At 38.7% G+C, this 64211-nt stretch overlaps 3 protein-coding genes and 1 long non-coding RNA gene across 4 annotated transcripts; 1 reads left to right on the plus strand and 3 right to left on the minus strand.

Moving 5' to 3' along the window:
• Positions 1-15661: 15661 nt before the first annotated feature.
• On the minus strand, positions 15662-16774 carry LOC122014174 (transcription termination factor MTERF8, chloroplastic-like). The gene has a single exon (XM_042570352.1). The coding sequence runs from the start codon at positions 16772-16774 to the stop codon at positions 15662-15664; it is 1113 nt and encodes a 370-aa protein (XP_042426286.1).
• Positions 16775-21781: 5007 nt separating this feature from the next.
• Positions 21782-22897, minus strand: LOC122014175 (transcription termination factor MTERF2, chloroplastic-like). The gene has a single exon (XM_042570353.1). The coding sequence runs from the start codon at positions 22895-22897 to the stop codon at positions 21782-21784; it is 1116 nt and encodes a 371-aa protein (XP_042426287.1).
• Positions 22898-27282: 4385 nt separating this feature from the next.
• LOC122014176 (transcription termination factor MTERF2, chloroplastic-like) lies at positions 27283-28398 on the minus strand. The gene has a single exon (XM_042570354.1). The coding sequence runs from the start codon at positions 28396-28398 to the stop codon at positions 27283-27285; it is 1116 nt and encodes a 371-aa protein (XP_042426288.1).
• A 9389-nt stretch (positions 28399-37787) lies between these two features.
• LOC122016210 lies at positions 37788-44119 on the plus strand. The gene is made up of 2 exons (XR_006121087.1): positions 37788-38037; positions 43890-44119. It is a non-coding gene; the product is annotated as an uncharacterized LOC122016210 (long non-coding RNA).
• Positions 44120-64211: the final 20092 nt, after the last annotated feature.

Raw genomic sequence — 64211 nt, forward strand, 5'->3', positions numbered from 1 at the left:
GATCTATCGAGACGAGAATCCACCCAAGCCTCCTTCTTCTCCAAGCAAGTTTCGGCCAACAACAAACTCTTTGAGTTGAAGAACTTCGGCCACCAACTAAGCTCCAAGGGATGTAAAGAAACAAAGCCTCCTTTCTCTACTTCTTCTCCAAGCAAAATCCGGACACCAAGGGTCTCCTAGAGAGTTGATGCCGCCAGCCAAGGAAGAAGAAAAGGGGAAGAGGAAGAAGAGAGGAAGGGCCGACCACCACAAGAAAGAGAAGAGAGGAATACTAGATGTATTATTCTTGTGAGGTGAGGCACCTCTACCCTCTCTTTTATATTCCTTGGTCTTGGCAAATAAGGAAAGTTTTAATAAAAACTTCCTTATTTTCTTTGCCATAGAAAGGAAAATTTAACTAATTAAAAATCCTTTTCTCTATTAATGTGGCCGGCTATATCTAATCCTCCAAGGAAGGAAAGTTTTAAACACAAAATTAAAACTTCCTAATTTGTTTCCGGAAAATTTTTAAATAAAAATTTCTCTTTTAAAAATTCCCTTCATGGTTGGTCATAAAATAAAACTTTTATAAATTAAAATCTCTCTATTAAAACATGTGGATAATTTACAAAAAGGAAAGTTTTATCTAAAATCAAAATCTTCCTTTCAATCTACAAATAAGGAAAGTGATCCGGTAGTAAGGACGGGGGATCACTCGTTGGCGGGAGGTCAACGACACGTGGAGGTCAATGGTCAAGAGGGTCAATCCCAAGGTCGTGCCGAGCGACCAGAGGTCGTGCCGAGCAGAGAGGCGGGGTCGACCAAGCATCCGGCCGACCGGACATCTGTCCAAGGGTCTCCCGAACCGGACGAAAGACAGCCCGACCAGGGGTCGTGTTTCCGATGTTCAAGGTAAAAGGGTCTATGGGCCGGGCGGACAGGCCGCTCGGACGAGCCGCGGGACAATAAGGCACAATTCCATTCGAGCACATGAGCAAGGCTTCCCGGAGGACATGAGCGTCGAGCGGCTGGTCCGCTCGGTCCGGGAACAGGTAAGAGCGCTAGGAGACAAAAAGGACAACTGGTAACTTCGTCCTCGAGATGCCTGCCGGCGACAAACAGCATGGTCGGCGGCCGGAGCGGACAGAGTGTCGTACGGTGGAAGCTTCCACCGTCACATCCGGGATATGCTCGGACGATTGCGGAATGACGTCAGGCATGCTTTTCTGACACGACCTACTGAGGTATGTTTGGGGAAGCGTGCACTCATCGAGAAGTGTGCCCGCGCCCCCCGAGTCCTATATAAGGACCCCCAGACTTCAACGAAGGTATGCAATCTTGATCACTGTAGCCACAGTAACATAGCCTTGCTCTTCTTCTTCTTCTTCTTCACTGCCTGACTTGAGAGTCGGAGGGTCGTCGCCAGGAAACCCCTCCCGGCTCGGCTTCTTTGCAGGATTGCCAGAGATCTACATCACCAGTCGAAGACAGCGGAGAGCGCCACGTCCCTAGTGTCCATCGCCTCAGCGCTCAGACAGGATCAAATTGGCGCCTTATGTGGGAACGCACCTGAATCCGAGCAGAGACGATGGAAGAAGTTGGACGCCAACTCATGGTGACGCTCTCTCCCGAAGAACTAGATGCGCTCATCCAAGCGCGGGCGACCAAGATAGTTTAGCAACAGCAAAAGGCTCAAGCCGATCGATTAGCGCAACAGGCAACGTCGGCATCAGGCGGTCGGGCGACACCAGACGACCGGCCGGAGCAGCTCTCAATATGGGGCCTTAACAAAGGTCCGACCGGCACGCAGGTGGAAGCTCCACCCGCCCCAATATCGTTCCATCGGGCTTTATTCCAAACGCCATCAGAAGTCGCTCAGGCCAACCTCGACCGAGGATCTTCGCCAGACGAAGCCCCCGCGCGGGACAATAGAAAAGGCAAGGCGCCACGGACAGACTCGTCTCTCGAGCGGATCAATAGACAATTCTCCGAGGACATCCTGCGCGACCCACTACCAAGGCATTATGCGCCCCCGACAATCGGGGAATACAATGGAACCACTAACCCAGACGACCATTTGGGTAAGTTCGACAACACCGCCACTTTACATCAATATACTGATGGGGCGAAGTGCCGAGTGTTACTCACCACCCTTTCTAGGTCGGCGCAACGGTGGTTCCGGAGGTTGCCGGACGGATCGATAACGAGCTTCAAAGAGTTCCGCACGACCTTTCTCCACCACTTCGCGAGCAGCAGACGCTATCAGAAAACCAGCGTCAGTCTATTCGCCATCAAGCAAGGGGCGAGGGAGTCGCTCCGAGCTTACATCCAACGCTTCAACCAGGTGGTCATGGATATCCCGACGGTCACCTCGGAAACTATGATGAACGTGTTCACACAGGGGCTTGTGGACGGTGAGTTTTTCTATTTGCTCTTCAGAAAGCCACCTCGCAGCTACGACCACATGTTGAACAAGGCCAACGAGTACATCAACGTGGAAGAAGCGCAGATGGCGAGGAAAAAGGAAGCACCAGGCGAGCCACCAGCTCAAGCCTAGCGGAAGCCGCCTTCCAACTATCAACCACCGAGAGGACCCCGCGCAGAAGTCGCCCGGCTCATCAGCAAGCAAGGACGCACGCCGTTCAACAAGTAGCGGCCGATCGGCCTAAGCCAAAAGGGAAGGTATGGACTCCCATATTTTGTTCGCTCCATCAGTCAGCAACTCACAACACCCGCGACTGTCGGAGCCTCCCCCCAATCGCTCATCCTACACCGAGGAGCTATCGCCGTCAATTGCCTTCACCGAATCGACGACATCAACACCAAAGTCCTGCCCGGCGTACAGAAAGGAGATCCCCCGAGCGGCAACATAACCAGCAGCACAGGGCTATTCCTCGGGCATCGCATGAACGACCCCGACCATCCGATCGGGAGGAGGAGAACAGAGGCAATGCGTCGAGGGGTGAAATCAACATCATCACCGGAGGGCCGACCGGAGGCGACTCCAACAGGGTAAGGAAGGCGCACGCCAGGTAGCTGACGATCCATGCAGTTGGCTGCAGCCAGGAGCAGGTGAACGGGCCCAAGATCAGCTTTGAGCCTAGGGACCTCGAAGGAATTGAAGTCCCGCATGATGACGCCCTCATCATCCGAGTGGTAATAGCAAACTATACTATTCACCGCATCTTTATTGATACAAGTAGCTCGGTCAACATAATCTTCCGGAAGGCCTTCGATCAATTACAAATCGACCGAGCCGAGTTGCTTCAGATGACAACCCCCTTCTACGGGTTCACCGGTAATGAAGTTTTGCCGGTCGGACAGGTCCGGCTAGCTATCTCGCTGGGGGAGGAGCCACTCAGAAGAACGCGGACCGCCAACTTCATCGTGGTCGACGCTCCCTCTTCGTACAATGTGATCCTGGGGCGACCGACTCTCAACGAGTTCCGAGCGGTCGTCTCCACCTTCTGCCAGAAGATTAAGTTCCCGGTGGAAGACCAAGTTGGGGAGGTCCAAGGAGATCAGCTTGCTGCTCGGCGATGCTATGTAGAGATGGTCCGAGCCGAGGCTAAATCCGCTCGGAAAGTGCCACGAGTCGAGGTAAACGCTATAACCGAAAATCCACCTTCTCTAGTTTATGAAGAAAAGGAGGAGGTACAGATCCACCCTGCCCGACCGGAGGCCACGACTTTCATAGCATCTGACTTGGAGGCAAGCCAGAAAGAGAAGCTGATCAGATGCCTCCAGAAAAATTGCGACGTTTTCGGTTGGTCGACCCACGAGCTGCCAGGAGTCTCGCTGAGCATAGCGCAGCACGAGCTTCATGTCCGACCCGATGCTCGGCCAGTAAAGCAAAGGAAGAGGGACTTCAGTGCTGAACAGAATATCATCATCCGAGCGGAGGTGGAAAAGCTCTTGGAGGCCGGCCATATAAGGGAGGTACAGTTCCCGAGCTGGCTCGCAAACGTGGTGCTGGTCTCCAAACCAGGCAACAAATAGAGAGTTTGCATTGACTTTCGGGATCTAAACAAGGCCTGCCCAAAGGATTTCTACCCTCTGCCTCGGATCGATCAACTAGTAGACTCCACAACCGGGTGCGAGCTGATATGTATGTTGGATGCTTATCAGGGCTACCATCAAGTGTCGGTCGCACGAGAAGACCAAGAGAAGGTCAGTTTCGTTACTACGGACAACACCTACTACTATAATGTGATGTCGTTCGGACTCAAGAACGCGGGGGCTACCTATCAACGACTGATGAACAAAGTATTACTGGAGCAGGTCGGGCGCAACCTGGAAGTCTACGTAGATGATATACTAATCAAGTCACTCCGAGCGGCCGATCTTTGTACCGACATAGAGGAAACCTTCCGAACACTTAGAAGGTATGGAGTCAAGCTGAACCCCCAAAAATGCCTGTTCGGAGCAAAAGGCGGGCGTTTCTTGGGCTATATTGTGACCGAGCGGGGCATAGAGGCGAATCCCAGCAAGGTGAAAGCATTACAAGATATGCCTCCTCCCAGAAATCTTCGAGAAGTACAGTGCCTCACCGGTCGGATAACGGCGCTATCACGATTCATCTCCCGAACGGCCGACCGAAGCCTCCCTTTCTTCAAGATTCTGCGTAAAGCTACCAAGTTTCAATGGGATGAGGAATGCGATCGGGCGTTCGAGGAGCTGAAGACTTATCTCAATTCGTTGCTCGTGCTGGCCAAACCGGCTGTAGGAGAGCCACTCCGTATTTACTTGTCTTCGAGCGAGCATGCTGTGGGCTCGGCATTAGTGAGGCCGAACAGTGAAGAGCAGCTCGTGTACTTCTTAAGCCACATTCTAAAGGATACTGAATCTCGCTACACTGGTCTCGAGAAATTAGCTTTTGCCTTGATCCTCGTAGCGCAGAGGTTACGCCCTTATTTCTTAGCGCATACAATCATCGTGATGACGAACAGCCCGCTGGGAAGGGTGCTCCTGAATCCAGAAGCGTCCCGGCGGCTCATCAAGTAGACAACAGAGCTAAGTGAATTCGACATTCAGTATCAACCCCGCTCGGCGATTAAGGCGTAGTCCTTGGCAGATTTTGTGACCGAGGTGCAAAATCCTGAGCCCGAAACTATGTGGAAAATATTTGTGGACGGATCGTCCACTCGGCTCGGAAGCGGAATTGGTATCCTGTTACTTTCCCCTTAAGAAGAGCGGATGCACTTGTCTGTCCGGCTGGACTACCGAGCAACCAATAATGAAGCAGAGTATGAGGCCCTCATAGCCTGCCTGCAGGTCGCGTGGCACGTGGGAGCCAGCCGGGTGACGTTATTTTCAGACTCCCAGTTGGTTGCTCAGCAACTTTCAGGGTCCTTCGAGATAAACAACGCGAGGCTCAGGCTCTACGCGGAGGCCTTTGAAAAGCTCAAGACCAACTTCGTCGAAGTTGTCATACAGAAGATCCCCCGAGCCAAGAACCAGTCTGCGGACGAGCTAGCCAAGCTCGCTAGTTCAATATCGCCGGTCGTCATCCAGCAACCAATCGAGCAAGTGTCCCTGGTGGCGCACATCGACCGGATGGAAGGCCTCACATTCCCGAGCGATTAGAGGACATCCATAACAGAATTTTTACGATCGGAGGCCACGCCGTCCGATCGGGAGGATGCCCAGCTATTAAGGAGGAGAGCCAGCCGGTTCACGTTCATCGGGGATCAACTTTATAAGAAGGCATTCTCCCGACCGTTGATAAAGTGCGTCAGCTCGGAGGACGCAGAGTACATTCTCCAAGAGGTACACCAAGGATCTTGCGGAGGTCATCCGGGTGGCCGGTCTTTGGCGAGGAAGATCCTGCTGGCCGGATACTTCTGGCCAACCCTACAAGAAGACACTACTCGGACTGTCACTACCTGCCTTTCCTGTCAGAAGTTCCACAACTTCTCCCATAGGCCAACGGAGAAGATGAAGGTGTCTGCTGTGTCCTGCCCGTTCGACCAGTGGGGTATGGATATTGTGAGACCTTTCCCTATGGCGACCGGGCAACGAAAGTTTTTATTGGTGGTGGTCGACTATTTCTCCAAGTGGGTCGAAGCTGAACCACTAGCCAAAATAACCGAGCAGATGGTCAAAAAGTTCATCTGACAGCATATAATCTGTCGGTTCGGCATCCCTCGTCGGCTCATTTCGGATAACGGGCGGCAATTCGTTGGTTAGGAGCTCGGAGAATGGTGCAAAGGATACGACATCGAACAACACTTCACTTCCATGGCGTATCCTTAGAGCAACGGTCAAACCGAAGTAGCCAATCAGGAGATCCTACGAATACTTCGGGTTTGGCTCGATCACATGGGAGGAAGCTGGGTGGACGAGCTGCCGGACGTACTATGGGCCATCCGCACAACCCCAAAGGAGGGAACGGGGGTAACACCGTTCCACTTGGTGTACGGAGGTGAGGCGGTCGTCCCAGTCGAGGTCGGAGTGGAGTCCGATCGGATCCTAAGCTACGATGGGGACAATGCCGAACGGAGGCAGCTGGAGTTGGACCTGGTGGACGAAGCAAGAGCCAAAGCAGCCGTCCAGTTGATGGCGTACAGGCAGAGAATGAAGCAGAATTACAACAAGCGTGTAATCCCCAGAGCATTCCAGGTCGGTGATCTTGTGTGGAAGAAGGTGAAGTCGGTCGGCGATGTGAGCAAGATGGCAGCTCCCTGGGCGGGGCCCTTCAGAGTCGTTGAGAAGCTCTGATCGGGTGCATACTACCTGGAGGATGGGGACGGACGACAGCTAGATCGACCATGGAGCACAAACCACCTCCAGCCGTACCGTGCTGGATAAAACGTGCACCAGTGTAATTCATTATATGTATGTTCCGTTCGTCTGTATCCTTTGGCTGTAGGATTGAAGATAAGAAAATTTGCGAAGAATCTAAGCATTATTCGTCGAACGACAAACTACCTGAAGACCGTTGAGCGGCGACGTTAAACTCTAGAGTCGGACCGGCGACTATAAACCCCCCGGCTTAAAGACCGTCGAGCGGCGACGTTAAACTCCAAAGTCGGACCGGCGCAGTTGAGAAAAACACTTCAAATAAAAAACTAACCGAAGTTCCATACGGAATGAAGGTCGTTTGACCGAGCGAGGAAGTTAAGAAAAAACATGCGGAAAAAGGTCAAGCGACCGGTCGGCACAGTTATAAGGAGCATTCAAACGAAAGGCTAGCAGAGCAAAAGTTGGCATTCCAAAGTTACATTTAAAAGTTCGCCGACCGGGGGCAAAGTTACAGATGCAACTCATTAGAATTAAGGTTTAGCCGATCGAGAGAATTACAAAAATGCCAAAGACACTTCATTCAAGATAGTCAAAAACGCTCTTCGGGATGGTGGAGAGAAGAGTTGCATGTTCCCGAACGGGAATGACGAAAGACTCCGGCAAATGACCTTGTGCCTTCAGGTGGTCCGCAGTAGCAGTGATAGCCAACTCGAATGCCAGGACAAGCCGATCGCACACCTTTTGGATGAAGTCGACCGAGCGGATGTAGGACTTACTCATCGCATCAAGGCGGCTCGGCTCGGCCCCCTGATACTCCGTAAAGGCAGCACGGGAAGCATCGAGAGCCTCTTGCACGACCTTCAAATCATCCTTGAGTTTGGTCACCTCGACCGAGCGACCTTTCTTTTCGCGGTCCAGCAGATCCGCCAACTCCTTTACCCGCTGTTCCAGGGCACGGGCCTCCACGTTCTTCGCTTCCAAATCGGACATGGCAGTATTCTTCCGAGTGGTTGCAAGTTCTATCTTGCGGTCATAAGTTTTGACCTGTTTGTCGAGCTGGTCCAGCATGTAGGCCTAGTCGGCCGTCTTCTTCCGCTCGGCCTCTAACAGGTCCTTGGTTTTTGCGAGCTCCTTCTGCAGCTCGGCATAAGAAGGGCCTCGAGAAGAAGACGGGCCACCCGGACTTTTCAGTCTCTTCAGCTCCTCCTTCGCCATTGCCAAGCGGTTGGCGACAGCAATATTTTTCACCCATCTCTGATATACTTAGGAATGTTAAAAGGCCGACCGGGAAGGCTACATAAAAAAGCAGAAATGAAGTTTACTTCTGTGGACTGCTGCATGTGACTGTTAGCTAGCTTGTCGAGCGGTATCATAGCCACATGGGCCCGAGCGTCCGCCCGCATCTCAACAAGGGGCCCCTTGATAGTGATCATATGTTCAGGAGCTGTCGGCTAATCGGACTCGGCCATAAATGCCTCAGTGGGGAGGTGCAGGGTGGCCCTAATAGTGCGGCGCTGGCCCAGAGTCGTGTGAGCGGACGCCGAGGGATCGGAGGCCGGGCTGGACATGGTGGATAGAATGCCCGAGCGGCGAACTCGTCGGGGTACAGGAGGAAGAGAGCTGACCGGCACCGCTTCTGGGGGGGGGGGGGGGTTCGTAGGCGGATTCAGTTGGGAGAGGGACCGGTCGGAGGAGAGCGCCTCAACTGATGGTGCTTTGTCGCGTTGAGATGCGGTGCCCGTCCGCTCGGACGTTTGCACTGCAGAGGTCGCCGAGCGTAGTGGCATCTCAACACGTCATCTTTTCCGGTCGAGCGGGAGCTCGTCCTCCGGATCGGAGTCTTCCTCCCAAACGGTCGGTTCTTTGCCAGAAGTTGCACCACCAGTCGCCTCCGTGGGCGAATCCTGAGCGGCTGATTCCCCTGCATTTGTCCCGCTCTCACCCTCGTGAGAGCCGACCGAAGCGATGCCCAACTGCTCCATTTCCTTGGCCGCTGCCGCCTCGAGCGCGGCCGCTTTCTTTTTCAAGATTCCAAACAGCACGGACTCCATTACGATGTTCGCTGCAAGGAAAAGAGAAGAAAATCAGTTAGAACTCAAGACAAATGCACAAGTAAATTTCTTACTAAAGCTGCTCGAGAGGGGGGTCCGGCTTAGACTCAAACCGAATATATGCATCACTCCTTCAGGTAGGAGCTTGTTGATGTCGAGCTTCAGACCGGCTAGCAGATTCGCTGCTTGAAGATAGTCCGGTCGGGTCTTAAACTTCTTCAGCTCGGGAGAGGTGGACAGTCCGACCTGCCATTTAGTACAGAAAGGGAGCCGCCCGGGCATACGAAGAAAGAAGAAGTTTTCTTTCCAATGTTTGTTGGAAGAGGGCAGTTTATCAAAAAAGACTAAGCCGGGCCGAGCCTGAAACAGATAAGTGCCCCGCTCGGACTGCTTAGGATAGTAGAAATAATAGAAGACTTCCGAGCGGAGGGGAATGTTGTGTATCTTAAATAATACCACAACTCCGCACAGAAGGCGAAAAGTGTTGGGAACTAACTGGGCGAGCGGAATGCCAAAGAAGTTACAAATTTCGACGATGAAGGGGTGAAGAGGAAACCGCAGTCCGGCTGTAAACTGTTCGCGGAAAAAACAGATAGTGTCGCGCAGAGGGTTATGTGGCCGAGCGAAAGGAGAAGGTAAAATCAATTCGAAATCAGAAGGGATGTCGAAAGCGTTAATCAGGCTCTCGGCATCACGCCGATCGAACCGCGACTCCATGGTGGTATACCATGGGCCGAGAGCGGGGTCCGCGGGCTGAGAAGAACTTGCCATCGCCGGAACAACAGAGGAGGCAGAAGTTGAAAGGGAAAGCAAAGGTGCGAGCGAGAAGATGAGCAAAGCAGTAACCAGAAGACGAAATGCGGCCAAGAGCGCAAAGAAAACATAGGAATCAAAGAGAGAAAGACAGAAGAACCTTACAGACAAGAAATTCGAAGGAAGAAGACGAGGGTTCGCCGGAGGGCCGATGGACGAGGTCACCGGAGAAAGGAGCGCAGCGAGAGCTTTGCGAACACGAAGCGGAGGTGCGGCCAGGGAGAAGGGCGAGGGCTTTATAGGGTTATGCCCGATCGTCCTAAACCGTCGGATTCAGGTCACAGGGACCTAGGCCCACATCGCGCCATCCATTTCAAACGACGGACGTCGTATCAGGCGTAAGGCGGCGGTCGTACAATGACGTCAACAGCGCCACGTGGCACTCGGTCAGAGGAAGGCATTTAATGAGCCCCATCACGAGGCAGAACCCGCGTGCTCAACCATAATGGCGGAGATTTGCATGCATTCCGAGAAGATCCCGAGGACATCATCACAGGCCAATGGGGTAGCCCTCGGCAATTAGCCGACCGGCTCTATTCGACCCCATAGGGGCCGAGCGGAGGTATACTTTCGGGAGTGGTGGATCGACTGTCGCTTGGCCAGACTCATAGTCCAGTCAGTCGGACTTAGTGCCTCCTTCGACTAGACTTGAGGGGGAGGCATGTGATCCGATGGTAAGGACGGGGGATCACTCGTTGGCGGGAGGTCAACGACACGTGGAGGTCAATGGTCAAGAGGGTCAATCCCAAGGACGTGCCGAGCGGCCAGAGGTCGTGCCGAGCGGAGTGGCGGGGCCGACCAAGCATCCGGCCGACCGGACATCTGGCCAAGGGTCTCCCGGACCGGACGAAAGACAGCCCGACTAGGGGTCGGGTTTCCGATGTTCAAGGTAAAAGGGTCTATGGGTCGGGCGGACAGGCCGCTCGGACGAGCCACAGGACAATAAGGCGCAATTCTATCCAAACACATGAGCAAGGCTTCCCGGATGACATGAGTGCCGAGCGGCTGGTCCGCTCGGTCCGGGAACAGGTAAGAGCGCTAGGAGACAAAAAGGACAACTGGTAACTTCATCCTCGAGACGCCTGCCACCGACAAACAGCATGGTCGGCGGCCGGAGCGAACAGAGTGTCGTACGGTGGAAGCTTCCACCGTCACATCCGGGATATGCTCGGACGATTGTGGAATGACGTCAGGCATGCTTTTCTGACACGACCTACTGAGGTATGTTTGGGGAAGCGTGCATGCATCGAGAAGCGTGCCCGCGCCCCCTGGGGTCCTATATAAGGACCCCAGACTTCGATGGAGGTATGCAATCTTGATCACTGTAGCCACGGTAACATAGCCTTGCTCTTCTTCTTCTTCTTCGCTGCCTGACTTGAGTGTCGGAGGGTCGTCGCCGGGAAACCCCTCCCGGCTTGGCTTCTTTGCAGGATTGCCGGAGATCTATATCACCAGTCGAAGACAGCGGAGAGCGCCACGCCCCCAGTGTCCATCGCCTCAGCGCTCAGACAGGATCAGAAAGATATCAAATCTTTTCTTAATCTTTTGTAGAAAATATAAAATGAAAGATTTAAATTTTAAAACTCTCTTTTAAAATCATGAGGATGGCTACAAAAAAGGAGAGTTTTATCAAAAATTAAAATCTTCCTTTTAACTACAAACAAGGAAAGATATCAAACTTTTTCTCTTAATCTTTTGTAGAAAGTTATAAAAGGAAAGATTTAAATTTTAAAATTCTCTTTTAAAACCATGAGGATGGTTACAAAAAAGGAAAGTTTTATCAAAAATTAAAATCTTCTTTTTAACTACAAATAAGGAAAGATATCAAACCTTTCTCTTAATTTTTTGTAGAAAGCTATAAAAGGAAATATTTAAATTTTAAACTCTCTTTTAAAACCATGACTTCCACATAAGGAATGATTTTTAAAAATAAAATCCTTTTAATTTATTGTGGCCGGCTACCTAAGCTTGGGTTCAAGCTAGAGCCATCCACTTACTTGACCCATCTAACCTTGGTTTGGCCGGTCCTAGCTTGGGCTCCAAGCTAAGCTTGGCTGACCACCTTAAGGTAGGTAAGAAGGTGGGTATGAGTGGGTATAACACTTTATAATTAAGAGGCTATGACAGGGACCGAGAGGAGGAATTATTTTTGGTCTCCCGATGAACTTGAGCTTCCCGTGTTCACCCCGAACACCTAACTTGAGTTTATCAATAATATCTCATTCCACTAAAGGATTATTATTGAACTACCGCACCAATCCCATATTACTATATGGGCTCCTTCTTATCATGAGTGTATTAATCTCCCTGTATTTAAGATATAGAATGTCCACTAATTAAATGAGTTACTGACAACTCACTTAATTAATATCTAGCTCTAAGAGTAGTACCACTCAACCTCATCGTCATGTTGGATTAAGTCCACCTGCAGGGTTTACATGACAATCCTTATGAGCTCCTCTTGGGGACATCATCAACCTAGATTACTAGGACACAGTTTCATTCTATAATCAACAACACACCATATAAATAATATTATTTCCCAACTTATCGGGACTATTGATTTATCGAACTAAATCGCACCCTTTGATAAATTAAATAAATGAATATTGAGTATATGTGCTTGTTATCATATTATGATTAAGAGCACACACTTCCATAATAACAAAGGTCTTGTTCTTTTATGCAGTCAGTATAAAAAGAACTTACCTTAAATGGTCATGCTCAATACACTCAGAGTGTACTAGTGTAATTTTATAGTCAAGATAAACTAATATCAAATTACACTACGACTATTCCAATGGTTTGTTCCTATCCATTTTAGTCGTGAGCTACTGTTTATAATTTATAAGGAACTCATAACATGATTTCTGTGTATGACACCACACATCATGTTATCTACAATATAAATTAATTGAACTACACTTAGTATATATAAATGTAGACATTTGACCAATGTGATTCTTTATTTCAAAAATAAATGTTTACAAAAAGTTAGGCTTTTAGTATACACTCTAACACAATGGACCTTTGGGTTCATTGGTAGTGAAAAACTTTCCGACCCGCGAGTCTTCCTTGGAAGGAAAAATGACCAAGAGACCTTTTAAGGTAAAGGGCTATAGAGCGCTCACTTGGCTACCAGGATTCATAAACTCTAGTACTTATCCTGAAGGTCTAGAGTTCGAATCCTGGGGAAGGCAAAAATCCACTCGTCAGGAGTGGGAAGACCTTGTAATGGCTCGGCCGGGGGCTCTGCCAGGGGCATGGTCGTTACAATAAAAATGCGCCTTTTTATTGTAACGACCATGTCCCCGGCAGAGCCCCCGACCGAGCCATTACAAGGTCTTCTCACCCCTGGCCAGTGGATTTTTGCCTTCTCCAGGATTCGAACTCTAGACCTCCAGGATAAGTACTGGAGTTTATGAATCCTGGTTGCAAGTGAGAGTGTTGGAATTGGTTCATTCTGATTTGTGTGGGCTTATGACTATCCAGACAAGAGATGGTTTCGAATATTTTGTCTCTTTTATAGACGACTATTCGAGATATGGGTACATTTATTTGATGTACCACAAGTCTACGTGTTTTGATAAGTTCAAAGAGCACAAAGCTGATGTGGAGAAACATCATGGTAAAAGTATCAAGACACTACGACCTGATCATGGTGGAGAGTACCTCTTAGGAGAGTTTAGGAGTTACTTATCAGAGGTCAGGATTCAATCTCAATTGTCTGCACCTGGTACACCCCAATAGAATGGTGTGGCAGAACGAAGGAATAGGACTCTTATGGAAATAGTTAGATTAATGATGAGTTATTTAGAATTACTAAATTCATTTTGGAGATATGCTCTGGAAACGACGGCGTACATTCTGAGCTTGGTACCTTCTAATTCAGTACCCTCTACTTCCACAGAATTGTGGAAGGGCGTAAGTCTAGTTTGAAACATATTCGGATTTGAGGTAGTCCAACACATGTGTTGAAGGGAGACACTGATAAGTTGGAATCACGTACAGAAGTTCGCTTGTTCATAGGATATCCTAGAGGAACGAAAGGTGGTTTGTTTTATAGTCCTAAAGATCAGAAGGTCATTGTTAGCACCAATACCCGATTTTAGAAGAGAACTATGTAATGAACCACAAGCCCATGAGTAAAAATATTCTTGAGGAAATAAGAAAGGACACTTCTACTTTAGTACCAACGGTACAAGACGGGATACCACAAGTAACTGCAACACGTGTCACAAATGATGCACAATTACAGGTAGTGCCTCGTCGTAGTGGGAGGGTTGTTAGGCAACCTGATAGATTCATGTTTTTGGGAGAGCCTTCGGACTTGATCCCTGGTGAACATGAAGCTGATCCCTGGACATATGAAGCACTCCAAAATAAAGATGCAACATCTTGGCAAATTACAATAAACTCTGAAATAGAATCTATACATTCTAATCAGGTCTAGGAGCTTGTAGAACCACCAAATGGTGTAAAAGCCATTGGATGTAAATTGGTCTACAAAAGGAAAAGAGGAACAGACGGGAAGGTGGAAACCTTTAAATCGAGACTTGTTGCGAAGAGGTATACTCAGAAAGAGGAAATCGATTATGAGGAAACTTTTTCGTCGGTAGCCATGTTTAAGTCTATCCAGATTCTTTTATCAATTGTTGCTCATATGGAGTATGAGATTTTGTAAATGGATGTCAAGACAGCTTTCCTTAATGGAAGTCTTGAAGAAAATATCTATATGAAGCAACTAGAGAGATTCATTGCGAAGGGTAAAAAACATCTTGTATGTAAGCTCAATCGGTCCATTTATGGACTGAAGCAAGCTTCAAGATCTTGGAACATCCAGTTTAATGAAGTGATCCAGTCTCATAGATTCATTCAGTGTTCGGATAAGTCTTGTGTATACAAGAAAAGTGACAGAAACGTGGTGGTATTTCTTGTACTATACGTAGATGATATTTTGCTCATTGGCAACAATGTCAAAGTGTTGTCAGACGAAAGGGTATGGTTGTCCAAGCAGTTTGATATGAAGGACTTGGGAGAATGTAGACATATTCTTAGGATCAAAGTAATAAGGGACCGTAAGAAACGGATGTTGTGCTTATCCCAAGCTTCATATATCGATATTATCCTAACTCGTTTTAGCATACAAAACTCCAAGAAATATTTTATACCTTTTCGACATGGAATATCTTTATCTAAAGAATTATGTCCTAAGACATCAAAGGAGATAGAAGAGCTGAAAACAGTTCCAAGTCCTTGACTTGGTTGCGCATTTATAAACTTGAACTGAATCAGCAGCCTAAACCCGAACAACGTCGGTAACCTTCAAAAGGGTGATTAATAAATGCATGACCATTTGGATTCTATAGTTAGCCTTGGTTTACAACACACCGGCACATTCGTGCGAAGGGTGACTAATGATACTCTATAAAAATCTGCAATTGTCAGGGATGAACTAGGCTGGGTTAAGTCCGTAAGAAAGGAGATTGGATTTCATGTGGAGGTCTTGTAAGATAGCACTCGGGAAGTGAAGTCGAAATTGTATAATGTTCGAGAAATCAGGGTCAGAATTATATGATGCTTAGGAAGCGAATTTGGAGTCGGAGGGTACTCAGGAGTTCAAGTAGAATTTGTAGGTGCTTGGGAGCTGAATACTTGAGAAACATATCTAGACCCAAAGAGTGTTCGACAGGTGAGTGCAGCGCCGAAGAGTAAGGGAAGTGTAGGTTTGATTTGATTCTGAGGCAATAAAAGTAATTAAGAACAGTCATGAGCGGAGGTTTGGGATGACCATTGCTAAATGAAAAGATAATGATGTTGATCGGTGATGCTTCAAATGTCATAAAGAATATCATTACACAAAATAAAATTTATAAAGGAGGATGATTATTTAAAGAAAATTTGATTTTTTTTTTTTAATCTATGTATTCAACTATGTGAACAAATTAATTCTAAAGATGATTGACTCGATTCATGAAAATTTTCCATCGATCTGGATAAATTTAAAAATGCAAATGGCAAGAGACCAAATTTTTCATCTGTTGGTTATTATTTCTCTCAAACTCAGCTACAACTCACAAGACTTCAAGCAGTTTGGGTAATTTATCTTTGTAAGGGAGCACATACTTCTGCAAAAATTTTGGTCCTGGCAATGAGAAAAGCGTAGATAACTTCATCTGTGATGTCCATAACCCTTCAGATTTTAAAATCTCCATCACATGAAATCGAGGAATTAACCTCTTTTCCAAACTTAAATCTAAAAACGTCGAATGCTTAGCAATGTCTAAAGGTGCCATTCCAACATCCTTGATTAAAAACTCCATCTTTCTCTGCAATGCCTCTGTGGAAACCCATATCAAAGTTGGATGTTTCTTCACTACAGCAACGTAATCCGAGTTTGACCAACCAAAGCTGTTCATGATCTTGACTCGGGCCTCAAATTTTTCCCTGCTGACCCTGCGCAGCGCAAAAACGATCCAGAGGAACATCCTAGATTCTCGGGGAATTCCAATCTCGTCAGCTCTATTTACTAGAGCCCGGATGGCATCTAGGTTCTGCACCATGAAGCTCGGGTCCCTTTTAATGACAAGAAAAACCTGCTCTTCAGGAATGCCACATTCATCCCGTAAGAAGTTCAAGTTAGGGCGCACCAGATTATCGTTGTTGCAGATAAACCTGCTACGCCTCCGGAGATTCTTGAGAAGGATCTCCCTGGATCCAAAAAGGCTTTCCCAAACCTTCAATCTGGGGAGAAGCGTGTTCTGGACGTTGAGGGAAAGAATGCCGGGGTGCCGCATAACGACCTTGATTGCGTCGGACATCGAAAACCCCATGTCGCGCAAAAAATTGAACTTCGGAGCGAGGTTCGTCTCCACATCCCAGCCGAGCAATCTTGGCTTCCAAGATATTATCTTTCTGAGATTAGCGCCATCAAGGCCCTGAGATCTGAAGAATCCAAGAACAGCGTCGGGCTTCTCGGTGGACCGAAAACGGCGGAACGACTTTGAGACCTTGGAAGCATCGTCGGCGGAGAACCCGCATGTATCCACGAGGTACTCGGCCAGGAAGTGCGGATCGGGAGAAGCGGTGGCGCCTGAGGAGGAGGCTGAAGCGCCGGTGGAGAAGAAGACCAGACGGAGTTGGGTCGGAGGAGGGAAGGCACGGCGGCGGACCAGGGAGTGAAACATCGGGTCGCGTCAAACGATCACGCGAGGTCGACTCAAATAGATTCCCATAAAAAACCCTACTTCACTCACCTCTACCGGACTCAATCTAACACGTTTTGGTTCGATCTATTTAACCCGTTAATAAATAAATATTTTCAATTTATTTGACAAAAAAAGGTCGTACGTTATCCCGAACACTCCACACAATTAATCTCACTCCAACCTTGTGGTTAATAGTTTCAATTTTTATATATATAACCCTATTATACCGGAATACTTTTTATAAAAAAAACTACTTAAACTTTATCCAAATTATTTTAAAACATTAGTAAAACTTATGAAGTAGTTATAATGATCTTAAATATTATATTAAAATATTCTTTATCAAATTAATTAAAATTATTTAAACTTTATCAAAATTATTTTAAATTACAACTAAACTTTATTCCATTAGGTGGAACTGACTATATATATTCTTTTATATCATTGAGTTTTATCTTTTATTGTATCATCATTATCTATACTTAAATAAATTTTATCTTATTTTATTATTACTAATTATGTCTTTTTTGATTTTCCTCTTTTCCATTTGACGTGCGTATTTGTTATAGTTTTACATGACCTAACTAGAACATTTATTGATTATTTAAGTATATGCAAGTATCATCTTAAACGTGTCATTCGAAGTTTTCCCTCAATAGCTTTAACTCTGACTTTCTCTCCAATGCTCTCATTTTTTATTCTGTCTATCTTCGTATGTCCACACATCTACCTTAACATCCTCATCTCTGCTAATGTGCTCGACTCATAACCCAACATTCAGCTCCATTTAACATAACAGGTCTAACTACGATTTTGTAGAATTTTTCTTTAATTTATAGAGGTACTTTACAATCACATAAAACACTTGACGTTCTCGTTCATTACAACCACCCTGCTTGTATTCTATATAAGACATCTCTCTCAATCCCTCCATCATTTTGTAAAGATGATTCTAAATATTTAAAACACTCAGTTCCAGTCAACTCGTCATCTCCTATTTTATCAATTATCTTATTATGTCTAATATTGTTAAACTTAAATTCTACATCTCCTGTCTTTATTCTACTAAACATAAAATCTTTCCCTTCTAATATTTTCCGTCAAGATTCTAGTTTAGCTTTTACTTCTTTACGTGTTTCATTTATAAAAATAATATCATCTGCAAATAACATGTAATACGGTACTGAATGTGTACAGTGAGTTCGTCCATAATTAGTGTAAAAAAATAAAGACTTAGAGTTGATCTTTGATGTAACTTTATTTTTATTGAAAATGTTTCAATTACTCCGTCTAAAGTTTTTACTCTGGTCATTATATCCTTATACATATCCTTAATTAGTTCAATATATTTATGCTAACACATCTCTTTTCTAGAATTTTCCTAATAATTTCTCTTGGAATTCTATTATAAGCCTTTTCTAAGTCAATGAATACCATGTGTAGATGTTATTTTTGCTCCTGATATTTTTCAATTAGTTGTCTAAAAATATGTATAACTTTTATTATCAATCTTTCAGGCATAAACCCAGATTGATTTTCGGTTATCGTGGTCTCCTTAATCTTTTTCCTATTATTTTTTCCCAAAATTTCATAGTATGCCTCATTAGTTTAATACCCCAATAGTTTACACAATTTTGTATATCTCTCTTATTCTTATATAAGGGAATTAGAATACTTACCCTCTATTGATTAAACATTTTTTTTATTTTCAATATCATATTAAATAATTTTATAAGTCATTCAATACCTTATTTCTATTGGCACTTCCATACCTCTATCGAAATATCATCTGGTCCAACGATTTTTCCATTATACATACCATTTAAAAGTTGTTCTATTTCTAAAGTTTAAATTTTACCATAAAAATTTAAATTTTTATACTCATTTGACCTACTTAAATTACTTAAGTTAAGTTGGTCACCTAAATCTTCATTAAAATTTGATAAAAATACCTCTTCCACTACTCTTTTATTTCTTCACCATTTACTAGTACCATATTGCATTCATTTTTAATATATTTTATTTGGATAAGATTTCTTATTTTTCTTTTTCTCACTTTAGCTATTCTATAAATGTCTCTTTCCCCTTTTATCCAATTTTTGATATAATCGTTCAAAAATTTCATTCTTTGCTTCATTCACTACTTGCTTAGCCTCTTTCTTGGTTATTGTATATTTTCTTAAGTTTTCCTCATTCTTACAAATATATAATTCTTTATAAGTTTTTCATTTTTCTTCACTTTCTATTGTACTTTCTCATTCCACTACCAAGATTCCTTACTTAGTGGTGTATATCCCTTTGACTCACTGACTATACTCTTAGCTACTATTTTCAACTTTGATACCATCTTTTTTGGGACTGAAGGATATTCATATATCTCTACAATGGTATCTGGTCTAAATCATGTCGTAATAGAGTCATCGTATATTTCACCTAATGCTTGTACTCCTACTCTATCCTTAAATATATTTACTTCCCATTCTTTAACTTCCACCATTTAATTTTAGGAGTCGCATGTATTTTCTTTCAATTGAACTATCTTAAAAACATATATCCAACATTACTAACCTATGTTGAGTAGTTAAGTTTTCTCCAAGATGACTTTACAATTTTTACAAATCTTTTTCTCTCTCTTCTAACCATAAGAAAGTCAATTTGTAATTTTTTATTTCCACTTTTGAATGTGACCAAATGTTCTTCTTTTTTCTTAAAAAACGTATTAATTAATATAAGGTTATATGCTATTGTAAAATCAAATATAGTTTTTCTTTCTTCATTTCTAGTTTCAAACTCATAACTCTCATGTACCATTTCGTATTCCTCATTTTTCATTTCGACATGCCTAAATAGATCACCTTATATTAAAATCATTTCATTTGACAGAATGTTTTGTAATATTTCATCTAGGTCTTCCCAAAACTTTGATTTGATAGTTTCATCTAATTCTACTTGCAGTACATATATGTTAATTGCGTTCATAGTTTCTTTTGTCACTATTATTTTAAGGGTTATAATTTTATCCACTTTTCTAACTAGTACTACAACTTTATCTTTTAACAAACTATCTACAATAACATCCACTCCATTTCTTATTTTATTCTTTCCTATGTACTAACCCAAGTTTTCTATCATCTCTATCTTTTCGCCTTTCTATTTTGTCTCTTGTATATACAAAATACTAATTCTTCTTTAATCATCACATGTACTAATGTTACAAATCTTAGACTATTAGTTTTTCTATAGTATTTGTTCTTATCTAATATATGATGTGAAAAATCTTACCTATTTAACACTACACCCAAATTCTCATGAAATATAGCGGTCCTTGTCAATACGTTGTAGTCATATCTTACAATGTAAACTCTTGCATATTTAACACTATACTCGAGTTTTGGAGATGTAGTGTTTCTTGTCGAGACGTTATAGTTAAACCCTACAACACGTTACTTTCAAGAACAACCTAAGATTAACACAATATTTTAATCATAATTTAATATTGATTGATAACCTAACGTAACACTCCTTTATCCAAACTTTAAATTAACTATAACTAATTTACCATGGACAGAGTTAGACAAACTATTAAACTATGGCAAATTAGTTAAAATAATTTTAAAAAATTATTAGATAGTAAAGTTACTAAATAATTGTGATGCAAGTACAATTAAACTTTAAATTCTAAAACCTTGAACTTCATATCCTATATCCTATATCCTATATCCTAAATATTATTATATCAAAATATCCTCTACTAACTTGTCAAAATTATTTAAGTTTTATCAATATCACTTTAAAACAATTATAAAAGTTATTGAATAACTGCTTTGTAGAAACTACTAAATATATGTTACAATATTATAATAGTATCGTATTAACTATTACACATATAAAGCAACTGTTACACATTCAATAGCCTTAAAAAGCAAGGAACAACGTTATCGAGCCACTATATATTGTAACCGTTACAATTAGCAACTACAACAATGCTGAAAGTAAAATTATTTTGGAAAATGAAACACCATTTGGTTTTTTTTTGTTTTTTGAAAAAGAAGAGCTCTGTTCACTGTATACGTTAGAATGCCCTTTTCCACAAACACAATAACATGCAAGAAAACACAAACTCAGTAACAGATTATCCAGCAATATAATCCAATCAAACAAATATAAATAAACACGTAAAATTAAAAATTTTAAGCAATAAGAGGTAAAACGAGATACTTTTGAGAATTTAAATAATAAAAGGTAAAACAGATCGAAGGGGCTGTTTAGGATGAGAACAACCAAATATATAGAGTATAAGAGCTTTAGATAATTTTGCATTATAATAAATAAGCTTTTTTTGTTTTTTCTGTTTACTCCAATTTATTATAGTTTACAATTCAAATTACCATACAAGAAGAATCTCAGACAAACAGTGCTTCACATATATATAAGAATTTGTAATTGACAACATTCAGAAATAGAGTTTGTAATTATTGTGTTAACAAAAAAAGGCAATTTAAGTAGGTGACAGACTCTATCCACATAATAAGAGTGACTCTTTCAATGAAGCTCAACAAAGAAGCTTCTAACTAGAATGCTATTCTCCTTCAGCTTTCAACAATATTAAGAGATGAGATAGAAGGAAAGTGATTTCTCACTAACCTTGACAGTTGTCACTGTACCACATGAACCAAAACTTTGCTGAAAGAACTTTTTTTTTCACATTTTAAAACACAATTTCTTCTATTTGCGAGGAGTTCAACTGACAACTTCCTAGAATAAGTGATTTGCAAGTCAATCAGGTAGTAAAAAAGGAATATGGAAAAGACTAGCATTCTCATGTCCATATTAGCAATTACATTCATAATTGGCCGGCCAGGAAAGTATCAAGTAAACCATATGAGAAACTAGAACAAGATTAGTTCAATATCATTACTTATCTAGAAAAGAAACTCATACCCAAATGTACCCCTGTTAGATATTCCTTGCAAACTCAGCTACAACTCACAAGACTTCATGCAGTTTGGGTAATTTATCTTGGTAAGGGAGCACATACTTCTGCAAAAAATATGGACCAGATGATGAGAAAAATCCATGTAGCTTGTCTGTTGTATTCCATAACCCTTCAGATTTCAATATCTCCATCACACGAAATCGAGGAATCAACCTCTTTTCCAAACTTAATCCTAAAGGCTTCGGGTGGTAAGCAATGTCTAAAGGTGCAATCCCAACATCCTTGACCAAAAATTCCATCTTTCCCAGCAATGACTCTGTGGAAAGCTTTAGAAAACTTGGTTGTTTCTTGACTGCAGTATTGAAATCCGAATTTGACCAGCCAAAATTGTTCATGAGCTTGACATGGGCCTCAAATTTTTCCCTGCTGACCCCGTGCAGCACATCAAGGATCCAGAGGAACATTCTAGATTCCCGGGTAATTCCAATCCCCTCAACTCTATCTACCAGAGCCCGGAGGGTGTCTGGGTTCAGCATGATGAAGCTCGGGTGAAATTTAATGACAAGAGAAACCCGCTTTTCAGAAATACCACATTCATCCCGTAAGAATTTCATGTTGGGGTGTAGTACATTCTCAATGTTGCTGCTAAAAAACCATCCGGAATTCCGGAGATTCTTGAGGAGGATCTCCTTCGATCCAAATAAACTTTCCCAAACCTTCAATCTGGGAAGAAGCGTGTTCTGGACGTTGAGCCAAATGATGAAGGGTTGCCGCATAACGACATTGACGACGTCGGACTCAGACAACCCCATGTCGCGCAAAAAATTGAACTTCGGAGCGAGGTTCGTCTCCACATCACAGCCGAGCAATACTGGCCTCCAAGATATTAGCTTTCTGATATTAGCGCCATCTAGGCCCCGAGATCTGAGGAATCCAAGAACGGCGTCGGCTCTCTCGGTGGACTGACAGCGGGAGAGCTTCTTTGAGACCTTGGAAGCATCCTTGGCGGAGAACCCGCATGTATCCACGAGGTAATCGACCGGGAAGTGCGTATCGGTAGAAGCGGTGGCGCCTGAAGAGGAGACAGAAGTGACGGTGGAGAAGAAGACGCGGAGGAGTTGGGTCGGAGGAGGGAGGGCATAGCGGCGGACCAAGGAGTGAAACATATCGTGGATTCGTGGGCGCGTGTCAAGCGTCCTCGTGAAGTCGACCTAAATTGATCCCGTAAAGCCCTAATTCAATCGCATCTTCCGGGCTACCTTCACTATTCGTTGTTTAAAATTTAAAATTATAAAATTCTATGTGTTGATCGGATATAATATATATATATTTAGAATTTAAAATAAAAAAATATTATTCTTTAAAAAATTTAAAAAAAAAAAAATTGGGTGGAGATGTCTAGGCCAAATCCAGACCCTCAATCACTATGATGCGAATGGTTACGCTTATAGTTTTAATTTTTTTTACCTTAAATACTATAAATTTATTCTTAAACACTCTCAAGATAAAATTTAATTGTCTTAACTCCATAATTAAAAAAAATAAATAAAAAAAGTGCTATTAGGCATTCTAAATATATACCCTGTAGTATTTATTTTTTAAAATTTTAATTTTTTTTAGTTTGAACATGACAATCAAAACACTAAATCCTAGAAGTAAAATCTAATTAGCTTAATCCGAGAGTCAACCAAATAATAAATGAATCGAGACTCTTGAATTCAATCCAGGTGACTAGATTGTTATCGCAGACAAAGTTCGCAGCATTTCATCCACGACATATCAAATTTATATATATAATTTTGATATGTTGTCGATCTTATGTCGTACACTCCATGAGCACTAATTGTTTTTTATTTTTTTAAACTCTTGGTTATCCCAATCATATTTTACCTTTTAGATTTACGGGGGTTGTGTCATAGTATTAAGTATTAAAAAATTTTAAATTGAAAAAAAATTTAGGTGCATAATGTGGGGCTTAAGATGAACAATATATAAAATATATATATAATTCAAGAATGTTAGTAAGTAAAAAAAGAAAAATCAAAATCTCAAGTAAATAAGTGAAATTCAACACACAATTTATTATTTCATATTGCAAGAAAACAGATAACACAATAACATCCAGATTATCGAGCAATATAAATCCAATCAAAACAACTTATAAATAACAAGTATTCCTACCAAGTTGTATAAGATCTAAATCTTATATAGTAGTATAAGATCTTCAGACAATTTTGAATAATAATAAATAAGCTTTTTTTGGTCTGTATACTTCTCACACTTTCAGTCTCATCTCAGTTCTCATCGATCAACTAGTCTACATTTATCATACTTTACAATTCAAATTACAAGAATCTGAGATTAACAGTATGTATATGTAAGAATTTGCAATTGATAGCATTTAGAAATGAAATGTACTGTGATTTTTCTGTAAAAAAAAAAGGCAATTTAAGTATGTGACAGACTTTATCCACATAATAAGAGTGATACTTTCGATGAAGCTCAACAAAGAGGCTTCTAACTATAATTCTATTCTCCTTTAGCTTTCAACAATATTAAGAGATGAGATAGATTAAATAGAAGTGATATAGTCTGAATCTCCTCCTTGGAGCCTTTTTCCACTGTAGCACTTCACTAAGGGTTTGTACTGGTAGAGTCCCAGTTGACTCCTCATCCATGGCTGAGGTCCTCCTCCGGTCTTTATCGCTCCACTACCTCCGCCTATGAGTAGAAGTGCTTACAATGAGTGGGGGCTAGCACTGTCGGCTTTACCCCTCCGATGCTTAAGTCAACGACGAGTTAAACAAAAAAAGTATTTCCCTCAAGGAAGGGCTCGATTGTTTGTTGGAATTCAATAAAAGTCCTACATTAGAAAAATTTAATAAAGATCATGGATTTAAAATAATATAAGATATTTCCATTAGCATGAAGTTTTTTGGATATAGTCTAAGAGCAAAGTCACGAGGACTTATGTCTAAAGTGGACAATATTATGTTATTATGGAGATATGTAAACAAACTTTAGACATAACATTGTTATTTTCTTGTTATTAAAATAGAAAGGAAGAAAAAGAAGAAAAATACAGTCAGGGATCATGAGAATATTATCTTTTTTATTCGAACTTAAGTTTCTTTTTATATAAATGAAACCTCGCTTCCCATGCCCCCTCACTCCTATTGTTTCATCTTTATGTGCTATGGGTGAGAGACAATTCCGACGTCAGGCGATGACTGTGCTTGGGTGTTAGAGATATGCCCTAACATGCACGGTTTTCTTCCTACCGCAAATAGCCAGGGACCAATCCCTAGGTGACAATGATGATCTGTCTTTTTGGGTGTGGGACATCTTTTAGTTTGGGGAAACACCTTTCCAAATTCGTTCTTCGATTCAGTTAATCATTGTCATTTCCGTGGGAGTCAAAGGAGACAACACCACAGAATGAATTGAATTGCATGGGAGGGAATGCCCCCCCTAACAATCTTGTTATCAGCTTGATAGAGTCCCCTGATGGATTGTTTGCGAGCATGATACTATTAGAGATAGTAAAAGAGGTTAGTCGGAGGGGTGGAGCCCAGAGGAGATATTCCCATGAGGGGTGTTCTTATTGGCTTGGATAATGGGTTGTAGACATTCCTTAGCGAGAATGCTGCTACACCGCTCATGAACTGTAGAGTGTGAGGACTAGTAGGGATTTACCGAAGAAGATATCCTTACCATCATATTATTGTTAGAGTGTATTTGTTCTTATCTAATCTATGATGTGAAAAATCTTGCATATTTAACACTACACCCAAATTCTCATGAAGTTATAGCGGTCCTTGCCAATACGTTATAGTCATACCTTACAATGTAAACTCTTGCATATTTAACACTATACTCGAGTTTTGGAGATATAGTGTTTCTTGCCAAGACGTTACAGTTGGACCCTACAACACGTTACTTTCGAGAACAACCTAGCATTAGCACAATAATTTAATGAATAAATTCATTAAATATTTATCATAGTTTAATACTGATTGATAACCTAACGTAACACTCCTTCTTTATCCAAACTTTAAATTAACTATAACTAATTTGCCATGGACAGGGTTGAGAAACTATTAAACTATGGCAAATTAGTTAAAATAATTTTAAAAAATTATTAGATAGTAAAGTTACTAAATAATTGTGATGCAAGTACAATTAAACTTTAAATTCTAAAACCTTGAACTTCATATCCTATATCCTATATCGTATATCCTAAATCCTAAATATTATTATATCAAAATATCCTCTACTAACTTGTCAAAATTATTTAAGTTTTATCAATATCACATTAAAACAATTATAAAAGTTATTGAATAACTGCTTTGTAGAAACTACTAAATATATGTTACAATATTATAATAGTAACGTATTAACTATTACACATATAAAGCAACTGTTACACATTGTAACTACTCCAATAGCCTTAAAAAGCAAGGAACAACGTTATTGAGCTACTATATATTGTAACCGTTACAATTAGCTACTACAACAATGGTGAAACTAAAATTATTTTCGAAAATGAAACACCATTTTTTTTTTTGTTTTTTGAAAAAGAAGAGCTCTTTCACTGTATACGTTAGAATGCCCTATTCCACAAACACAACAACATGCAAGAAAACACAAACTCAGTAACAGATTATCCAGCAATATAATCCAATCAAAGAATTATAAATAAACACGTAAAATTAAAGAATTTAAGCAATAAGAGGTAAAACGAGATACTTTTGAGAATTTAAATAATAAAAGGTAAAACAGATCGAAGGGGCTGTTTAGTATGAGAACAACCAAATATATAGAGTATAAGAGCTTTAGATAATTTTGCATTATAATAAATAAGTTTTTTTTGTTTTTTCTGTTTACTCCTCACACTTTCAGTCCTCATCGATCAACTACTCTAAATTTATTATAGTTTACAATTCAAATTACTATACAAGAAGAATCTCAGACAAACAGCTCTTCACATATATATAAGAATTTGTAATTGACAACATTCAGAAATAGAGTTTGTAATTATTGTGTTAACAAAAAAAGGCAATTTAAGTAGGTGACAGACTCTATCCACATAATAACAGTGGCTCTTTCAATGAAGCTCAACAAAGAAGTTTCTAACTAGAATGCTATTCTCCTTCAGCATTCAACAATATTAAGAGATGAGATAGAAGGAAAGTGATTTCTCACTAACCTTGGCAGTTGTCACTGTACCACATGAACCAAAACTTTGCTGAAAGAACTTTTTTTTTCACATTTTAAAACACAATTTCTTCTATTTGCGAGGAGTTCAACTGACAACTTCCTAGAATAAGTGATTTGCAAGTCAATCAGGTAGTAAAAAAGGAATATGGAAAAGACTAGCATCCTCATGTCCATATTAGCAATTACATTCATAATTGGCCGGCCAGGAAAGTATCAAGTAAACCATATGAGAAACTAGAACAAGATTAGTTCAATATCATTACTTATCTAGAAAAGAAACTCATACCCAAATATACCCCTGTTAGATATTCCTTGCAAACTCAGCTACAACTCACAAGACTTCATGCAGTTTGGGTAATTTATCTTGGTAAGGGAGCACATACTTCTGCAAAAAATATGGACCAGATGATGAGAAAAATCCATGTAGCTTGTCTGTTGTATTCCATAACCCTTCAGATTTCAATATCTCCATCACACGAAATCGAGGAATCAACCTCTTTTCCAAACTTAATACTAAAGGCTTCGGGTGGTAAGCAATTTCTAAAGGTGCAATCCCAACATCCTTGACCAAAAATTCCATCTTTCCCAGCAATGACTCTGTGGAAAGCTTTAAAAAAGTTGGTTGTTTCTTGACTGCAGTATTGAAATCCGAATTTGACCAGCCAAAATTGTTCATGAGCTTGACATGGGCCTCAAATTTTTCCCTGCTGACCCCGTGCAGCACATCAAGGATCCAGAGGAACATTCTAGATTCCCGGGTAATTCCAATCCCCTCAACTCTATCTACCAGAGCCCGGAGGGCGTCTGGGTTCAGCATGATGAAGCTCGGGTGGAATTTAATGATAAGAGAAACCCGCTTTTCAGAAATACCACATTCATCCCGTAAGAATTTCATGTTGGGGTGTAGTACATTCTCAATGTTGCTGCTAAAAAACCATCCGCAATTCCGGAGATTCTTGAGGAGGATCTCCTTCGATCCAAATAAACTTTCCCAAACCTTCAATCTGGGAAGAAGCGTGTTCTGGACGTTGAGCCAAATGATGAAGGGTTGCCGCATAACGACATTGACGACGTCGGACTCAGACAACCCCATGTCGCTTAAAAAATTGAACTTCGGAGCGAGGTTCGTCTCCACATCACAGCCGAGCAATACTGGCCTCCAAGATATTAGCTTTCTGATATTAGCGCCATCTAGGCCCCGAGATCTGAAGAATCCAAGAACGGCGTCGGCTCTCTCGGTGGACTGACAGCGGGAGAGCTTCTTTGAGACCTTGGAAGCATCCTTGGCGGAGAACCCGCACGTATCCACGAGGTAATCGACCGGGAAGTGCGTGTCGGTAGAAGCGGTAGCGCCTGAAGAGGAGACAGAAGTGACGGTGGAGAAGAAGACGCGGAGGAGTTGGGTCGGAGGAGGGAGGGCATAGCGGCGGACCAAGGAGTGAAACATATCGTGGATTCGTGGGCGCGTCACGCGTGTCAAGCGTCCTCGTGAAGTCGACCTAAATTGATTCCGTAAAGCCCTAATTCAATCACATCTTCCGGGCTACCTTCACTATTCGTTGTTTAAAATTTAAAATTTAAAATTATAAAATTCTATGTGTTGATCGGATATAATATATATATTTAGAATTTAAAATAAAAAATATTATTCTTTAAAAAGTTTAAAAAAAAAAATTGGATGGAGACGTCTAGATCAAATCCAGGCCCTCAATCACTATGATGCGAATGGTTACGCTATAGTTTTAATTTTTTTTTACCTTAAATACTATAAATTTATTCTTAAACTCTCTCTCTCAAGAAATTTAATTGGCTTAACTCCATAATTAAAAATATAAATAAAAAAAGCACTATTAGGCATTCTAAATATATACCCCATAGCATCTTTTTTTAAAAAAAAATTTAATTTTTTTAACTTGAATACTGTAATCAAAATTCTAAATCCTAGAAGTAAAATCTAATTAGCTTAATCCGAGAGTCAAACAAATAATAAATGAATCGAGACTCTTGAATTCAATCCAGGTGACTAGATCGTTATCGCAGACGAAGTATGCAGCATTTCATCCACAGCGTATCAAATTTATATATATAATTTTGATATGTTGTCGATCTTATGTCACACACTCAATGAGCACTAATTATTTTTTATTTTTTTAAGTTCTTGGTTATCCCAATCATATTTTATCTTTTAGATTTACGGATTGTATTATAGTATTAAGTATTAAAAAATTTTAAATTGAAAAAAAGTTTAGGTGCATAATGTGGGGCTTAAGATGAACAATATATAAAATATATATATAATTCAAGAATGTTAATAAGTAAAAAAAGAAAAATCAAAATCTCAAGTAAATAAGTGAAATTCAACACACAATTTATTATTTCATATTGCAAGAAAACAGATAACACAATAACATTCAGATTATCGAGCAATATAAATCCAATCAAAACAACTTATAAATAACAAGTATTCCTACCAAGTAGTATAAGATCTAAATCTTATATAGTATTATAAGATCTTCAGACAATTTTGAATAATAATAAATAAGCTTTTTTTGGTCTGTATACTTCTCACACTTTCAGTCTCATCTCAATTCTCATCGATCAACTAGTCTACATTTATCATACTTTACAATTCAAATTACAAGAATCTGAGATTAACAGTACGTATATGTAAGAATTTGCAATTGATAGCATTTAGAAATGAAATGTACTATAATTTTTCTGTAAAAAAAAAGGCAATTTAAGTATGTGACAGACTTTATCCACATAATAAGAGTGATACTTTCGATGAAGCTCAACAAAGAGGCTTCTAACTATAATTCTATTCTCCTTTAGCTTTCAACAATATTAAGAGATGAGATAGATTAAATAGAAGTGATATAGTCTGAATCTCCTCCTTGGAGCCTTTTTCCACTGTAGCACTTCACTAAGGGTTTGTACTGGTAGAGTCCCAGTTGACTCCTCATCCATGGCTGAGGTCCTTCTCCGATCTTTGACGCTCCACTACCTCCCCCTATGAGTAGAAGTGCTTCCAAATTGGTGACTTGAACAATAAAATTGACACTGGTGAGTGGGGGCCAGCACTGCGGGCTTTACTCCTCCGATGCTAAAGTTAGCGACGAGCTAAACAGAAAAAGTGTTTCCCTCAAGGAAGGGTTCGGTTGTTTGTTGAAATTCAATAAAAGTCCTACATTGAAAAGATTTAGTAACAATCATGGATTTAAAATAATATAGGATATCTCTATTGGCATGAGATCTTTTGGGTATAACTTAAGAGCAAAGTCATAGGGCTTAGACTTAAAGTGGACAATATCATGCTATTATGGAGATATGTTAACAAACCTTGAGTATACATTGTTGTTTTTTAGGGAAAAACAGAAAGGAAGAAAAAGAAGAAAAAAGAAGTCAGGGATCATGAGAATATGATCCTTTTTATTCGAACTTAAGTTTTTTTTTATATAAACGAAACCTCGCTTCCCATGCCCCCTCACTCCTATTGTTTCATCTTTATGTGCTATGGGTGAGAGACAATTCTGACGTCAGGCGACAACTATGTAATGACCCGCCTTCTACTAACTAAGCTGTAAGGCCGATCATCACATTATGCTGTGCTAACTATTCCATGACCATCATTAAAACTAAGTGCGGAAGCTGTACCAATTAAAATTTGTGCTAACTGTTATCATATCTTGGTTCTACATGTGCTAAGGGGTGTAATATAAGCTATTCATGTCATTATTACCTTCCCTTATGGTCAAGGAACTTAACTAAGGGTTTCTAGCTAATATCAAGCCTTCCAATCGATCCACGGATCGATTGGAATGGTCGAATCGATCCGGAGATCGATTCAGAGGGCTACTGTATCCGGGCCATGGGTTGGATCGATCCAGTGATCGATCCAGCACGCTACTGTGCTCGGGCAATATTCTGGATCGATCGGCTGATCGATCCAGACTGGCCAATCGATCCAGTGATCGATCCCAGAGCCTTCTGTTCGCGACAGAATTTGCTGGATCGATCGACCGATCGATCCAGAGGCCTACTGTTCGCGAAACCAGATGCCCAGTCGATCCTTCAATCGATTGGAAACTCTCGAATCGATCGGCTGATCGATTCGAGTTTCTGATTTCGTGCCAATGATCTGATTTCAGTACTGTCTCGTGCCAGATCACACATAATGATTCCAAAACTGACTAAGAACATCCTAACAATAATAACTAACATTCCAACATCATAAAAATAGTGTTCTAAGCATAATAGAGTGCATGGTTAACTAGTTCATAGCAATCAACGTATTAAAGTGCAAAATGCTAAAACACTGAAAAGTTCTAATGTTTAACCCAAACTCGCTAAAGTTCCCTAAGATCTCTATTCCAAGTTCCTGCCCACACACATCTTCATCGCATTGCCCTCCAGCCTCCGCTAGTCCATCTTTCCTTTACCTTTATCTGCAGTATAAGGAAAAGTATCTGTAAGCTTTCGCTTAGTAAGAAACCATCTACCTCACTAAAACATGCATACGATGCAATATGTTTTTAAAACATGCTATTTGAAAAGAACATACTGAATATGCTAAACATGACATGGTATACAACACATGGAAATCGAAACTGATCATGGCAGTAAATACTAATCATAATCTATCATGTTGTATCAATTGAAACTCAACTAATACAAAAGCTGAGCTAAGCTAATACTAAACTGATACTAAAGCTGTACTGATTCACATAACTATTTTGTGATGTTTGAAAACTATATTCATAATAGTTGAAAATACATAATTCATGTTGCTGTTGGGCCCGACAACTGTACGTGTTATGCGCGTATCCCTAACTAGACCCAGGTTTGCAAGTCCCGAATTTAGTAGGGTTACTAGGTTATCTGAACCTAGGGACGACTGTGGGAGCCCAACCCAATGGATATCTAATCCAGTACAGTGCCACTGAGAAAGTAAAATACTGAACATAAGCTAATAAATTCCTGTCTTGCTTTTACTAGGTTGTCTAAACCCAGAACTAGGTTATCTAAACCTAGAGGCGACTGTGGGAGCCCACCCATTGGACATCTAGTCATGTAAAAGCTGTAGCAAGACTATATGAGCTGTGAAATGCTTCTATTGCATTTAACTAAGCTATTAAAATGCCTAAGTTGCATTTTAACTGTGCTAGTAATTTAATCGAACACTTGGTATACGCTAATTCGCATCCTTTGTGCCGAAAAGCCATATACTACTAACTAAAACATGGAATTCACACAGAAGCTACTTATACTGCAGGTGAGGGGTTTCTTACCTCCTGTGCTAGATTTCTTACAAATCTAATCGCTAGATCTCCGGAGGAGACGATCCTTTCGACGATCTTCTCGCGTCTACACATTCCTCTCGCGGAGGGGAGCGTCCTCGTGTCGAAGTCGTCGCCGGAAAGTGCCCTTGGGCGGAACCCTAGCCTTCCTTGTGGTTGGCGCCGAGAGAGGAAGAGGAGAGGGAGGGGGCGGCGTGAGGTTAGGGTGAGGAGGAGAAGTTGCCGAACCAAACAAAATAAACCAAACCCCACTTAAATTTTCTATTTATATTAAGTGGGTAACTCGGCCCAACTTAAATATAAGTATAATTGATTCCCCTATCTTTCAGCACGGCCCTGCTGGGTTCAACTGGTTACTTAAGCGGTCTAAAGGTTTAGCGGACCCGAGAGGTCCCGGGTTCGATTCCTGCTTAAGCTATTTTGTTTTTCTAATTATTTTTGCTACTTCCGCTACTCTAAAAATTTCGAAAAAATATCTAAAAATTCCAGAATAATTATAGAATATTTCTAATATAGTTTTGAGAATTTTCGGGAGTTACAAACTGTGTTTGGGTGTTAGAGATATGCCCTAACATGCACGGTTTTCTTCCTACTGCAAATAGCCAAGGACCAATCCCTAGGTGCCAAATGACAATCTGTCTTTTTAGGCGTGGGACATCTTTTGGTTTGGAGAAATACCTTTCCAAATTTGTTCTTCGATTCAATTAACCATTGTCATTTCCGTGGGAGTCAAAGGAGACAACACAACAGAAGGAATTGAATTGCATGGGAGGGAACGACCCTCCTATCAATCTTGTGGTCAGCTTGATAGAGTCCCCTGATAGACTGTTAGCGAGCATGATACTATTAGAGATAGTAAAAGAGGATAGTCGAAGGGGTGGAGCCCAGAGGAGATATTCCCATGAGGGGAGTTCTTGCTGGCTTGGATATAATGGGTTGCAGACATTCCTTAGCGAGGATGCTCCGATGCCGCTCATGAACTGTAGAGTGTGAGAACTAGTAGGGATTTACTGAAGAAGGTATCCTTACCATCATATTATTTTGAGGATGTACCAAATGGGATTGTTCCCAATCTTTTACCTTCAGCGTTAGTGAGGATTTTACGCTTTTCGAGGATGTACCCAACGGGGTTGTTCCCAATCTTTTACCTATTGGAGTCTATGAGGACTTGACATTCTGGGGATGTACTTGGGGTTGTTTCCAATTTTTTACCTATTGGAATTCGTAAGGACTTTAGTCTTTTCAGGGATATACCCAACAGGGTTATTCCCAATTTTTTACCTATTGGAGTTTGTGAGGACTCAGACAGTATCTTTGTCTCCAGGCCACATTTGCTTGCGATCAGAGTCCTAGGGACTCCATGGGCGCAAACCGACTTGCCCTCCCCCAAACAGTCAGACTGAGGTGACAGCTAAGGACTGGCTGAAACCTTGCGGCAACGTGTTCTTCCATCAATGCTTCAGAATATGATCACACCACACACTGATTATGTTGGATCGAGAAAGCGCTAAAACTAAAACATAAAAGACAGAGGCACGGTGTTTTTTACTTGGTTCGCAGGCCATTGGCTACTACTCCAAGGTCCACAATCAGTTTGACCGCTTTGGTGAGCAGTCACTATCAATTTTCTTTCCAAAGGAAAAGAAGGCTCACTTCTTTTATAAGTGAAGGGTTCGTTAATAAACTTACCGACCCTTAGAGTATTTAGCACAAAAAGAAGCAAGAGTAATAGAAAACAACAACTAAACATCAATAAGGCTAGACTCATTTGAGATCCAAGCAGCGCCGTGTTATTGTCGTGTCGTTAAAGCTTGAGCGCAAAGTGTTGGAGTTTCAGAGTTTTTGGGAGCAAAATGGACCACTTGAAAAGTTAAATAGATGATTTTGAAGGTGATGTTCGAGGCTTCTTTTATAGAGTGATCCGAGCACCTGGATTAGTATAGGGTGCCTCCAGCAACCCCTATCAGATCTGACTTCATTGTTGACTCGGCCACTTCGGGTGCATAGATCCCCTTCTGGGCATATGATCGGCTGACGTGATAGTAGCTAGTTAAAGCTCTATCCGTGTCGTGTTTATCCCTTCCCAAGTGCTTGGATTTGCTTAGGGCGCCTGGATGATAACGTGTAGCACCCAATCAGGGTCTGTCACCTCATCTGGATGTGAAGTTGAACTTCGGGTAATGAGGACGCTTGGATCCACTTAGGGCGCCCGCATCTCTGATCGCCTGGAACCACTCCGGGTGCCCAGAGTTCCTTTTCTGGATAGCTCGTAAACTTAGCTCTTGCATCACAATGTTAACACAAATATATAGTAATGAGTATGATTGATAGTTCTTCAATCTGTCTAGTCTCAACTTTTAGTCTCCCGTGAAATCTTAGGTTGGGCTGACTCCACTGCTCTCTTTCCAAGAGCACGTCCTCACCAATCCACTCGGGAGAGTTTACTTAGTACCAAACATTGGTCCACCCGACATATTTGGACTTTTGCTCAACTGATCTTGACCTTCAAGACTTTCTGATAGATCTCCAACCCTCAACCTGTCTAGACTTTCCGCCTAGTATCCTTGACCCCTATGACTTCCCATCCGATGTACTCAATATGCCAAGTCTTCCTGCCTAATCCCTCCAATCAGGATTTTCTTACCTAGCCTTAACTAGGACTTCTCTTACTTAGTCTCAACTAGGACTTTTCTACGAGCCTGATTAATATGTTAGCATACTACAAGACTTAATTTTGACATTTTGTCAATATTAAAACTTAGGCTCAATTGCATGGTGCTTATTACACTAATAATTTTTCCTTTTTAATTATTGGCAATATGGTTATGTCAAGTTAAAAAATATAACAATTTAGGGAGTTAATAAATAGTTCAGAAAATGAACATAACAAATGAATTTCTCAGCAAGATACAAATAAGTTAAAAATAAATGAATTCTGTTACTTCCCTTCTTCTGACCTCTCCCCTAAAGTCATGCATGGGATATTTAATTTTTACTTAACTTGTTCTGTTTCTCCCCTTTGCCACTTATCTAAAGAAAATGTAGTTTAAGTATAAATTTTTCCAAAAAAAAGAGTTATAAGTTAAACATCGGAAAATTTGTTTGAAAGTTTTTAAAAATTCAAAAGATTTGAAAAAAGAGAAAAAAAAAAAAGTTTGAAGAGATGTTTACGAAAGGAAATTTGAAAAGAATTAAGGAAGAAAGAATTTTGAACATATTTTTTAAAAAATAGTTAGAGTTTGAAACAACATAAAAAAATCGAAGTCAAAGATTTTAAAGAAGACGAAAAAAATAGATTTTGCAAAGAATTCGAAGGATAAAAAAAAATTAGAGAAAAAAATTTTGTTGGAAAAACGTTGTTAAAGATAAAAAAAACAAGGTTTTGAAAGCATGTTGAAAGATTAAATAAACAGGTTTTTTTAGAATAAACAAAAAGAAGGTTTTGAAAAAACAATTTTAAAGATATAATAAAAAATCAAAAATAATTTTTTTTGAAAGATTTTTTTTTATTTGTTTTTGTCCTGTGATCCAAGCTGAAAGAAAATAGTCAAAAAAATGTGCTAAAAATAATTTGTAAAAATAAACATCTAAAAATTAGTACCTAAGTAAATGTCTGAACTCTTTTTACCTAAATGATAATTCTAAATTAGTATCTGAACTCTTTTTACCTAAATGATAAAGAATTATCATTGAGTTATATTTGAGTTTAGTTATATTAAGTGATTAATTTTAAATGTATACTCCTTTTGATTCATGTTGATGCACTTGTTCTATATCTTAAATCTGGAATAGATTCTTTAACATCTCACATCGTTCTATGTGGCCCAAAATATAATCAAGTTAAACCTAGGTGTTGTGAGATGTTATGGCTCTTAAGATTTCTATAGATCATGATTGCTAAAGTAAAGCCTAAGCTAAGTCCATTTTTGCAAAAATCGAAAACACTATAAGTAAAGCATGCCAAAAATAAAAAGAAAGTCCTAGCCTACCCAACACATTCCTAATTGTCCTAAGTTCAAGAAAAGTTAATATGAGTCAAAAGTCAGGACTGACATGCATAAGTCAATTGTAGTCAAATATACAACTCAATATCAAAATAATAGTTAATCTACATGTTAAGAGTTGATCAACTATGCTCTAAGATAAGTAGATACCCTCTGTCCTCCAAAAAAATATGAGTATATCGTATCTAATATAATGTGGGAGTAGGGATTACCAAATAGTAAATCTCTAGGAAGGTAACATAGGAAAGTAGATGATCAGGGTCTAAGTCCTAAATATTCTCTAATGACAGTAGGGGACAATGTAAAATCCCTACCTACTATCCTACTGGTATAAGTGAGGTCATCGACCTTAACCAAATTATTGTATGGTTCAGTATACAAATTTGTGTTAACCAAACTAAACAATAAAATAGGTTATGTAATATATAATAATCGATTATCTTGACAGATGGTATGCATGATCTCATGAAAAAGATCCTACAGAGATATCTAGAATGAAGGGATATATATGATATGGATGAAAACCTAGTCCTAAGTTTCTTTATAGGAAATCTAGGGTCGGTGCTAGGAGAATGAGAGGTACTAGGCTTAGTAAAAGTGTTAAATTTTATGAAGTCCTAGTGACTTCACATGTTCTTGAAATGATTCTTTAGTCAACGACTTAGTAAAAAAATTTACAAGCATAGCACATGTAGGGATATACTCAAGAATTATCTTTTTTTTTCCCATAATATCTCTTACAAAATTATACTTATTTCTATATGCTTGTCCTTGCTGTGATATTTGGGATCCTTAAAAAAAGATATAACAACTTGACTATCACAGCACACTTGTAATAGGATTCTCACTGTCCTTAGGAATCTTTAGATGCTTTAGGAACATTCTTAATTAGACCGTTTCTTACACAGTCATTGCGCAAGCCACATAGTTAGGGCTGTAAATGAACCAAACGTTCGTGAACAAGCTTGATGTTCGGTTTGGTAAGAGCTTGTTTATGTTCGTTCAATATACATAAGGTTAATTAAACAAACAAGCTTGAACACATATGTGTTCAACTCGTTAACGTTCGTGAATAATGTTCATGAACAATGTTCGTGAACAATATTCGTGAACAATGTTTACAACCCATATTTATTAATAAAATTCTTTTCAATATGCTAAATAAATAAATAAATAAATAAATTTAAATTATCAAACTCAATAACTATTCAAACAACTAAAAGTATCAAACAATCAAACTGTAACAACCCAAATTTCTCCATTCCGAGTCCCAAAAGTAATTCAAAAATATTTTAAAATGCTATAAAAATATTCTAGAGATTTTTAGAGTATTTTTATGTAATTTTTGGAGATCGTTTGGTTTTTTTACTAAACGAAAGAAGTTTTGACAAAAAATATCCAAGCTTAGATTCGAACCCGCGAGTCGCGCCCTAAGCAAGCAAAACGCAACCAACCAACTGGGCCAGCGGACTTTGCTAATTTAAGAAGGAGAGAAATATATTTAAGGTATAGCGGTTAATAAAAACCCTAGTTATAAGAAAAGAATTAGGTTTTCTTTTTCCGAAAATTTTCTCTCCTCTCCTCTCCCCGTGCGTCGGCGTTTTCTCTCGGGCGAAATCCACAGCAAGAGCTGGGGCGTCTCCGGCGGCCGGCGAAGGAGTATTTCTATGAGGTCTTCACACCGTTGAGGTCCTCTCGTCGAGGAGGGTCCGTGAGCACAAGAAGAGCTCGAGTTATCCGAACCCTAGAACGTTCCCTCTTCGGCTGTGAGTTCAAGAACGCAAGGTAAGTTGCTACTCACCTGCGGTAGGATAGCTTCAAAGTTTATTTCTTGTTTCTTTTCTTGTTCCCGAAGCTTTGGATGAAACCTAGGGCTGTGTTGTTGCTGATTGATGGAACATGAGATGATTTGATTTCTTCCCGTGAGGTTCTTGTTTTGGATTGAGGGATTCTGTGATGATCTTGCTTCGTTTCATGTTCCTATGAGGTTTCGGATTTTGTTTCCTTCTTGATGTTCTTCCGAAGCATACTGTAAGAAGTATGTTCTTGTGGCTAACTGCTGTGAATTCAATTCGGATTGTTTGGGGTTTGCTGGGAAGGTAGGTTTGTTTTTGTAGCTTACGGCAGAATAGTATGCTTTGTTAACAGAACATGGAGAACAGCTATGTTTATAAGTTCTTAGTAGCAAATCTTTGTAGCATTGAACATGAAGAAGGATTATCGTTTTTGATTCTTTTTAGTATAAGATAATTCCATGTTGTTAGGTTTCTTGGGAAGTTGGGTCAATGAAACAATGATATTGATGTCCTGTTCATAGTTTTCTTGATTTTGGATGAGATAGCTTTGATAGTATCAGAATGGGTGGTGCTCACGGATTTATGCTATAGGTGTTGGACTTTAATCTAGTTCTCTACCATGTGTGCTAGCTTCTAGATTTAATTCTGATGAGTTCTTGTTCTATGAAATTCTGAATACGGTTTAAAATTTGTGTTTCTTGTAAGAGGGTTATTCGATTTGGTTACTGGTGTTTAACTCCGAAGACTCGGCTTGTTTCCTGTATGAGTATTCAATTTAGTGCTGGAGCTCGTATTTCGGAAGATTGTTTTGCTTCATGCAGAAGTCAGATAATTAGTGGATGATGGGTCGAAATTTCTAGTGTAGATTAAGAGGTTTCAAGTATATTCCTTTGAATATTTGTGAGATTTTGTTGTTACCTTTGCAATTTTTTTGAAGCATGGTTAAAAGATTATGATTACCTTATAAAAGCTTAGCTGTGAATAAGTTTTGTATAGGTATTGTTTTTAGTTTAGTTCTTGAAAGTGGATTGACATTTAGTTGCTTGCCTCCTGGTAACCCATTCATCTCAATCTTATAAGCATAGTTGCTATTGATTTTGTTATTAGAGACCTAGACAAAGCTAAGGATTAGTACACAAGTCATATCTCTCAAGCCTACTACGTAATCAATCAGCAATCTTTTTCAGTTGTGACAGTCAAACACAAAGATAACCACACATATCGGCTGATTCCAAGTCACCGTTGTTAATCTTAGAAATATCTTCTTAATCGCATCAATTATAAGGATATTGAGGTTATACAAGATCATTTCGAGGAACTCCTTGCCATTATATGTTGTCACACAGTTTGTCTTGTACTAAACCAGCGATGACTCACACTTGGTAGGCATCTTAATTTTCCCCATCTACTATATCCATAACACCATTTGATCCCTCAAATAACAAAGCTACTTCAATCACTCAGCATCTAGAGAGTTGTCACAGCAAGTCTTAACGAATTGAACTCGTTCTATGCAACTCTAGAATCTATATGTACATATGGTGTTCTATTAAATCCTTTTAGGGACTCATGAGAAGTTATAAGTAAAGGAAAGACCAAGGTCTGGAGAAGAAAAGATAAATATTTTAAAGTATAAGAAGTATAAGTTTTATAGAATTTCAAGTTCTAACTAGATTAGACCCTTTTCGTTATCAATTGTTTAACATGTTACTAGATTCTTTGTTAGTGATCCTTTAACCTGCAATTATAGTTTTAAGTTTAGCATGTTAGTTTCAGATTTCATGAAACCATTTCAGATGTAGATTTTCAGTTTTAGTTTATATATATATCTATGCAACGAACTATCTTTTATTCCAAGTATATATAGTTAGTTTTCCTTTGTTCTACTATTAGGCAATGAACATAGAATGACTTGGATTAAGTATTGGTTTATTAGGCTAATTGGAAGTTGATCTGGCAGTGATTTTGGTTTATTTTATGATGAAGTAGGTTGTGTAATCTCTTTAGTGCAGAAGTGTGGATGAAGAGTGAAGATGAGCATATGTAATATGTTGTTTTGGTGAGTATCATGTGTTAAGACTAAAGATGATTTGAATTGATGAAATGAATTTAACAGGTGAGAAGTATGTGAATAATTTAGATATGCAAGTAGTAAGTTCAGAGTAGAAGTTTAGTTTAGAAGAAGAGAAAAGAGATGTATATGTTGATCAATATAGATTTTATACTGAGGATTCCTTTCTGACCATAAGTTTAATGACATAATTGATGTTTAGAATTAAAGTACTTGGATGTGTCAATATCAAGGATTCCATTTGGTCTCAGCCGGTTACTAGAATATGAAATTCTAGATTTATAATTGCCATGTGAGAATTTTAGTGCAGATTTTTATTAAGTATTGGTGTGCAGATTTTATTAAGCATTAGTGTGCAGATTTTTAGTTAACATTGAAATGCAGATTTCTGTTAAGCATTGCAATACAGAATTTTGTTAAGCATTGTAGTGTAGATTTGCTTTAAGTATTTAGTTTCTTTAGCAGTGCAGATTTGCTAATAGATAGTTTATGGATAGCATTGTAGAACAATGCTTTAGATTTCCCTTAAATATGCATGATTGTGTGTTACCTAGTTGATTTCACTTATAGATGCATATGAAAAAAATACCCTAACAGTATTTTGAGATTAAGAAAAGTATAAGAAAGATAAAGAAAAGAAAGAAAAATGCCAAGGCCTTAAGTAGATCCCAAAATCAAGACTTTAGGGATTTTGACACGCAAGGTGCTTGAGGAAATGCCAAGGCATTTTATATTAGAAGAGTTCTAAAAAATAACAAGTATAAGGAAGTTATAGTTAAAAAGAAAATAAGTATTTTACTTTTAAATGGCATGTATCGGACACAAGGTCCATTGGGTGGGCTCCTAGTGTTGGTTGCTACTCGGAAAACCTATAGGTTCCACTGTACAAAAATTTTGTACAAAGGTCCGAACCTTTTCCTAGCTACCATGTGTTCTTTTAAATTAAATTTTGGATCGCCTGCGGAACTTTACACGTTTGATCCAAAACTTAATCTATTTGTTCTTTTAGGTTTTGACTTGGATCTCCTGCGGAACTTAACACGTTTGACCCAAGTCTCCTTAAGTTATTAATTCCATTAAATATTAATTTCCATAAAAGGTTCCCAGTACTGACGTGGCGAGGCACATGGCCTTCTTGGATATGGGAGCAACCACCACCGACTAGACAAAACCTTTAATAGAAAGCTAATATTTAATTTCCTAAAATAACTTTAGGTTAACCAAAGAGAACAATCAAATCACAAGGAAAAGAAAGAAACAAAAGAACACAACTTCGAAAAACCATATTCAAACACTAGAGCGTAAGCCTCTTGTATTTGGTATTATTTCCATAAATAACTAGCGTGATGCGGAAATAGAAATTACTAGTTATACCTTGTAGAAAACCTCTTGATCTTCTACCGTATTCCTCTTCTAACCTCGGACGTTGTGTGGGCAACGATCTTCCAAGATGAAACCACCAACCACCTTCTTCTCCTCCAGCAAGGTTCGGCCAAGAAGAAAAGCTTCAAGGAGAAAAACCACTAACCAAGCTCCAAGAGATGCTAGTTTTCTCTCCTTCTTCTTCTTCTCCAAGTAGTATCCGCCACCACAAGAGCTCGAGGAGGGAGAGGTTCGGCCACCACAAGAGGAAGAGGAGGAGAGGATGGCCGGCCACACCAAGGAACAAGAGAGAGAGAGGAATAATAGATGTTGTGTCTTGTGAAGGCACCCTCACCCCTTCTTTTATATTCCTTGGCCTAGGCAAATTAGGAAATAAATTTTCCTTAATTTCCTTGACATGATTTAATTGAGAGAAATAAAATAAAATTTCCCCAATTAATTTGTGATGGCCGGCCACATCATTGGAATACAAAAGAGGACAAGTTTTAATCAACAATTAAAACTTCCTAATTTGTTTCCGGAAATTTTAAAAAAATAAAATTTCTCTTTAAAATTTCTTCATGGTTAATAAAAGGAAATATCTATAATTTTAATTTTATCAATCATGTGGATAATTTTAAAGAGAAAATAAAATATCTTACCATTCTAAATTAGGAAGAGATCTAATCTCTTTCTTAATCTTTTGTAGATCTTTTCTGAAGAGATATTTTAATTTTAATTCTCTTTAATAAATTATTTCTTCCATAATAAAACTAAAATTAAAATCCTTTTAATTTTATTTGGCCCTACTAGCTTGGGTTGAAGCTAGGGCCGACCCCATACTTAGGCCGGCCTAGCTTGATTCCCAAGCTAGCTTGCCCCACTGAGTGGGTATAGAAGGTGGGTATAAGTGGGTATAGTACTCCATAAATAAGAGGCTACGATAGGGAGAGAGGAGGAATTGGTTTTGGTCTCCGATAAAATTAAGCGTCCTGTTCGCCGAACACATGACTTAATTTTATCGATGATAATTCATTCCACTAGAGAACTATCGTTGAACTACCGCACCAATTCAATTACATTTTGGGCTCCTTCTTATTATGGTGTGTTAGTCTCCTGTGTTTAAGATATCGAATGTCCACTTAATTAAGTGAGTTCTGACAACTCGTTTAATTAATATCTAAGTCCAAGTAGTACCACTCAACCTTATTATCGTATCGGACTAAGTCCACCTCAGGGTTTAACAATCTTTATGAGCTCCTCTTGAGGACATTATCAACCTAGTATCTATAGTTTCCTTATAATCAACAACACACCATAAGTGATACCATTTCCAACTTATCGGGTTTATTGATTCATCGAACTAAATCTCACCCATTGATAAATTAAAGAAATAAATATCAAACATATGTGCTTGTTATTATATTAGGATTAAGAGCACACACTTCCATAATAACTGAGGTCTTTGTTCCTTTACAAAGTCAGTATAAAAGAAACGACCTCTAATGGTCCTACTCAATACACTCTGAGTGTACTAGTGTAATTATATAGTCAAGATAAACTAATACCTAATTACACTACGACCTTCTAATGGTTTGTTCCTTTCCATTCTGGTCGTGAGCTACTGTTTATAATTTATAAGGTACTGATAACATCATCTTCTGTATGTGACACCACATACTATGTTATCTACAATATAAATTAAATGAACAACTACAAACAAATGTAGATAATTAGACCAAATGTGATTCTTTATTCATAATGAATGTTTACAAAGCTTAGGCTTTCAGTATACACTCCAACACCTAGATCGTCCCTAGGCACAAGATCGCCTAGAAGTACCTTAGTAGTTTCGGGATTAGCTACCTCGACTCTTATTAGGGATGCACACAAATTGGTACCATGCTGGGCCCAAGAAGAAGTTTATTATTATTTTGAAGTATTAAAGTATAAGTTTTTTTGGAACAAATGAAACAAGCTTCATAGATGCTTAGAATCAGTAAGTTTAATTCTTTAGAATTCTAAGCATTCAGTATTAGTTTTATTTGTTTCGCTTATTAGTTTATTGAGCATGATTAGTCTTAATTCTAGCATGCTGTTTAGACTTCCCTATGTTGTTTAGACTTTTCTTTGTTGTTTAGTCTTTCCTTTCTTGTTAGGCTTTTCTTTGCTATTTCGAGCATGAGCAGTATTGAGTTCTTAGTTCTATTCCATTTGCTATTGATTCTAGCATGAGCAGTATAGATTCTTATTTCTAGTTCTTTGTTATTAGATGAGCATGAGTAGCCTTCTTTTTAGCATTTCAGTTTCAGTATCTTTTATATTTACATGCGCATATTCGAGTTTTTGTGAGTTAGATAGCGCTTACTAAGCATTTTGCTTATAGATTACATTTCCTCTTACTGCAGATAAAGGAAGACGAGGAGGAGGTGCGGATGGTGTGTGATGTCAGGACTATGGGAGAGACTTGGGATGTTGTTGAGTTTTCCGCATTTTAGTGATTGTTAAATATTGAGATTGTATTTTGAGTTCCATGTCGTTTGAGATTGTTTTAGATAGTATGTTAAGATGAATTCAGTATAGTAAGTATGTATTTTTGGTGTTTGACACTTATTTAACTGCGTGGATGTTTAATATATGTTCCAGCCGCCTGTGCCTGATGTATACTATGTATGTATTCCAGTTTAAGGTCACCAGTACAGGGGAGATTCTGTCGAAATTTTTCGGTAGGGATTCCTCGTGATTTCAATCATACCGGTTAAGTAGAGTTAGTAGTTAAGTAACGGTCATCCTTAGAGAGTAGTAGTAGTAGTAAGAAGGGTGGTCGTTACACAAACAAGTTTGAATTGAGAGCTTGATAATATCTAAACAAACCAAGCTCGAACTAAGCTCAAGCCAAGCTTGAATCGAGAGCTTGATAACATCTAAACGAACCAAGCTCAAGTCAAGCTTCAAACAAGTTCAAGTTCATAAAAAATAAACCAAGCTAAGCTTGAACACTCATTTCAAAAGCTTGGTTCATTTTAAGTTCGGCTCAGCTCGGCTTGGTTGTCTTATCAAACAAGCTTGAACACCCCAAAACTCGGCTCGACTCGGCTTGTTTATAGCCCTACACATAGTCACCCTCCATTGTCGACAGGCTGCACAAGCCTATTTCTTGCTGTTCCATGAGATGACACCACCATTCAGCAAGAAGACATAGTCATATGTGGATTTTCAGTCATCATGATCTCCTACTCAATCTGTATCTGTATAACCCTTCAGGCTCATCTTAAATCCTCGAAAATAGATACAATAATCTGTTATCCCTTTGAGATATTTGAATATTCTCTTCACCTATTTCCAGTGTCTCGATTCTAGGTTTCACTGAAAATAGTTAACTAAGCCAATAACATAGTTTATATCAGTATCAGTATATAACATAGTGTACATTAAACTACCAATGACATTGACATATGGTTGTTTCTTCATTTCAACTATTTCTTCAGGAGTCTTGGCATACATACTTTTGCTCAAAATAGTACCTCTCACTATAGGTGCTTGTTCAATGTTGCAATCTAACATATTGAAGTGTTGTAGCATATTAGTGATATAAGTCTCTTAAGACAAATCCAAAAGCCTTTTAGATCGATCTCTAATGATTTTGACTCTTAAGATGTACTCAACTTCTTCCATATCTATTTTATCAAATTATGATAAAAGTCATAATTTGACTTCTATCACACACTTTATATCACTTCCAGCTATTATCATATCATCAATATATAATCATAAGATGACAAACTTTCCTTTTTTTCATTTCTCAAGTAAACATAATGATTCTCATTGATCATTTCAAAATCATAAGACTAAATGACTTTTTTAAATCTTATATTTCATTGTCTTGACGCTTGCTTTAACTCATATATAAACTTTTTAACTCTACATATTCTATTCTCTTGACCTTCAACAATACCTTTTGGCTGTGTCTTCAACCAGTTGTCATTGAGACCTTTCACGAACACTAGTACATCCCGGGTGACCATGATTTAGTAGCCCCTATTGAGAGTGACCGAGCTCATTTGCCTTGGCCAAACTCTATAGTTTTCTTTTTGAGCTAATGGCTTGCGATTCCCTCTGCACATGTTCTCTCTCTCTCTCTCTCTCTCTCTCTCTCTCTCTCTCTCTCTCTCTCTCTCTCTCTCTCTCTCTCGTCATCTATCTTTGCCTCTTAATCCAATCACCCTGAATTCCTAGAGGTTGATGATAGGTTTCCTGATAATTTTGATATATCTAGAGGTAGAGTCTACTGCCCCAATCTTCTAGTGCTTCTTTCAGTTGAAGATGTAAGAACCAAGAGTATTTTACTTTGTGTCAAGATCACCTACCCAATTCTTGACCGAGGCTAAGAGAACTATTAAGAGTTGGAAGGAATTCTTCTTTGTGAGCCCACCCTATCCTTCTCTTTCCTTGAGTTAATGGATCACCAGTTGCCTTTCGCCTGGCTATAGGCCAATATAGGGAGAGGGAAGATTTTAAAAATGCTATCCATGAAATAAAAGGCCAGATATTCAACTTTCCTCATCTTGGTGAAGAAGAAGCACTTTTTTGGTGAGGATAAGTTTGGCCTCGTCGAACCCAAGCACCACCTTAGGTAGGACATATATTTTTCCCTTTGCCTGTAACTGTCTGATAATTAAACTTGCTTTCCATATTGCAGAGTCTATAATCATGTATGCCACGATGTCTTCTTTGTTTCTCAAAAGGAAAAAATCGGAGCTCTTCTGCTACTAGTTCCAGAGCCGAAAATGAATCCTCAATGAGTTCCTCCCTGATGGTGTGCAACTAGGTGATGGACAAAGGGGAATTAGCTCTCTCGGATGATACTACATCACCTTCCCCAATTGCATCTCCTCTTGCAGTTGCAATGTCAAAATATCTAGAGCCAGATTCTACAACCCCCAAGATTTTGCGGCTAGAGCGTTATAAAAGGGTGACCTCCAACTCACCGTAGAGAGTTGCATCCAGTTCCCCTGAACCACACTCCCTTGAGTTACATGCAATGCGTCTATCAACCCCCCCAAACTCCAGCTTCCACCTCCCTGCCCATGGACAATGTCTCCAACCCCTAGTGATGTGGCTCCCTCGGACATAATGCCCTTAGAAAGCTAGACTAGGACTAGGCTTGGGCCGATGCTCCGTAGCCAAGCTAAGAGGTCGTTGTCCCAATCCTTTGAGCCACAACTAGAATTCTCCAGGATAGAAGGGACATTTCCTCTTTCACAGCTGTCGTGATTAGCACTGTTGGATCATGTTGCCAAAGAGACTTAAGGTACAACTTACTTTTTTAACTTAGAGGTGATTGCTGTTAACCTCCCTCTGTTGCCAGCATATATCAGTTGTCAATGAAATACAAGCGAGCTCGAGAGAAACTGGATTTACCAACTACCCCTCCTTCCGACCTCTCCTGGCTACAAGCTCAAGTCAGTGCCCTAGAAACCCAAGTGTCTACTGCTATGTAGCTTGCCAATAAGTCTCGGCATCGAATAGACATGCACAGGAAGAGAAAATGACTGCTATCTCCTAAGCTGAGGTGACAATATCCTGCAAGAGGCCAGCTTTTGAAAAGGGTGACACACTTTGAGCTCCAACTGGAAAATGCAACTCTCCAAACAAAAACCACCAAAGGTGTAGAGCAATGTTGGAGGCCCAACACCAGTATGTGTTGAAGGTAAAGGGGCAAGAACTTGACAATCTTCAGACTGAACTAGATCGCCAAGATATACTATCATTGATCAAGATAAGAGGTTGAAAGTCAACTTCTAGATAGATCCAGAAGTGAACAAACGAGTACGGGAGCAGATGAGTGTTTTCTTCAAAACCAACTTTAAGGGATGTAAGTATCAATGTGAAAAAGTTGGGTGATGGCCTGCCGAGATTGCTCCCGAGGATCTGGACATCAGGGAAGCCTTTGACAAGACCCCTCAGGACCTCTTTCAATTCTCTCCCTCCCCCTAGTTGCCAAGGACAGGTGCAAAAAACTTTTACACCCCGTTTGGAATCCTATGGAATTGAATTCCTATGGTAATTGGAATTCAATTTCATAGTTTGGAATGAATTTTTGAGATAGATTTGATATGGAGTTCAATTTCAATTTCATTCAAAACGTGAACAGTAAATCAGACCTCAAATGGTCAGATTTGGATAGGGAATTTACCATCATGAATAACTAAAATTACTTAATTGTCCTTTTAACTTAAAACCCTTTTTTCCATCTGCCGACTTTCTTGTTTTCTCCTGCCTTTCTCCCGTGCGCCGTTTCTCCTTGCGCCAAAAACTTCTCCTTGCACCGTTTCTCCCGTGCGCCACCTTCTTCATACTGCTATCTTAACTGTGCGCCCTTCTTTCTATTCTCTAATACTTAACTTGATTATTAAATGGTTAGTTATGAGGATAAAATGGTAAATGTATAAGAATGGAATTCAATTCAAATAGATTCCAAATTAAGAAATTCAATTCAATTCAATTATTCACTAATTCATTCCAAACATAAGAATTGAATTCAATTCCTAATGGAATTCAATTCAATTCCTTCACTCAAGTTGTTTTCAAACAAGGTGTTAAAGTCTCACTGCTATTGGGCTATTTTGTAAGGCCATAAGGCCACAAACTCATTTGCTTCTACTATCTTTCTAAGGATATTACTTTGTTTCCGGTCCATAACTTTTAATACATTTAGCTACTTGTTTTTTGACAATTTGGGCAGACCATCGTGAGTCTTCCAGATTACATCAGTGCATAACTATAGGAGTGTCAATAGGTCGGGTTTGAATCAGATTTCATATTCTCCGTGCCTATACCCATTGGGTATCAGATATCCATCCTTGTACTCATATCTATTAAAGGATTATATATGTTATACTAATAATTTTTTTTCATTTCATCCAACTATTATTATTCAATAAAAATATATTAGAATTCACATCATATTAAAAAAGAAAATAGAGATTGTTCTTCATAGAATCATAGTCGCTTTGCCCTAATTTTTTTTAGGAAAGCTGTATCCGACCTAGGTTAAATTTTTGAAAAATTTTAAAAATTCTGTCAATCTAAATGTGATACTCATTATTATTTGTGATTGTTGTGGTTAAAAAAAAAAAGTGGAAGGTCTTAAGTTTACTTCTAAATTCCCACATTTGTTCCCTTTTTAAGTCCTTTATTTTTGTTTTTGATTTCAAGCATTTCAAGTTTCAGCATAACATTGGATTTTACGGGTAGACAGTGGACTTCTCTTTATCTTAAAGTGATAAATCACAACCTCACAGGTAATTTTAGATTTGTAGTTGTGATTTTATTTGAAATTATTTAAAATTTTGAATTATCTGAAAATTATGATTCTAATACCAGTGAATGTTGTGATATTATAAATTGATTTATTATTGTGTTTGAGTTTGTCATAAAATGAATAATATGATTGAGATTGTTATAATTGATTGGTAGTTATTTTTTTGTTTTTAAGTTATAAATAATTAATTTGTAGTTATTTTTTCCTTAGGTTATAAATGAAACACCAACAACCTTCAAATAAAAGCCAAAAACATTACTGTCATTTTTTAGGAAAAGAGATGATCAATCTGAATCTGATAATCAATTGCAATGTGATATACCTCTTAGACCAACAGTTGGATCCTCTATTTCCGATTTACAACCTCATTTTGTATCTAAGCCAATAGAACCAAGAGAAGAAGAATTTGATACTTCTTCTATTGTACGAGATCTAGGATTACGAAAATTGATTTGTGAATACTCTGTTAATGACCAGGATGAGATTAGAAGAGCATATATCAAAGTAGGGTCTTATCAACCCAAACTTGTTGAGTATCCAAGAACAAAAATTGGAAAGCAAAACCGTCGATTTCAATATGTTTGGTTTAAACAATTTCCTTGGCTAGAATATTCACCTTCAAAGGACAAAGCATATTGTTTTCCATGCTTTCTTTTTGAGAATACAAGTAATCCAATGGCTCGTTCTGCACTTGTTTCTGAAGGGTTTAACAGTTAGAAGAGAGTTAATAATGGAGAAAAATGTGCATTTCTTATTCATGTTGGTTCATTGTCTTCATCACATAATAGATGTATGAAATGTGTTCAGGATTTGATGAAACCAAAGCAAAATATTGACAAAGTGTTGAATGACAATCTACGGAAGAAATTATAAAGAATAGGTTGCGTTTAAAGGCAACAATTGAAGGTTTATTATGGCTTGCAACTCAAGGATGTTCTTTTAGAGGTCATGATGAATTAGAGAGTTCCTTCAATCGTGAAAATTTTATTGAATTGTTGAAATTTCAAGCACATTTAAATGATGAAATTACAAAAGTTGTGTTACATAATGCCCCGCAAAATGCTAAATACACTTCTCCGCAAATTCAAAAGGAAATATTGCATATTCTTGCTAATAAAGTGAGAACAATGATTCGAGATGAATTGAGAGATGCCAAGTTTTGTATTCTTGTTGATGAAGCTCAAGATGAATCTAGAAAAGAGCAAATGACCCTTATTTTTAGATTTGTTAATAATTCTGGATTTTTGGTGGAACGTTTCTTTGAGATTTTGAGTGTTGAGGACACAACATCGACAAACCTTAAGAAATCACTTTCTGACATCTTTGTTCAACACAATATTCAAATCCACAACATGAGGGGGCAAGGGTATGATGGTGCAAGTAATATGTGTGGTGAATGGAATTGGCTTCAAGCATTATTTCTTAGAGATTGTCCATATGTCTATTATGTACATTGTTTTGCTCATTGCTTACAGTTAACATTGGTTGCAGTTGCTAAGGATGTGCCTTCTATTTGGCAATTCTTTTCTTATTTGACTTCCATTGTATACTTCGTCACCGCGTCTCCTAAATGTCTTATTGTCTTAGTGATATACAATCTGCTCAACAAGAAGAGATTGCATATATGTTGGCCATTGGTGAGTGTGAGTCTGGTCCAGGAGCAAATCAACTTGGTACATTGCATAGACCTGGTGCTACTCGTTGGAGCTCTCAAGATGATTTTGTTAGGAACTTAATAGACATGTATGCAATTGTAAGATCCTTAGAAATCTCAGTGAAAATGGGCCAAATTGTACAATACGTGGGGAAGCTTGTAGTTTATATATGCAACATAATTATGAGTTTGAATTTATATTTGTGTTATTTTTGATGGAAAATATCTTAGAAACCACTGACATTATTTGTCAAACTCTACAAAATAAATCACAAGACATTGTGAATACTTAAAATTTGTCTCAACCACAACAGTTATCCTTCTAAAATTTAGAGAAGATGGTTGGGATGAATTTTTTGAGACAGTAAAGACTTTTTGTGAGCGACATAATATTGAGATGCCTGATATGAGCTGTAGTTATAAAGTTAATTGTTATTGTCATCAACGGGACCATGTCACAGTTGAGCATCATTATCACTATAATATTTTTAATGCTGTAATAGATTTTTAAGTGATGGAACTAAATTGTAGATTCAGTGAGGCAACAATGGAACTTCTTGCTTTTTGTTCAGCTTTGGATCCTACTGATTTATTTAAAAATTTTAATATGGGCGATATATGCAAGCTTGCATCAAAATTTTATCCGGCTGATTTTACCCAACAAGAAATTCATGCTTTGAGAGCTGAATTGGAACACTATCAACTTGACATAGTTTGTGATCGTGAGTTTCAACAAATTTCTACTCTTTCTGCATTATAGAGAGAAATGATTGTGACCAAAAAGGCTGAGAGTTATGTTATGATTCAGAGATTGATTCGTCTTGTCTTGACTCTTCCTGTATCAACTGCAACGGCAGAGAGAGCTTTTTCATCCATGAAATTTCTCAAAATGACACGTCGCAACAAGATGGACGATGATTTACTTTCTGATTGCATGATTCTCTACAACGACAATTGTCTGAGAAAATAGACTTGGAGTCAGTAATAGATGAGTTTTATACTCTAAAATCTCGTCGAGCATAGCTTAAGTAGATATTGAAGTATGTTGTATGAAATTTGAACTATGTAAAAGGATATTGGTATATAAATATTATATGTTTGTTAAATGTTTAGTATACATGTATATTTTATTATTGTCGTAATTTAGTCCAGGGCATTTGAAGATCTTGGCTACGCCATTGATCATACTACAATAACTTACTCCATAAATCAGATTGTTCTCCTCAGCCATTCATACTCCGTTGCTATGGTGTTCACAGCAATATATTGCTCTATTATTTAAGTACTGTTGTTACAATAATATGAACCATCGACTGTACTTACGAGTAATATATTTATCGGGTACTATAGTATTACTGATACGGTATCTGGGAGTCACACTTGATCCACAAGCAATATATCTTGTTGCTACAGTAAATTGCTCTAGCACTAAAAAAAATCAAACAATTAGGGACAAAATTTAGGGACAAATATTTTTCGTCCCACATCAACAACAAATTTAGTGACAAAATAACAATTCATCCCAAATTGGCAACAAACTTTACAATAAAATTTTTTTGTCCAATAATTAGCAACAAATAATATTTCGTCGCATAATTCGTTGCTAAATTTCAACGAAATTAATTTTTCATTGTAAATTTTGGAACGAATCTATGATTCATCCCAAAATCTAGGACGAATCTAGGATTCATCCTAGAATTGAATTTTTTTTTAAAAAAAAAGATAAAAATAATCGAAAGGCCTAAATAAGGACCTACGGATATCGAAATTTCATGAAACAAGTTTTTGTGTGTTCGTACATTCACCTGATCGTAAATATATTCCCATCCATAATTTTTTTCCAAATATATTTAGTGTGGTAATTTTTTACCCGAATTATGTAAAATTTAGGTTAAAAAATCATTACACTCAATATATTAGGTCAAAAATATGGATGAGGATATATTTATGATCAGAAGAACGATAAGAACACATAAAAACTTATTTTATGAAATTTCGACGTCTGTAGGTTCTTATTTAGGCCTTCCGATTAATTTTTATTTTTTTTTAAATTCAATTTTGGGACGAATTCATGGATTCGTCCCAGAATTGATTTTTTTTTTAAAAAAGATAAAATTAATTAGAAGGCCTAAATAAGGCGTTAGAGACATCATAATTTTATGAAACAAATTTCTATGTATTTATATCGTTCTTCTGATCGTAAATATGTCCTTATCCATAATTTTTTTCCAAATATATTTAGTGTGGTGATTTTTTTTACCTGAATTATGTCAAATTTGGATTAAAAAATTACCACACTCAATATATTAGGTCAAAATTATGGATGAGGGCATATTTATTATTAGGAAAACGATACGAACATATATAAACTTATTTCATAAAATTCTGATGTCTCTAGGTCCTTATTTAAGCCTTTCGATTAATTTTTATCTTTTGTAAAAAAAAAATCAATTCTGGGACGAATCCTAGATTCGTCCCAGATTTGAGGATGAATCTAGGAATTTGTCCCAGAATTGAAATTAAAAAAAGATGAAAATTAATCAGAGAACCTAAATAAGGACCTAGGGACTTCAGAATTTTATGAAACAAGTTTCTATATGTTCGTATCATTCTACTAATCGTAAATATGTCTTTATCCATATTTTTGACCTAATATATTTAGTGTGGTGATTTTTTTACCCAAATTATATCAAATCCGGGTTAAAAAATCACTACACTTAATATATTAGGTTAAAAATATGGATGAAGATATATTTACGATCACGAGACGATAAGAACACATAGAAACCTATTTCATGAAATTTTGATATCTCTAAGTCCTTATTTAGGCCTTCCAATTAATTATTTTTTAAAAAAATTCAGTTCTCGGACAAATCCTGGATTTATCCCAGATTTGGGGACGAATCCATGAATTTGTTCCCAAATTTGGGACGAATCCAGGATTTGTCCTAGAATTGATTTTTAAAAAAAAAATATATAAAAATTAATCAGAAGGCCTACGATCATGAGAATAATATATTAAAAAATATAAAAATTAAGCTAAATATGTCTCATCCATAATTTTTCCAAATATATTTAGTGTGGTAATTTTTTTTACATGAATTAAGGTAAATTCAGGTTAAAAAATCACTACACTCAATATATTAGGTAAAAATTATGAATGAGGATATTTTTACGATCATGAGAATAATATGAACGCATAGAACTTGTTTCATGAAATTCTTATATCTCTAGCTTCTTATTTAGGCCTTCCAATTAATTTGCATCTTTTTTTTTAAAAAAAAAATCAATTCTGGGATTTGGGGACGAATCTAGGAATTTGTTCTCAAATTTGGGATGGATCCAGGAGTCATCCCAGAATTGAATTTAAAAAAAAAGATAAAAAATAATTGGAATGCCTAAATAAGAACCTAGAGATATCAGAATTTCATGAAATAAATTTCTATGTGTTTGTATTATTCTTATCATCATAAAAATATCCTCAACCATAATTTTTACCTAATATATTTAGTGTAGTGATTTTTTCTACCTGAATTAGGACAAATTCAGGTTAAAAAATCACCACACTCAATATATTATGTAAAAATTATAAATGAGGATATTTTTACGATCATAAGAACAATATAGGTAGAAAAAATCACTACACTCAATATATTAGGTAAAAATTATAAATAAGGATATTTTTACGATCATAAGAACAATACGAACACATATAAACTTGTTTCATGAAATTTCAATATCTCTAGGTCCTTATTTAAGCCTTCCAATTAATTTGCATCTTTTTCTCAAAATTAATCGGAAGACCAAAGTAAGGATCTAGAGATATCAGAATTTCATTAAACAAGTTTCTATGTATTCATATCGTTCATATGATTGTAAAAATGTCCTCATCCATAATTTTTACTTAATATAATGAGTGTGGTGATTTTTTAACCCGAATTTACTCTAATTTGGGTTAAAAAAATCATCACACTAAATATATTTGGAAAAAATTATGGATGAGGATATATTTATAATCAGGAGAATGATACGAACACATAAAAACTTATTTCATGAAATTTTGATGTCTCTAGGTCCTTATTTAGGCCTTCCGATTAATTTTTATATTTTTTTAAAGAAGATAAAAATTAATTGGAATACTTAAATAAGGATATAGAGACATCATAATTTCATGAAATAAGCTTCTATATGTTCGTATCATTCTCCTAATTGTAAATATTCCTCATCCAGCATTTTTTCCAAATATAGTTAGTGTGGTGATTTTTTTACCTGAATTAGGCCAAATTTGGGTTAAAAAATTACCACACTCAATATATTAGGTCAAAAATATGGGTGAGGATATTTTTATGATTAGGAAAATGATATAAACACATAAAAAACTATTTCATAAAATTCTGATGTCTCTGTGTTCGTTTTTAAGGGTTCGGCCACATCTACGAACATGAGTTGAATAGAAACTTTCTTAATTAGTAGTAAAGTATATATGTTTCACTAAATATGGACCTAAAGACATCAGAATTTCATAAAACAGTTTCTATGTGTTCATATCATTCTCCTAATTGTAAAAATATTCTTATCCATATTTTTGAGCTAATATATTGAGTGTGGTAATTTTTTAACCCAAATTTGACATAATTCGAGTAAAAAAATCACCACACTAAATATATTTGGAAAAAATTATGGATGAGGACATATTTATGATAATGAGAACGATATAAATACATAAAAACTTTTTTCATGAAATTCTGATATCTCTAGGTTCTTATTTAGGTCTTCTGATTAATTTTTATCTTTTAAAAAAAACATAAAAATTAATCGGAAGACCTAAATAAGGACTTAGAGACATCAAAATTTCATGAAACAAGTTTCTATGTGTTTATATCATTCTCCTAATCATAAATATGTCCTCATTTATATTTTTGACCTAATATATTAAGTGTGGTGATTTTTTAATCCGAATTTGACATAATTCGGGTAAAAAAAATCACCACACTAAATATATTTGGAAAAAATTATGGATGAGGACATATTTACGATTAAAGGAATGATACGAATACATAGAAAGTTGTTTCATGAAATTTTGATATCTCTAGGTTCTTATTTAGACCTTCCAATTAATTCTGATGAGGAGAAGCGGGAAGAGTTGTTCGAGAATCTAAAACTTGATGATTCTATTGGATGGGAAGTTGATGTTATAGATCCATGGGAGCTATCAGCTAAGATGTTAAAGAGGCATGCATATGATGTGTCTCAGCTCTGGAATTATGTAACCGAACACTCCATTAACCATTAACAGGACGAAAATCAATTTGAATGAGATCTCTCACAATTCAACTATGGGTCTTGTCAAAAGGGTTCTTGACGTGGGAGTTTTATTGACCGAGGTAAAGCGTGTGCTATCTAATTAGTCAAACTAACTGTTTAGGATAATTCTGATTCCTTGCAAGTTGCGACGACAGTACTGGCTTCCAATTATCTTAACAAATTTTCCTTCATTGTGAAGGTGTATGTGACACTGTTGGAGATGCTGAGAAATATAGAGTCAAATTGTCTGAAAGATTTCCCGGTATACAATTTGTCGTGGCCAAGAAAGTTGACAGCCGTTATCCTGTTGTCAGTGGTGCTTGTATAGTTGCTAAGGTAAGCAAATAGTCGAAGTAGTTATTAAGATACTGCATAATGATTTCGGTTTCACCACTTCAAGGTTACCTGTTTGAACCATTGTCATGGAAGGTCGAAAGGAAGTTGTTGAAATGCAGGACTTGCAAGTATAGTGGTGCTTGACAAGTCAAGGATTGTTGAGTAGAATGATGGTTTCAAAATATTCTTGGATTTAAAGCCCGCTAAAAGTATTACTTACTTTAGAACAAAAAAATTATTCCTTCAATTTTTAACGTAATAATTATCAATTAAAACAATTGACATTTTTGTTGGTGCAACATCCCTCAGGTCAAGGTTGACCTGGTTGACCAAGCTGAGTCTTGGTTTGAGTTTAGATGTTTGACAATAAAAAACTGATTGAAGAAGAGTCAAATAGGTCAAGGTTGACCGGATACTTGACTGGGAAGTCCTAACTGGGATGTTAGGTAGGTGGAAGTCCTGGTGAGTGAAGCCAGACAGAAGGGAAGTCCTAGAGAGTGGAGCTAGGCAGATTGAAAACCCTAGTGAGTGAAGCGAGGTGAAAGTCCTGGTGAGTGAAGCCAGGTGAAAGCCCTAGTGAGTGAAGCTAGGCAGATGGAAAACCCTAGTGAGTGAAGCTAGGTGAAAGTCCTGGTGAGTGAAGCTAGGCAAGGAAAAATCCAGATGGATCAAGGATGATCGGACATCTGGTGTTGGGAAGTCCAAGTAGGTCAAAGGATTGACTGGATACTTGGCACGAGGAAATACAGATAGGTCAAAGGGATTGACCAGACATCTGATGGAAGTCCAAGTAGGTCAAAGGGAGTGATCAGATACTTGGCATTAATAGAAAAGTCCAAGTGGGTCAAAGGGATTGACCAGACACTTGGTGGGAAGTCCTAGCAGGTCAAAGGAGTGACCAGATGCTAGGCATGGTGTACCAACATGTCAAGGTTGACCGGGTGTTGGTTTGGTAGGCTTGGGACTTGGTTTTGGGCAAAAACCAAGTACTGGATCGATCAGTGGATCGATCCAAGCCTTTCCTAGCGAACAGAGAGCCTCTGGATCGATCCGTGGATCGATCCAGATGTCCCAATCGATCAGTGGATCGATTGGGACGCGGCTGCTTCGCGCGATAAGCGCTGGATCGATCCATGGATCGATCCAGGCATTTTTCCCAGAGCACAGAGGCGCTCTGGATCGATCCGTGGATCGATCCAAAGCCTCCCCGATCGATTGGGAACATTCGAATCGATCGGGATCCGACCGTTGGCGTCGATAAAGGCCGCAGGCGCACGATTCCTTCGGTAGCGCTTCTCCGATTCACTCCAGATCTCTCGCCAGCTCCTCCACAGCACTCACAAAGCTCAGATCGCCAGTTCTTGAAGGATCTTGGAAGTTCTCCAAGTCAAGAGGCGGATCAAAGCCAAGAAGAGAAGCTAGGGTTAGGGTTTATACTCATTGTAAGCTTGTAAGCTTGTATTTCTTGTATCCTTTCCCTCTCTTCTTGTATTGAGTCTTGTAGGGCTTCTCCGCCCTTGGTAGTTACCATAAAGGAGAGTTTTATTTAGTGGAGGGTGTGTGTGTTGGTGTAGATCCTTGGATTAGTCACCTCTTGTGAGGTGGATACCAAGTAAACCAACCGTGTTAGCGTTGTGTGATTGTTTCTTTGTATTTCCGTTGCACATCTTTGAAGAAACGAGCAACGCCGAGCAACGAGAGAACGCGACGAGCTATTCATCCCCCCTCTAGCTACTTTTGGTCCTAACAAGTGGTATCAGAGCGAGGCCGCTCTTCACCGGAATCATCGCCGGAAGGGTCAAGCATAACAAGAAAAGCTAGAGGGTGAAGAAGTTGGAGCAAATTCTTCAAGTTCAAGATTTTATCAAGCTCAACTTCAAGATGCAATTCCAAGATGGACTTGGATTTGACACAAGGGTGGCTCCACCATATACCTCTATGAGTTTCGATTCTTGGAAATCAAGAATCGAAAATTTTCTTATGATGGAGATAGAGCAATGGTTTGCTCTAATGGAAGGCTTCAAGGCTCCAAGAAATTCAAAGGGCAAAGTTCTAAAGAAAAGCAAATGGAGCCCGGAGCAAGTCCAAAGGTGCGAGGCAAATGACAAAGTGACCAAGCTTTTGGTAAATTTATTGTCAAGCACCATCCTTTGCAAAATTGGAGAATTTGAAGATGCAAAGGAACTATGGAGCAAATTGGCCAAGCTTCATGAAGAGATCCCCTCCACTGTACAAGAGCAAGAAGTATCCAGAGAGGGTGACTCTTTGGAGCAAGACCAAGAGGAGGACTCCAAGGTTGAGAGATGCTCAACCTCCGAAGATGAAGAAATCCAAGAAGGGAACAAGGAGGGAGCATACTCCTTGTTTCATATTCAAGACGATGAAGCCTCCACCTCTAGGATTGAGGGAGAGCAACTCTTGGTGACACCGGATCAAGAAGAAGGAGAAGCTTCTACATCCGGGTCAAGAGACAAAGAGGAGGAAGAAGATTCTACCTCCACAAGTCAAGAAAAATCAAATGGAGGAGAATCAAGGTCCGATCAAGAGGAAGCTTCTACCTCCGGATCTAAAGAAAATGCCACCCCTATAAGCAAAGGTATAAATATTTCAATTAATAATAAAAATCATATTATATGCTTTGAGTGTAGGGAACTTGGGCACTACAAGGGCAAGTGCCCTAAATTGGCCAAGAAGAAGGGCCAAGTGGCACAAAAAGGCAAGGTGAAGCCCAAGGAGATCATCCCCAACACAAAGAAGAGCAAGGAGCATATTATATGCTTCTCTTGCAATCAAAAGGGGTATTACCGAAGTCAATGCCCCAAGGGGAAGAAGGTGGTCAAGGCTCAAGGAGGCACTAGTCAAGGGGGAGCCTCCAAGGTAAAGAAGAAGGTATCTTTTGTTGAGCCTACCCCTTTACATTATGGTAAAAAGCATGATAGTTCTAATTTTTATCATTTTAATGCGATTTACCATAAGAATAGGAAGCATGAGGGCTTTAAGGAAAAGCATGTGGCCCTACATGCCAAAACTACCCAACCTAAGGTTAGGAAGGTAGATGGACACTTGGGCAAGAACACTAAGGATAATAGATACAAGCCCAAAAACAAAAATGCTCATGGGTGTAATGAAAAATCAAAATCTAAGGATTTAATGATAGAAAATCAAGTCTTGAGATCAAGACTTGATAAAATAGAAAAGACCCTAAAAAGGATGGAAAATATCCTAAAAGGGCAAAATGAGCATGACCTAGGTTTAGGGGTACAAAAGCCATCCAATAGCCATAGAGGTTTGGGATACAAACCTAAAGCTAAAAGGGATGTGCCTAGTTATCATAGGGTTCCATATAGCTATGGAACAAACCCTAAGTCTAGAGGTCAAGTCAAAGATACAAGGGAAGATATCCCTAGAAGTCTCTTTGCAACCAAAGTGACTAAGACTTCTAAGAAGTCTAAGAAAGTCACTAACAAGGTCACAAGGGAGGCTATTCCTAGAGTTGACCTAGAAAATGTGACCAAGGCTTCTAAGAAGCCCAACAAGGTCACTAGGAAGGTATCTAGGGAAGTTATCCCTAGTGAGTACCTAGAGCATCCAAGGAGCACCAATAGGTGTTGGGTTCCTAGGAGCATTTTCTCTACCCCATAAATGGGTTAGAGAGTGTCAACTCCGATTAGAAGGGTAGTTAACCTAACTTTGAGGAAATTGACACTCAAGGAGCATTTTCAAGGTTTTGTTAACCTTTGAAAATGAAATGGAATTATTATTTACTCCTTGAAAGAGTACAATGTGCCTAATGGTGGAAGAATTGATTTTAATCTTAAATGGCACATATTGGGAAATTCATAAGAACTACCAAGTTGGGATTTTGGTACGTTCTTAGGAAATTTAAGGCAATCCGGGCCTTAATTTAAAAGTGCTACTCTTGTGAAAAATGAAATATGTCAACATTTGAGGATATGCTTAATTTCGACTGGCATAAATTAATCAAGGAAATTAGAAATGCCAATTTAGGCTTTGGCATTTTCTTGAAGCACTTTAGGGCAATCTAGGTTTAAGTTGTAAGTTTAGCTAAGATTTTAAGGATACTTAGATAGTTAATCTAGGTATATTTTATTTATGCTAAATCTTGCCATGATTGTTTGCCCATCATATGCCATGACATCATGTCTATTTTTGCATTCATGTTTTATTATGCAAAATCCAAAAATACCATGTCATGACATTCATACATCATGTAGTTATAGGAATCCTTCCTTTGAAAGTTATTTTATTTTGATGTATGCCATAACATTATCATGCATTAGTTTAATTCCTTGTAATTAAGGACAAATGGCATTTTAGCAACACTTATTAACAAGTGACATCCTAGGTGGATGTCTAATATCTTTAAAATGCCTAGATAAATATGCATGATCCCTAGTTTAGGGCAAAATCAAAATCTACATCTCATAAAGACTATAAGGTGACTTGTATGTGCTTTAGTGCACATTAGATACAAGTGAGATGTTAGGATGATGAACAAAGCTCAAGATGTTGATTTAGTGCATTCTTTTGAGTTTTTAGGTTCATCAAAACACAATAGTTATGTGTTTTCCCATCATTGGGAAAGCTACTGTACAAGTCATGTGCATTATGCCCAAGGAACATGATGGGATATTGGTTTTGAAAATGTTTTTAAAATGCTTTTGGAAAACCATGGTGAAGGCTATCTTTTGATAGTAATCACCATTGAATAGTTAGACACAAACTTGAAGAAAACGCTAAAGTTTTAGCAAGTTTTCAAGCTTGTGTCAATCTTTGAAAATATGATGTATTTTCGTAGAAAACTATTTTTCCATGAATAAGTATGCCCTAAATAATGTCTACACGAAATTTCATGATTTTTGGATTTTTGTAGAATTTTCTAGGGGTTTCTGAAGTTGACTGAAATGGAATTTCAGCAACTATCAGAGCTCCGATCGATCCATGGATCGATTGGAGTGCCTGAATCGATCCGTGGATCGATTCAGAAGGCAAGTCTCCCGCGAGCAGAAGCTCGCTGGATTGATCAGCCGATCGATCCAGGTAGTCTGAATCGATCAGTGGATCGATTCAGAAAGGTTCAATCGATTGGAACCCAACTCCAATCGATCCAAATTGCTGATTTTGGCTGGGAAGGCCTGATTTCAGCATCTTTGAACTTCTTTGAGTCTAGGTAACCAAATTCAAAACCCCAAAATACATTTGTATACATACAAAGGGTGTTTTCATGTGAAAACAAGGATGGATTGGTTAAGGAAGGCTTCATTGAAGTTTAGGTTGAGATTTGTTTCAAATTTTGAGTATTTGAACCTCAAAACTTCTAAATTTGGGTTTCCTAAAGGTTTAGGGATTCCAAGTCATTGTTGGTGCAATGACAGAAGTTACCACCATGTCTTTAGGGGGAGGGACTCTTTAAAGGCATGAAAAAATTATTTTTCATGAACCTTGGAAGGTGGTTAACCTTATTTAAAAGAAAATGCTCATGTATGAGCTTTTGAACTTGAAATGGGGAGTGGATATCCTCATTATTTCAAGTAGGAACTCAAGTGGTTAGAAAATGCTCAGGGTTGGGTATTTGTCTACATTGAGGGAGAAGTAAGGATAAATGAAGGGTATGGGACCTTCATTATCGTGTTGATCACAACGAGTGATGTTGTGAACAACGATGAGCAACTCTTCAGGGGGAGAGTCGTCAACAAATGGATTAGTTGATGTGTACCAAAAATTGGGGCATGGGTTGATGTGTGCCCAAAGATGGGTTGATGTGTGCCAATAGGGGGAGAATGAAAGGACCTGTGAATGGGTGTAAGTTAGGATTTCATTACCTAGAGGGAGTGTGCCCTCTTAGGAGGAAAATGAAGAGCTTAATTTATGTGTTCATTACCTAGTGGCATGAAGATTGAGGCTATAGGATTAGCCTAACTTACATGTGGTATTGTAAGTGTTATTGTGGTATTGTCAAACATCAAAAAAGGGGAGATTGATGGTGCAACATCCCTCAGGTCAAGGTTGACCTGGTTGACCAAGCTGAGTCTTGGTTTGAGTTTAGATGTTTGACAATAAGAAACTAATTGAAGAAGAGTCAAGTAGGTCAAGGTTGACCGGATACTTGACTGGGAAGTCCTAACTGGGATGTTAGGTAGGTGGAAGTCCTGGTGAGTGAAGCCAGGCAGAAGGGAAGTCTTAGAGAGTGAAGCTAGGCAGATTGAAAACCCTAGTGAGTGAAGCTAGGTGAAAGTCCTGGTGAGTGAAGCCAGGTGAAAGCCCTAGTGAGTGAAGCTAGGCAGATGGAAAACCCTAGTGAGTGAAGCTAGGTGAAAGTCCTGGTGAGTGAAGCCAGGCAAGGGAAAATCCAGATGGATCAAGGATGATCGGACATCTGGTGTTGGGAAGTCCAAGTAGGTCAAAGGATTGACTGGATACTTGGCACGAGGAAATACAGATAGGTCAAAGGGATTGACCAGACATCTGATGGAAGTCCAAGTAGGTCAAAGGGAGTGATCAGATACTTGGCATTAATAGAAAAGTCCAAGTGGGTCAAAGGGATTGACCAGACACTTGGTGGGAAGTCCTAGCAGGTCAAAGGAGTGACCAGATGCTAGGCATGGTGTACCAACAGGTCAAGGTTGACCGGGTGTTGGTTTGGTAGGCTTGGGACTTGGTTTTGGGCAAAAACCAAGTACTGGATCGATCAGTGGATCGATCTAAGCCTTTCCTAGCGAACAGAGAGCCTCTAGATCGATCCGTGTATCGATCCAGATGTCCCAATCGATCAGTGGATCGATTGGGACGCGGCTGCTTCGCACGATAAGCGCTGGATCGATCCAGGCGTTTTTCCCAGAGCACAGAGGCACTCTGGATCGATCCGTGGATCGATCCAAAGCCTCCCCGATCGATTGGGAACATTCGAATCGATCGAGATCTGACCGTTGGCGTCGATAAAGGCCGCAGGCGCATGATTCCTTCGGCATCGCTTCTCCGATTCACTCCAGATCTCTCGCCAGCTCCTCCACAGCACTCACAAAGCTCAGATCGCCAGTTCTTGAAGGATCTTGGAAGTTCTCCAAGTCAAGAGGCGGATCAAAGCCAAGAAGAGAAGGTAGGGTTAGGGTTTATACTCATTGTAAGCTTGTAAGCTTGTATTTCTTGTATCCTTTCCCTCTCTTCTTGTATTGAGTCTTGTAGGGCTTCTCCGCCCTTGGTAGTTACCATAAAGGAGAGTTTTATTTAGTGAAGGGTGTGTGTGTTGGTGTGGATCCTTGGATTAGTCACCTCTTGTGAGGTGGATACCAAGTAAACCAACCGTGTTAGCGTTGTGTGATTGTTTCTTTGTATTTCCGCTGCACATCTTTGAAGAAACGAGCAACGCCGAGCAACGAGAGAACGCGACGAGCTATTCCCCCCCCCCCCCCCCCCCCCTCTAGCTACTTTTGGTCCTAACAATTTTATGTTTGCATATGAACCATAAGAACAAAAAAAATAATAGCTTGGTAACAAATGTATTCAAATTCATCGTGTTATATTATTTGTAAGTAGCAAGACATACATATTGACTTTCAAACCAATGGCAACCTCTAATATCACTCTAATTTTATAATTTAAGTACACTTATCTTTCTTGTTAAAAATAATCTAGTTTGTTTGTTTGTTTTTATATAGGAAAAAAAGATTTGACGGGGAAGAAAGTTTGTAAAGAAAAAAAGATGAGTTGATGTATGTATAGTTTATTTTGAAAAAAAACTTGTATAACTTTTAGGAGTGTTGGACTTGTAACTTCTTGGGAATTGATTTGTGGAACTTTGGATTTGTATTATTGTAAAATTAATTTTAAATATTAATAGATGTGTATATATGTTAAATAGGATGTGATGACGTTAATTATGATGTGTTGAATGTTTATGATCAATGTGCTATTTAATTTTGTTGTACACGCAATATAAATATGTATTGGATTTGATTAAATTGTAAAATGAGTTCTATTCAATTATTTGGGATTTAGGGACAAATTTGACGGTGAAAATAATTTATAGATAAATTATCTTAAAATTTTGCAACAAATTAATTCCCAATATTCGTCCCAAATTTTGGGGCAAAT

The sequence above is a fragment of the Zingiber officinale genome, chromosome 8B (assembly GCF_018446385.1).
Source record: "Zingiber officinale cultivar Zhangliang chromosome 8B, Zo_v1.1, whole genome shotgun sequence".
Taxonomy (NCBI): domain Eukaryota; kingdom Viridiplantae; phylum Streptophyta; class Magnoliopsida; order Zingiberales; family Zingiberaceae; genus Zingiber; species Zingiber officinale.

What these genes read in the sequence shown, in the direction of transcription:
- LOC122014174 (XM_042570352.1), bottom strand. Translation starts at nt 16,774, where the DNA reads ATGTTTCACTCCCTGGTCCGCCGCCGTGCCTTCCCTCCTCCGACCCAA.
- LOC122014175 (XM_042570353.1), bottom strand. Translation starts at nt 22,897, where the DNA reads ATGTTTCACTCCTTGGTCCGCCGCTATGCCCTCCCTCCTCCGACCCAA.
- LOC122014176 (XM_042570354.1), bottom strand. Translation starts at nt 28,398, where the DNA reads ATGTTTCACTCCTTGGTCCGCCGCTATGCCCTCCCTCCTCCGACCCAA.